This window comes from Vicia villosa, linkage group LG5 (genome assembly GCF_029867415.1).
Source record: "Vicia villosa cultivar HV-30 ecotype Madison, WI linkage group LG5, Vvil1.0, whole genome shotgun sequence".
Taxonomy (NCBI): domain Eukaryota; kingdom Viridiplantae; phylum Streptophyta; class Magnoliopsida; order Fabales; family Fabaceae; genus Vicia; species Vicia villosa.
The window spans coordinates 131,517,154-131,589,242 of record NC_081184.1 but is presented as its reverse complement, the minus strand read 5'-3'; the positions used below and the strand labels follow the sequence as shown (position 1 = coordinate 131,589,242).

Genomic DNA, 72,089 nt, shown 5'->3' with positions numbered 1-72,089 from the left:
CATTGGCAAGCATTAAAGTGGATTTTAAGGTACATAAATGGGTCTCTGAACAGAGTCCTAATTTAGGGTGGAGTTTATGATGAATATAGTAAAGCAGTAATTGAAGGGTATGTCGACTCTAACTATGCAGGTTGTATGGATTAAAGGAAATTTACTTATGGATATGTGTTCACTATGTTTGACAAAATAATCAGTTAGAAAACAACACTTCAGAAGGTTGTTGCCTTATCAACCACTGAAGTAGAATATATTGCCCTAATTGAGGCTGTGAAAGAAGCATTGTGGCTTAAAGGTTTTGCTAAAGAGCTGAAACTTCTAGGTCGAGTTATCATTGTGAAATGTGATAGTCAAAGTGCAATACACCTATCTAAGAATTCAACCTATCATGAGCAAACCAAACACATCGATGTGAGGCTGCATTTCATCATCAAGCGTGGAAAAGTCCAAGTGCTGAAGGTTTCGATATATCACAATGATGCTGATATGATTAACAAAACCTTGCCAAGTTGCAAGTTTTTCCATTGTATGTAGTTGATAAAGCTACAGGAAGAAAGCTTGTTTGTTCCCTTGATGTTATAGATTTTGTTCCAAGGTGGAGATTTGTGAGATATTGGATCGAACTCTAATATGGTCAAAGGGTGTCTTCTTGGTTTGACAATTCGATAAGATCTTAGCATGTTGTCGAAGTTTGTTCACATGTTGTAGTCGAAGGCCTGAAATGTTGTAGTCGAAGTTTGCTCAAATATGCATTAGTCAAAATTCTAGAAATGTTAGCATGTTGAATTGGGTATGTTTGTTAAGCTCAACTGTTCAAGTTAGCTTGTGTAATGGGTCTGTGTGTAAAACCCACTAGTTTAGTGTGTTAGTTTTATCATAAATAGCATACTAGTCTCTCATCATTGCATATTGAAAATCCAAATTAGGGTGAGAGGGGTTATTTGTTATTCTGTAACACTTGTAATCTTGCTTAAAAGAGAAAATAAAGAATAACAGTTTATAACTAATTTCACTGTGTTCTTCTTGCTTTCATCTTTCCTACCCTTGTGGGTTTCTTACCAAGAAACGAAACCTATTATACTTTATTATTGGCATCGATTTCACAACAATGTGGCTAGAGACAGGCCAAAGAAACAAATCACACCACCTCAAGGGTATGAAGAATGGTTTCTTTTGCACTCAACAGCGTATAAAGCATTGAAATACATGTGAGGAAGCAAGAACCAAGTTTATTTTGAACAAGAACCAAGTTTATTACATGAAGCAATACATGTGATGAAGTATCAAAGTGAATTGGTGCATTGAAATAAGAACCCGTACCCTCCATAAGAATCATACTCGGGAGCTTGCTGAGTGAAATTCTGGTATCAGATATAAGATATTGAATGAGACGTCACGACATAATATATGAGCATTTTAACAGTTATGAACAAGTATATGACAGCGGATAAAACACCACAGAAAGTAAATGACACATCGATATGTTGACCTAGTTCGGAAACAACCTCCCTACTCTGGGGGCTACCAAGCCAGGGATGAAACCAATATTTGATAGTATCAATTCAAAGTCAAACTTCTCGTTTACACTTCTCACTTAATCACTACCCTTCATATGACTTCTACCTAAGAATCCTCTAGGCATGAGACCGTCCTCAAATCCATTTAATCACAGAACCCCTGTGACAACTTAACAAAACAAACAAAAACGAAGAACACACTCTTCAAAGACACAAGATCATCACTTGCTTAAAAGCTCATGGATGATCAACAAAATACAACTCAAAGAAACTACTCCACCTCTAGTATCAAACTGATACAATAGAGGATTACAATGGACTCATAAACTTAATTACTAGGCAAAACAAAACTCAAAGTCCTTAACAAAAGCCACGACACAACTAGGATTGTGCAGCCCCCAAACAGAAACAGCAGCAGCAGCGGACAAGCAAGCATGGGCTTGGGACAACAAATAGGGTTCATAAGCAACCCATAATAACTTCAATCAGTCAGGTTATGATTACTCCACTAATGCTGGAATAACTTGAGAAGATTCCTCCTAAGATTAAGCAAACGAACCTGACACAAATAAAACCCTAAAATAGGAATAATCAAACAGATCATATTTAAAGACACAATATCAAGACATATGTTTTGACATCTTGCAAAAAACACCCTGATAAAATGTTTTACCAAAATAGCTGCCAACACACAGAAATAATATTGAGAAACCAAATGCTAAGAAGATTGTGGGTTGTAAGTGGATTTCCAAGAAGAAATATGGAACTAGATATAAATCAAGGCATGTAGCAAAATGTTTTACAAAGAATGGTATTGATTTAATGAATTTTCCTCCTAATGTAAACCACCGTTCCATTAGAGTTATTCTTGCTTGTGTCTCTGCTTTATGTAGAGTTAAAACAAATGGATATGAAGATACCCTTTCTTCATGGTGATTTGGAGGTAGGGGTATAAATAGGCTGGGTCGAGCTAGGATTTGCTAAGCCAAAGTCTGTCATGCTAAAAATACCAAAGTATAGGCCTGGCATGTAGCCTCTCATAAGCTTATTTTTAAGCTTGAGTCTGATATTTTTGAAGGCTTGATTGATATGTTAGTCAACTTAAAAGTCTGTTTTATTTGAACATATGTAAATAAGGAACTAAATTAATGTTTATATAGACAAAACATTAAAGATCACTTATTCTAAAAGTTTACTTGTATTGACTTATCTGAGCTTATAGTAGCATAAGTTTTGTGAGACTATTTGTTCAGGAAAACTTATGAAAACAACTTTTGACATTGTTCATAAAGTTTTTTCAGCCTATTTTCATAAATTAGATTATATAAGTTTGTATAAATAATTTTTGAATTTAAATGAAATACACTAACAGTGTAAAGAAGTTTTACACTGCCAGTGAATAATAACCGTTAAATTTTTGTAGATGTTTAATTTTTTTATTTAATCACATATAAAGTAGTATTTGTGAATGGTTGTGATGTAATGACCATGTAAAATATTTTACACTGACAATGCATAACAATCATTCTCATAATTTTTATAACAAAAGATTAAATAATGTTTTTTATACGTTATAAGTTATTTTTAAGTTATTTTGAATCATTTGTGAAAATACAATTTGAAAAATATCATAAGTGTTATGAATAAAGATTAAAGTGGATGTCCATCCTTATTCTTCTTTTTCATCTTCCTATTCCCCATTAATATATGTGACTTTCTATCTCACTTGGATCCTATATAAGACTCACATTGTGATGTAAATGATACTTTTGGAAGAAGATAATACAATATTAGTTTTTCCATTCTCTTCCTCTATTTGATCTTTCTATTGTTTTAGTTAGTTTTATAACACGTTATCAGCACGATACTCTACAACGCCAGTGATGATATAGTCAGGTTCTACGTTATTTTTTTAATCTTAATATATTTGAACCAATATAATATAATTCATGATTATGTTACTATTTTTTTCTTCATATAAATATGTTTATTTTTTTAAATATTTTGAAGCGAAGTTTATTTACCTTGTACAATAATATTAGATTTCTTTGATCATTCTTGTTAAATTCTGGAAGAATTTAATATTAAAGCATTTCTATATGTTTGTCTGGAATTGATTTTTAACACATAAAAGTGTTAATTTAATATTCAAGCATCCTTGAAGGATTGCACAAAGAATAATTTTTCTTGACCATTGTTTATGGAAATAGTTTTTGATGTGATATTTGTAGAACTAAAGATTATTATTAAACTATCTCCAAATTATTGTTCAAAGATTGAGTTTAATCGAGTATTGTGTTTATCAATAATTGATGAATTCCATAAGAATTCAACGTTCAATCACCTTTAAAAGGCCGCATCTATAATATTATTGAATCCCAGAAGGATTTCATAAATTTTTTTTTGTTGCATCGATCTAAAAATTCATAATTTGTAGTATGCTCGTTAAAAGATTGTCATTCCAGAAAAATGACACAAATAATTTTAACGCATCTCAGAAGGATGGTTATATTTTTTTTAGATTATTGTTTATAACAAATTATTTATATAGTTCCTGAAGAACTTATCAAGCATCCCTGAAGAATAGAAAAAATAAATTATTTATATAGTTCCTGAAGAACTTATCCATCCCTAAAGGATAGTAAATCAAATTAATTATATGATGATATAATTTTACTGATATAATATTGTATGATTAAATATGTTTAATTTTATAAGGGGTAATTGTTTGATAATTATATGATAATATGTTCATATAAATGTGTTTGATTAAAGTGTTTAATCATGAGATATTGTTATATTGGTTTTGAATTATATTGGAGGTATCAAATATCTTTGTATTACACAACATAATTTGGACATAAAATGTCTAATAGAAAAACTACTGGCTTTTCCCTCGGATTTGCACTACACTTATATTAGTACAATTGAAGAACATGTCATTGTAAACCAGTAGTTTACAAATTACACTTAAATGTGTCGTTGGTAAAACCGGTTGGGTCATCTCGAATATAATAGGATGCGAATAATTTGTATTGAAGAACCGGAAGTTTCTTCAATCCAGTCAATTTTTGTGTTTTTCTAAAGGAAAATAAAAATTTGAGAAATTGCATTTTTATGACATTAATTGTTGCATCAACTAAAATATCATGCATATGTCTCTACTCACAACCAATTAGACTAAGATCTTGTTTTCTGGATTTTTTGGAAATTCATGTATAAGTATCACATATATTATTAAAATTGATATTGAATATCATGTAATATATGTTCATAAAAAGAAAATGGACCCGAAGATCCATTATTTAGACGTCTAAAGTTAGTTAAATGGTTGATACTTATGAGATCATCAATTCTAAATTATATATTTGAAACACCTAAAGTATGATATTAAGATATTTATTCGTATTAAGCCAACAAGATACTATATCTTAGTCCTCCATAATTTATTCTAATACTTCTCATCTAAGTGAACATTTGGATTTGTTGTGTATATTCCAATTGCTCCAATATAATAAATTAAGACGAGTCATGAAAGAATATTGGAAAAATATAATTAATATGAATCTCAATTTTGAGGATATAATTTGAGCAAATAATCAAATACTTGATTGCATCCCAGTAGGCTGATTATCCCTTGATAAATTAATTTTTCCAATATTAGGGGGAGAGAATAAGCAGCTAAAATCATCAATAAGAAGTTCAAATGAACAGCTGAAATCATGAACATGAAGTTCAAATGAACAATTTAAAATAAATTGTTGTCTTGATCCTCATACAAGTCAATATGAACCAAAAGTTCAAAATACTATTCATTTGCAAAATTTATGAAATAAATTATCAGCAGATAATACTCCACTCAAAGTGGATTCTCCTATTGGATAATATATTATTGCAAATGAGTTGTTGATGCGCCTGAAGCGTGGTATGAAAGTCGGTTCCAATGTTAAAAGTCCTCTACTAAGAAAAGAAACTAAAGATGACCCAAATGAGGATATAAAAATTCTAAGAGCACTTTGACCTAATTTAATTTTCATTTCCAGAAGAACAAATCAAGTACTTGAAATATAAAATAAAGAGATCTCGATAAATTATATCATGGATGAATTAGAATGGAACTGAAATTGAGATAACCAAATAAAGTCAATATTGACAATGTCTTTGTATAAAATATAGCGCTAAAAATAATCAATGATAATGAGGATCATGAGTCAGAGTCTATTAAAGATTGTAGACTAAGTGAGAATTGGCCAAAATAAATATATTCAATTGAAGAAGAATTAAACTCACTTTACAAGTGACTCACTTTTGAACCTGTAGTCCGAACACCTCAAGGTGTGAAACTAATTGGATATAAATGAGTTTTTGTGAAAAAGAAAATAATGATATAAAGTTTGATTTATTGCTCAATTATTCTCACAAAGACCTAAGATTGATTTTGATAAAACATATTCACCTGTAGTGGATTCAATCGATTTTTGATAATTAATTAGCCTTGTAACACATGAAGGGCTTAATCTGAACATGATGGATGTAATGACATCTTATTTATATGGCTCACTTAATAGTGACATTTACATGGAACTCCCTGAAGGATTCAATATACCAGAGGCACATAATTGTGGATCTCGAGAAAACTACTACATCAAATTGAACAAGTCTCTCTATGGGCTGAAAGAATCTAGATGCATGTGGTATAATCACCTCAGTGAATATTTACTAAATGATGAATATACAAATAACTCAATTTGTATTTGTATTTTCATAAAATAATGTGAAAAAGAATTTGCAATACTAGTTATCTATGTGAATGACATACATATTAGTGGAACTCCTGAATAGCTTCCAAAAGCTATAAATTTCTTAAAGAAAGAGTTTGAGATGAAGGACCTAGGAAAAACAAAATTATGTCTAGGATTACAAATTGAGAATTTGGACAATGGAATATTTGTACATCAGGAAGGTTATATAGAAAAGTGATGAAACACTTCTATATGGACAAATCTCATTTGTTGTCTACTCCAATGATTGTTATATCATTAGATGTAGAGAAAGATCCTTTCAGGCCTCAAGAAAATGATTACAAAAATTGTTTGGTCCTGAAGTACCATATCTTAGTGCGATTGGAGCACTAATGTACCTTGCTAATTATACACATCTCGATATATCGTTCGTGGTCAATCTATTACTAAGATACAATTATTCGCCTACACGAAGACATTTGAACGGAGTCAAACATATAGTTCGTTATCTTAGAGATGCTGGTTACTTGTCAGATTCTCACAATAGTAGATCAGAAACAGGCTATTTGTTTACATGTGATGGTACAACCATTTCATGGAGATCTATGAAACAACTCATGGCAACAACTTCATCAAATTCTGCATAACTATTAGCACTACATGAAGTCATTTTCAAGAAGAAATTTTAAGCAACTACTACAAATAATATCGTCTCACATGTAAATGTCTGCATGAGGGGGATAAATACATATGTTTTGCACTCTTTTTTCCTTCATCATGGTTTTTTCCATTGGGTTTTCCTGGTAAGGTTTTTAACGAGGCAATTCACATTCAAAGGATATTGTACCCTTTTTCCTTCACTAGAATTTTTTCCACTGGGTTTTTTCTAGTAAGGTTTTAACGAGGCATATCCTCAATGGACATCCAAGGGGGAGTGTTATGAATAAAGATTAAAGTGGATGTCCATCCTTATTCTTCTTTTTCATCTTCCTATTCCCCATTAATATATGTGACTTTCCATCTCACTTGGATCTTATAAATAAGACTCACATTGTGATGTAAATGATACTTTTGAAAGAAGATAATACAATATTAGTTTTTCCATTCTCTCCCTTTCTTTGATCTCTCTATTGTTTTAGTTAGTTTTATAACAATAAGTTATTTTTATAAGTTTTCTTAAACAACGCCACAAAATTTATGGCATTAGATAAAGTGAGGTAACTCAACTGTTATATGATAATCGAGTGTAAATTTAGAGTTTATATTACACTAATTCAAAAGTAAATGAGTTAAATTTTTTTTTAACCTCAATTCTATGAAATGATTAAGTTCAAAAATGATTTATTTTAATTTAATTTTTATAAGAATTTTTGAATTTGGTTTATTACGTCCAAAAATATTATTTGAAAACTAAAATTATTATAAAAAAAATTCAATACGCAAGATTCGTAAATAGATTGTGGAGTTTAATTCAAGCCTTGCTTACATATAGGTCCACCAAAAAGGATCATAATCTGCTAACATAAATGTTTTATTCAAAGAAAAGCAAAACTAGCGGCGACAATAATTATAGCGAGGATTAAGACTCTCTTTATTTTGACTGTTTTTCTGATTTTATTCTAATGACTATAAGTTGAAATAAACAAAGGCTACTCAGAGACGAGGCTCGTACTTGCGAGCCCAAATGTGTTTTCCGTTGATTTGAAGCTTGGCAACACGTTTCCCAGCCAGAATTTGATCCACAATTTCCACCATTTTCAAAATCATAACTGCAAATAAAGGTTGATCATTCTTGACATGATTTCCTCCCATGACCAAACGTTGCACACAATCCCCATAATTAGTTGTGAACAAGTACCTCACCTCCATTTCCGACACAGGGAAGCCTCTAGAAAATGTGAGAAACAAGGATTTATCATCATTCGTAGCGTCGTCATAGGGTTTCTTTTGAATCCATATACTTTCATCAGACAAGCTGGTGTTCTCGTTTCTTGGTAACAAATCAAAGCTGCCAAATAAAGGGTGAGGAAAACCTGGAAGAATCAAAGGCATGTTGAGTGCGTGAGTTCGTGATGTGGTACTACTACTACCCCGTGTTTCGATTATGTTTTTCCTTTTCAAAACTATCTGCAAAACATCATTAAAAACTCGAGCGCACGTCTCATTTAAAACGATTTTAATGCCAGTCATTGCCGTATACCTTTTCGAGATGAACATCTCAAGAGAGATGTCTTTTTTTATGAGCATTTTAGTCAAGGGTAAACCACCTCCAATTGGGATAGGAGGGTTATCCCTCTCCAAAAATTGCAAGCAAGTTATAGCTTCAACAACAATGGCATTGATAAGGGTACCTTGTAAAGATGCTACTTTATGGATAAGGTTATGGTACCCGATTTTTTCAAGCCATAGCCATAGTGCCATGACTAAAAGAGATTGAGTTACTTCATAGTGAAGTTTGAAGATCAAAAAACAAAGTAGCTCACGATCAATACGATAAAATAAGTGAAGCTCTTTTGTGGTGATAGGAATTTGTGTGACAAGTAAAGGTGTATCCATGCTTGGATGGAAATGGGAAATTGAGATTGTGTATCATTAGTGAACTACCATATTAATATATATATACAACTCAAGAAAGTATATTATATTAAAATTATGTTTAACAAATATGAAAATATTTTTATTTTAAAAACAAAAATAATACGTAAAAGAAGAAAAATAGGAGTTATTGAAAAAAGGCATAATTTCAATTCAATGGCTCTTTTTTCAATAATGGGGGTTACTTTTAATTACTGTTTGAATTTTGATTATTTTATTTAATTTTAATTGGTAGTTAGTGAATATTATTTTTATGTGAATTAATGGATTTTGAAATTAAAAATTAATGAAAAAGAAATAATTCATTCATTTTAAAATATATATATTCTTTTTGTTTGAATACAAATATTTTATTTAAGAATATTAGTTTTTTATACAGTGAGAGATTAAAAAAAATGATATACTATGGTGATTAACAAAAAAAAGAAATAATGCTATATATATATATATATATATATATATATATATATATATATATATATATATATATATATATATATATATATATATATATATATATATATATATATATATATATATATATATATATATATATATATATATATTTTAAAAGGTGAATTCTTTTTTACTTGGGGTTCATTTATCCAATTTAAATAATAAAAAAATTTCATTACTCAAAATATTGTTTGGTTAATTAATAAAATTCAAATTTTTAGATATGGATAGGTATCCAATAAATCTCAATAATACCAGAGTACTCGCCAAAATATTAAGGAATATAGACAATATAATATACACTGTTCAATGTTTGAATTTAAAATATTTATTTTTTGACTTTTTAAAAAAATCTTGGAAATTGGATGAATGACATCACAAACATAAGTATTTTTTCCTTGAAAAAATTATGACATCATAAAAATTAAGCTGTAATAAGTACAAATTGTGTACAAGGCAAAAAGATCCATATTTATTTTCTAATAAAAGTAAAGTTATTTGAATATCCAAATATTTTATAACTACTGATAAAATATAAAAAGAAAAAATAAAATAATAAAAAATAATATTGTATACGGAACCATATCAAATATTTAATAAAATTTCAAATAACATTTCTCTACCCATATTATCTTTTTCTCCACCTTTTTTCATCATTAAGAAATGTCAACATGAACTCCATCAAAAAGAAGGATTATTAGTTTAAAGTTCAAAATATTTAAAATAAACAATTTCATAAAAGCAAGTGGAAAATAAAATCTTCCTATACACAGTATATTCATAAATTATTTTATATAAACTATTATTATTATTAGTTTAAAATTTTATTTTAATCCCTAAAAAAATTTTCGGATTCAATTTAGTCCTTATAAAAGATAAAAGTAATTTTAAGTCTATGAAAAAATATATCAGAGATTTTTTTTTAATTTTGTTTGGTTAATGAATAAAAAAATAACAAGAGAAAGTAAAAAGTAGATAGAGTTAAAAATGAGATGATAACTAATAGTTTGTATTAAAAAATGAAAGAAAGTTATGATAAAAATATATACGTGAATTTAAAAAATTATATAAGATGATGACCAATAGAGTTAAAAATAAGATGATAACCAATAGTTTGGTAATAAAAAATGAAAGAAAGTTGTGAGAGAAATATATACGTGAATTAAAAAAATTATATAAGTGTCTTTAAATATAAACTAGATACAATAAAAGGTTATTATATTAGCAAAAAATTATAAAAAGGAACAATGGAAAAAAAATAGTCAACAGCAATAAATTAAAATTTTCAATTTAATAAATTAAAATTTTTAATTTAATGAAAAAAATTTACTAGAAAAGAAAATTGAATTAAGTTTTATTTATAATTTAATTGGTATACACCGATGGTGTAAATACAGTGTTAGTTAATCGAGACCATTAGATTTATATTAAAATCTGAATTTTGTTTTAATTTTTTAGTATTATTTATGGTTGTTGTGATACAATGATCGTGTAAAAAAAAATATACTAACAAGTCGTAACAATTAATCTTTTTTTAAATAACATAATTAAAATTAAATTAAAATTTAATTTAATTAATAAAAAATAACATAAGAAAATCTAGATATATTTTTACATATTTACATATTGTGAATAAAAAATATTAATAAATAAAAATTTGATAAACAATACCAATTACATACCATATAATTAACTAAATGTTATCCTATGAAAGTTATTATTGTCCTTTTTATTGTTTGTCATATATTTATATTTTATATTTTTTAATTTAAAAAGATAATTAAAAAAATATTTATTTTTAGCCCCTTTAGATATTGCGCTCAATTAAAACATAAAAATGACTTCTAGTTATCCAGAAAATTCAGTCAACTCATTCTTTAACTCATTATTTTACATTTTACCTTTTTAAGACTGTGTTTGAAAGCATTCGATCCTCCGAAGAAAACAAAAGATATATAAAAAAGCAAGATAATTTCTTAAATATCTCCCCTCGATTTAAAAAATATTATACAATGGAAAAATAATTATTTATTATTTATTTATAGTATATAAATAAATGAAATGTTAATATATTTTATTCTTTATTTATTCATTTATTTATTTGGAACATTTTTTAATTATTTTATTAATAATAATATTTATAATTTATATAAAAAATTGTTTAATTTTTAAATAACTTTCTAGATTACATTTTTGTTCTATTTTTTTTATAAAAATTTTCGTTAATTATAATGGAATAATTTTTTATCTTATGAAATTTATCATTTTAATAATTTTTTTTATCATTTCATAAATATACATATTTCTTTTCTATTATCACTTCTTTTTATTTCTCTTGTATCACACTATTAATTAATTACAGTATTTTCTATTAATTTATTTTATTTTATTTTATTTTTCTTTCCTATGTTTTCACTTCATCAACTAAATAAAGTATAAAGAAGATATAGTTTAATTATCTTTAAACAAAGGCAAGTATTATGAAGTTCTTTGATTGAAAGATGAACATGCAATTCATCCATCTAGTCTATATGCGTAAGTGTGAGTTGCATGAAGCAACACGTTTGAGTTTAAAATTCCACATTATTTAAAAAAATAGAGGTTAAACACTTATGAGATGACTCATACATCTATCACTTTAAAAGTATTTGGTGAATATGAGGTATCTTTTTCATTTGTTTGGATGAGTCTTTGATTTTTAGGTGAATGTTAGACCTAATGTGTATGCGTTCACTCTCATGATGACTCATCAGTGGTATCAGAGTTCGGTTCGAATAAGGGACCGACTCCTTGTATCGAAAGTCCTCCTAACATGGTGGACACTCGGCGTGTCCCGTTGAAATGCCCATGATGAGATAAGGGTGTCTCTCAATGGCGATACAAGCATGGAAGAGCTTCCGCTCGAGGGGAGCATAGTGGATGTACTCACACTTGAGGTGAAGATTGTTGAGAAACAAGTGTGAGTTGCATGAAGTAATAAGTGTGAATTCAAAGTTTCACAATGCTTAGAAAAGTGAAGGTTAAACACTTTGTAAATGAGATGACCCATACACCTATTACCTTAAAGTTTTTGGTGAATATGTGATGTTTCTCTCATTTGTTTGGGTGAGTCTTTAATCTTTAGGTGAATATTTGACACATTGTGTATGCTTTCCCCTCTCACGATGACCCATCAAATAGACCATAGAAGCAAAGTTGTTACAATCTCAATTTAAAACCTAAACTCTATAGATTTCACGTTTCTAGGTCAACATTTCATGTTAAATCGCATGTAAAAACCTTTTTATGTAAAATCGTATTCCGGAGCGATTTTAAGTGATTTAAATTTTTCTAAAACTGATGAAATCCTATAAAATCATGTAAAATCGTTGGATTTACTCTTTGACCTGATTTTACTTTTTTTTGGATCAAAATTTATAAATCACATTTTATATTTTGTCCTATAAAATTTTCTCTATGGATTTTTAATTTTATTCACCTTCATATCGTTGTTATACTACCTCCGGTTCCACTTATAAGAAAAGATTATCTTTTTAGATACATTGAATAAATGATGTATCTGGACAATATGTTGTCCAAATATATTATTTATTCAATGTATCTAAAAAGTGATTTTTTTTCTTATAAATGGGACGAGATTAAACCTAAACTCTATAGATTTCACGTTTCTAGGTCAGCATTTCATGTTAAATCGCAGGTAAAAACCTTTTTATGTAAAATTGTATTCCGAAACGATTCTAAGTGATTTAAATCTTTCTAAAATTGATGAAATCGTGTACAATCATGTAAAATCGTTGGATTTTACTCTTTGACCTGATTTTACTTCTTTTTTTTGTCAAAATTTATAAATCACATTTTATATTTTGGCCTATAATTTTTTCTTTATGGGTTTTTAATTTTATTTACATTCATAACATTTGGAGATGGATTTAATCAAGTCGAATATGAATGTTCTAATGAAGATGATGTTATAGAAGGATTGAACTTTTGATTAAGTTGAAGAAGAAGATGAAAATATTTGTTTTTTTGAACTTGAAAAACTTATGAAACAATTGTTTTTTTTATAATCTTTTGGATGTTACATTTTATAATTTGGTGGACAATTTATGTAATTTGATACAAGTTTGTGAATATTATACTATATTATGATGAGATAGTATATTTTTGCTTTATAATTAAGTTAAAATTTTAAATTATTAATGCATTTAGAATATTATATATATATATATATATATATATATATATATATATATATATATATATCTGTGTGTGTGTGTGTGTGTCGTATATATAAATTTAATATGAAGTAAAAAGTTGCAGCCCTCCAAATAGCATTAATGATGTTGATTACATAAGACTAGATCACAATCAGACCTTGGGGAGACCAGTCTATGTCCATGGCCTTCAAACAATCATCAAAGAAGTTTATAGTAAAAGAAATGTTGATATCACTAATGAACCAGTTCCAAATATAGGCCGCAAATTGGTAGTGAAAGATGAAGTGCACAATTGTTTCAATCTTCTTCTAGCATAAAGAGTGCATAGAAGAAATAAGAGCCCTCTAATAGATAAGTTCTCATCCGTAGAAAGTTTGTTGTGTATTATCTTCAATAAAACTTGTTTCATAAGTTAACCTGATGTCGTTAAGGAATGAAAACATAAGCATGTTTCAAGGTGAGGATTCATTGGTCATTACAATGTCAAGCTCTTCTACCATTAGATTCTTCTAGAGGAATAAAGCATTTGGATATTATGCAAAGCAAATAAGGAAAAGCCAACATGAGATTTGGACGTAAGGACCTTTTTTGTTAACAAAGAAATTGCTAACAAGTATTGTGTTAAATTCTAGGAATATTATACCTTTTTGGGATAATAGTCATTTATCCCTGCTATATAGGCGAGATTCAGGTTACTCCCTATTATTTTATTTTTTTGAATTACCCCCTTGAAATATGAAAAGTTCTATAATTTACCCCCTAGACTGTAAACTTGTTTTTTTGATTCACCTTTTGATTTTTCACAGTTTTTTACACGCTTAGGGGTACCTTAAAAATACATGGGTAATAAAAAAAAAATTAATAGGGGATAACCCGAATCTCGCCTATATGACAGGGGGTAAATGTCTATTATCCCTATTTTTTTTAGTAGTGGGATATCACACCAATTACCCAATGAAAAATTAACCTATTTTCTACTGCCAATAATCCAATATGAGTGATTAATAATTGTGCTAAAGTGAATTTCCAAACTACTCTGAGTAGAAAATATGATAGGTTTTGGCTTTACCATTTTTAAAACTCTAGATTTGACTAGCATATCCAACTTTCCTTTCCTTCAAGCACGTCTCAACACAATTTCATATTATAAGCTTCATTTAAGTAAAACAATTAAAAATGAGACATTTTTATTCATTAAAATGACAATAATAACTAAAGTGTTGCATTACAATTAATCCTTTTAAGTCTTGATATAGATTGCCGCTTTCGTTGAGTCACAAATCCTCCAGGAATACAGGGTAACACCTCCTAGAAGCATGGGGTAAACATTTTGGTTCCTCCCGGATTAACACAACGCCTCCTAATTTTTTATGCAATTTCATTAATCATACTCTCCAGTTGTATGGATACCTTGGAGGTGATTTTAAAAGAAATAAATAAGTAGGCTTGATCACCCTTTCTATCCCCACCCAAATTGGAACAATCCTCATACATATTAGGTAATTCAACTTTGAAATCCCTGATATTCTTTTTTCGCATCTACTTTAGAAATTCTCATGGTTGTAAATTCTTGACATTTTATCCATTCGAGCGTTCATTCATCCCTGAGACATTTAGCGACTATCAATCTTATCCAACCTCAAGATTTCCATCTCTACAAGCCCTTAAACTTAAGTGTTCATGCTCAATCTTACTACTTTTTGGCTATCAACTATAAGATCCCTAATACCAAACACAAACCTTAAGTTAATCAAACTTAACATTTATGAAATGGTAGAAAGAACACAATCAATTTCCCATAATCTTGCTTGGAACTTGACACTAATGATCCATGGCTAGGTCGTGAACTGACGCGATATAATACCAACTGTAATACCCTATACTTTCTAAAAAAAATTATAGATGCGTATCAACCCTAAGCTGGTAGGAGTTTCCAGAGGATTTAGTGTTTTTGGATGTTAGGGCAGGCTCACGAGGACAAGGAGCCCCATTCTAGGCATGTTTTATGTGGGGTTAGAGCGAGCTCACGAGGGTGAGAAGATCCGCTACATGGGTATTTTTTGGTGAATACCAGATTATCTATCTTAACCCTAATGGAGAGATATTTATAGAGGTCTATGGACCAGGTTTTGGAAAACTCTTAAAAAGCGATAATTGTCACACCTTGACTATAAAACCTGTTAGCTGCCTACTTCGTAGGGAATTGCGGTCATGACTTCTTTAGTACATGGTTATAAATTGTATACATTCTATCATTATCATTTTCCTATTAGGGCGGGTCATTTAGCGAGTGGAACTTGTGCCTAGGCACCATCCCTTAGGTGGGCGCCCAATAAGGGCATGTCTTTGTATCGTTGATGCAGATCTTTTATAAATATATCACTACATATTCCCTCAAGCATGAGGACTTGTAAAAGGCGAATTGATTAAGCTTCTTCTCCATAGTGTGAGTCTTTTGTCCCTTCCAAACAAGTCCCTTAATTAGGAGCACATCCCTCAATTAGGGATGCGTCTCTCAATTACAAGTGATTCCTTATATTAAGGGCGCGTCACTCAATTAGGGACAAGTCCCCCAGTTAGGGGAGAGTCCTTCAATCAAGGGTGAGTCATCAACCTCTTGCCATTTGTCTCCTACGTAGGATATCAGACATCAGACAACCAATTTTAGAGACGTAACAACTTCAATCAATTATGAAAACTTGATCGTTTAGTGGGAAAAAGGTGTGTGTTGGAACTTAATGTTGCTCGTGATGGTTTTCTTGGGGAAATCCAGTCTAGTTTTTTTCTAACGCATTTCCTTGATGTGGGAAGTATGTTTCTTGCACTATTAGCTTTTCATTATAAAGGGCCCTGGTTTGCTTCTCAGAAAGACCGTTTCCTCTCCCTCTTATTTTAGAATTTCCACTATTTAATTAGAGAATATCATAGGTGAGGTAGTTCTTCTTTAGCCTTTAAGCTCGAATAAGAGAGGAAAAATTACGAGGTTCATTAAGCTTCTAGGAATCCAAGTACTGCATGTTTTTAACCCTCATCCCTTTCATCAAAAATTGATGGCTAAGAAGAATGCCAAATGTGTTCATGTTCGAGATATTGTATCCTTATATTCCGACTCGAACATGATCCCAAGGTTTCATCAGAATATTAGGTTCTCATGCACAGGGAACGAAAAGGTTGTAACCTTGGAGCCATGTTCAGAAACGGAGAGAGATAACATAACTAACATGGATAATTTGGGTAGGTTATCTGACTCTTATTTTTACTTGCACCTCCTTGTCATTCATGAATTAGGGATTCTGATGCCTTTTTCACCATTTTAAGTAGACTTTCTGGCGATCAAATCACACCCAATGTTTGGAGCATCATTAGGGGCTTTGAGATCATATATTATCATTTGGTCGTCCTCCCCGTCATTGGGATATTCCTTTTCTTTTTACGATATAGAGGTTCTCCCCGTTTATGGTTGGGTAACTTTACTCTCTTTGCATGGTATGAGTTTGTTGGAGCCCGGTGTTGAGCCTTATGAGGATTTGAAAGATAAATTTATGCGAGACAGAGGGTGTGATGGTGCTTCTATGGTGACCATAAAGGTGAAATGCACCTCTCACTTTCCTCTATCATGGACAACAAATCCTCGACTTATCAAGGGAATATACTCCTACATCCTTTTTCCCCTTGAGTGAGAGGTGATCTAGGTGTTGAGTTGCTTCCATACTATGAGTTCTTATGCTCTGATCAACCTCGATCAAGGAGATAACGACGAGAACGAGAAAACAAATGCCTCTACTCCCAGCTCCTTGTAATACCAACAAGATACCCGAAGGCCGAATAACATGTGCCAGTGAAGCTGTTGCACCAAAAAAAACCATGCATAGACCAAGACTGAAAACTTCCAATAGTACCAGACACTTAAACTAGGACGCCTCCCTTAAAAAACAACTGAATGTTAATCCTCAGTGTCACCCAAACATTCTCTACGATGCGAGAACCACTACAAAATATTATTCGCTACCGATCCAGATTTAATATGTAGCCATTTCCAAGATAAAATTTTCACCTCCTCCACCATTTCTTCTAAGTTTATTTCCTTGTTTTGGAATACCTTTTTATTTCTACCCTTCCAAATAGTCCATACACATGAAAACCATATAACTGTCACCTTTAATGCCGTCGTTCTGTCTCGGTAAAGAAACCCTTGGAATTGAATAAAATGGTGCCTACTGACGAATTGCAAAGCAGACTGAATTCCAAGCCACTTAAGAATGAAGCTCCACAACCCTGCAAAAACATAACACTCGAAAAATAAATGAGATACCGATTCATCCCCCCCGCACCCTCCCACACATATGCCTAAACTTTGGTCGATCACCCCCTTCTAATTAAATTATCTACTGTTGGTACTCTATTTTGAAGCAATCTCCATACCATCCCCACCACTTTTGAAGGAATCACCTTATTCCACACCCTAGCCCAAGGATGAATCATAATACTTTGAACATGCAACACTACTCCTTTGTACACCTCACTCACCGAAAACTCCTCGAAATGACTCAACCTAGCTATATCAAATTTATTGACATCCCTTCACCATACTGAACTCTCTCTTTCCCCTGGATTGACTACATCATTAGACTCGCCATATTTGTTAACCAAATCCTTATACCACATACCCCTCTTTTGTTTTTTTCACCTTCCAAGTCCATTTGCCTAATAAAGCTTCATTGAAAGCTCCCAGGTCTCCAATTCCCATCCCTCTGTCGATGATGGGTCTACAGACCTTGTTCCAACTAACCCAATTGATTTTCCTCTCCTCCTCACTACCCCCATAGAAATTGCTTAAAATAGACTCTAATGTAGAGATAATACAAGTTGAAGCCTTGAAGAATGAGAGAAAATAAATTGGGATTGCGTACAAGACAAATTTTAAAAAAAGCTACTCTCCCCCAAAATGAGAGATACTTATTCTTCCATCTTGATAGTCTATCTCTCACAGTCACAACCACTTTCTTCCATATTTCCTTCCTTTTTGGATTCTCCCCGTTCGGAATACCAAGATAACTAATAGGAACATTGGCGATTTTGCAATTTAGGATTCTTGTTGTCTCTGTCACCCATTCTTGAGATACGTGATACCTAAAATCACACTTTTTTGGAAACTAAGCTTTAACACTGACATCAACTCGAATAACCTCAAATTTGCTTTTATGATCCTAATATTTGACCAACTCTTCTCTCCTATTATCATGATATCATCTACATGTTGAAGGTGGCTAAATCGATCAACTCCCTTTTGGAATTTAAAACCTGTAAATAGGCCTATCTCCTCCGCTTTCTTCGTCAAAGAACTAAATCCTTTTGCCACGATCTAGAAAAGGAATAGGGATAACGGGTCCCTTTGTCTAAGACATCTACCCATCTTGAACTCCTTTGTTGGGCTCCCGTTTATCAACACTGATACTGAAGACATACTTAAGCATTCTTTTATCCACTCCCACCACCGACAGAAAAAAATTCCATATTCTTTTGTTCGCCTCAATACTTGCAATTTCATTCTCCTTCCTTCACATATTAATATATCCATGGTAATATCTCGTATTAGCATCTCCTTCTTTCAACCATTTGCTTCTCGCTTTTTACCATTAAATGTTGCAATTAATATTTGACAACTTAAATAATAAAGACATTGTATCAGTGTTTGGATATTTAAAAAAACAAGCGTGTTTACATATGACTTAATATTCTCACATTTGGGAACGTTCTTGAACTCGTTTTCTCATCCAGTTAGAACAATTAAGGGCAATTATCTATAATATAAGAAAAATTGTTATTCTAGAAATAACAAAAATACCTTTTTGTTAGCTTAGTCTAAATTAATAATTTGGGGGTAAAAAATGTCTTTTTTTGGTTTTTTTAAACTCACTTTTCACTTTCCAACCCAGTTTGCACTTTTCACTTTTTCACGTTTCACTTTTTAAAACTTTATTATTATTATTTCTAATGACCAAAATATTCCAATAAATTATTTTTTAATAAAAAAATTATTATGATCATTTTAAATGATTGTTAACTTACATTTAAAATAGTATTTAATTTTTAAAAATTAACTTTAGTAATTGAATATTAATAACAAAAAAATATATTTTGAAATAATTTTTATTTTAAGATACAATATTTTTTAAGAAAATAATAATAATTTTAGTTAATTTTTTTTATTTCAATTAAAATGAATTTAAAAATATACTTGAGAATGTGTGTTATTGGATAAAATACAAAATTCTGTGTCACTTATCATTAACTTTAATTTATATGATTCAAAATATTATTATATTAACATATATCATTAATGAAGTTTATACAATTAAAATAATATTTGCACAATTAAATATTAAAAAAATTATTTGTTATTGATGTTATTTCACAAATATATGTTATCAATGTAAATAGGATATATATATATATATATATATATATATATATATATATATATATATATATATATATATATATATATATATATATATATATATATATATATATATATTTGTGAAGGCCTGGCTGGAGCGGGTGACGGAGAAGGAATGGCTGGGGCGGGTGAAGGAGTAGGCCCGACTGAAGCGGGTGATGGAGAAGGAATGGCTGGGGCGGGTGTATCAGATGTCGTAGGTGCATCATGTGGAACAACTGCTCCATCAGTGACCTGAGATACTACACGTGTAACACCCTTCTAAACCCCGCGGAAATAATTAGAATAATTCAGAGTAAACATGAAATACAAGGGTATCACAATTAATTCAAAATAAATACCAATGCCAAATGTCATGCCACACGAGGAACAATTTAACATAAAACACCATTCATGTTCAACACAGCGGATTATAATTCATAACGTTGCATATTCGTCATCCATGCAAATTTATCCAAATCAAGTCTAAAACAACAAATTCAAAATAGAGTAATTCATCTCTAAACCAGCGTTCCCCGGTGTTACAATCAGAGCATGACCGACACGACTCATGGATGAACTCTAAGAGCTATCCTCACCAAATCAGCTAAGCCGCTACTCCTCAATCTGAAAAGCAACATGTAAGGGTGAGTTTCATTCTCAATTAACGAGTATTATATAGTCGTAAGCAATAAACGTCAAGGAATTATTAATCACTCAACCTACATGTATATAAACATTCCAATACTTCACATTCGTCAAACATACCAAGATACATCATCAATCACAACATAATTCATTCAAGCCATAACATCTTATAATGCATATGAATGAACTGACACTAATGCATGTGGTACCAAATCATGTACTAAACCCATCCAACTGATCTACTCATCATCGAGATACAGTCCACCGACACAAATTCCGCACAATGGGAATTATGTCCTACAAAGAATCCACTCATCATCAGGATATATCATCAAATGCAAATGATTCATGAATGGATGCACACATATCACATACTTATATCATCATCAATATGATGCTTAACATCGTCTATTTTCATCTCATCTCATCAACATCGTAAGCATGTACATGTATAAGCATCATTCAATCATTCATGCATATTCACCACAATAGTCATATTAATATTAATCACATATTAATACAATCACAAATCATCAAACCATCACACAAACACATGGTCATATATATAAACACATTTATACATATACAATGTTTCAATCCACCAAAGCAATTTAATCAAGTTTTTAAAATAAAGTCGGCCATCGCCCATTTTATCACTTTGTCATGTAAAACATCTATTTAGCTTCGCAACGCCCAAAACGACACATAAATCGGACAAACGGATCAAAAGTTATGACCTTCAAAATATTTTTTAAAAATTGCATGTTGTGCGTCGATGCATAGCCTCCTTCAGGTCGACGCATATAACTTCTACCATGTAATTGCAAAGCATCTCAAGCATAGTTTGTTTTGATGAAGACAATATGGACATCAAGCTTTCATAAAGGATGTGCAAAAAGAATCTCAAGTCTTAAGCAAAGAACACACAATTTCAAAGTCTTGAAGAAATAACAAAGATTCAAGAATCAAGCAATAAATGGCAAAGGTATAAACAATACTCACTTTGACATATAATTGTTCACAAAATATACTCTCATGCATATCATAATCATGAACAAGTCTCATATATCAAAGAGTTCATTTAAAACCTTTTTCATAGTTAAAATTCAAAATAAAGGTTTTAGGAACCGGGTTGTCCCTATGGGGGAACCGGTTCCCAGCATTCTCAAATTTCAGCAATCTGTGGTTTACTATGGGGAACCGGGTTGTCCCTATGCAGGAACCGGTTCCCACGTTCAAAATTCAAATTTTCTGCTGTAACGTTCAGCAGGAACCGGGTTGTCCCAGGCAGGAACCGGTTCCTACTGAACCAGTGTGTTTTTCCATTGCATTTTACACTCAAACGAAATTGTCTTTATACCTTTTAAACATTGCATTGCTTCATGGAAAAATAACCTTTTGAAGAGGTGTTTTACACACTATATATTACACATCTTTCATATTCAAAAATTACCTTCTTCATTAACAATTCATAAACCATATTCTTCATCTTTCAATATTCTCAAGTGTTCATAAATTCTCATTTTCAAGTGAAACTTTCCATACACATTTTCATTGAGAAATCTATTCAAAGTCTCATGCATACATTGTGAACATTTATATTCTTTGTTAGAATTGTTTATTTGAAGAAGAAGATCAATCCAAGATTGATAGTGCTATACAAATTTCATCTAAATCTCTTGTATAAATTCAAAAGTATTATCTCCTTACTATCCAGGATTGTTGGAAGTAAGTGTTGTGTTTGAAGAGGATTGTTCTTCACTCACATTAGTATTGATTTGATCTTAAAGGTGTTAAGAACCTTTGATCACCCTATAGGTTAGATAGTAAGCATAGGCTTGTACAATAATTCTAACTATAGTGAAATCTCTTTCGTGTTTGAAAGGGGACTGGAGTACTCTCGGATTGTGAGGGGAACCAGTATATATCGTTGCGTTCTTTACTTTTCCGCACTTTATTGCATTCATCACCATTACCAAAGAAAAGAACCTTACAAAAACCTTCAAACACTTAACCAAAAATTATTAGAAGTATTCTCATAAAACCGATTAAATTTTTGAAAACCTAATTCACCCCCCCTCTTAGGCGCACTCTTATACTTACATTTGGTATCAGAGCAAGTTATAGGTAACTTGTTCCTAAAGATCCAGAATGGCTTCCGCAAATCAAAGACCAGTTTTCAAAGATGGTGGTTCTAACAACAAGCCTCCATTGTTTTGTGGTGAATATTTTGACTTTTGGAAAATCCAAATGAAGGCTCATCTAGAAGCACAAGGAGAAGAAGTTTGGGAGGCTGTCCTACAAGGTCCTCATGTTCCTACAACGGTCGTTAATGGTGTTGGATCGGAGAAACCTAAAGCGTCATGGGATGATAATGATAGAAAAAGGGTTCTTGCTGACAAAAAGGCGATCAGTCTCCTTCATGGTGCTCTTAGTATGGATGAATTCTTCCGAATATCAACATGTACAACATCAAAGGAAATTTGGGATACTCTTGTAGAAACTCATGAAGGTACTGCTGAAGTTAAAAGATCAAGGTTGAATACTTTAAGCCAAGAGTACGAACTGTTTAGAATGAAGCCCGGAGAAACTATTCTCGATTTGCAAAAACGATTCGTACATTTGACAAATCACTTAAAGGCACTTGGTAAGACTCTTACTACCGAAGAACTTAATCTTAAAGTGCTCAGATCTTTGACAAGGGAGTGGCAACCAAAAGTGACGGCGATATCCGAAAAGAAAAATTTATCAAAACTTACTTCCGCAACACTATTTGGAAAACTTCAAGAATATGAGACAGAACTTGGAAGATTGGAAAAGCATGAGAACTTAGAGAAGAAATCCAAAGGCATTGCATTAAAAGTGGATTCAATAGAAGGCAAAATGAAAGATGCATCGGATGAAGATGAAAACTTCTTGCTTCTTGTAAAAAGGTTAGGCAAATTTTTCGGTAATAAAAATAATATTGATAATACTAACTATGTCAAAAGAAAGAAATTCTCAAAGCATAAAGATAAAGAAGCATCCACTTCATCACAAGAAGTTACATGCTATGAATGTGGGAAACAAGGACACATAAAGCCGGAATGTCCAAAGCTTTCGAAGAAGAATGTATTCAAAGGCAAAAGGGAGTTCAAAAATAAAAAGGCCTACATAGCATGGGAAGATAATGAAGTAAGTTCCTCATCGGACTCCGATAGTGACGAAAGTGCAAACCTAGCACTAATGGCATCACACCACTCCGACGATGAAGAAGGCGAGGTTAGTTATGATGATTCTCTTTTTGATAATGGTGCACAAGGTGCAATAGAAGAATTATTAAAAGAATGCAAAATTCTCTATAAAACTATCTCATCTCAAAAGAAAATAATATCATCATTAGAAGAGAAGGTTAAGATGATTGAAGTAGAACATAAAGATGATAAAGAAAAAATGATTAGTGTTCAAGAAGATAATGTTGCATGCAAGAATTGTGAATCACTTTCTTTCCAAATTGTCCAATTAAAACGTGTTTTAGAAAGATATGAAAAAGGGCAAATTGGATTGGAAAATGTTCTTAGCACACAAAGATACTCCAATGATAAGAGCGGACTTGGTTTCTCTAAATTTGATAAACCAACATCCAACAAGACTATCTTTGTCAAAGCTAGTAACCAACCAATTCAAGAGAAAGTGATCAAGCCTAAAGTAATGCAACATTATCCTAAAAGGAAGAACTTTGTTAAGAAGAAATCTTATCCTCCTAGATATAGAAGTAACTTCGAACCTACTTGTTTTTATTGTGGTATTATTGGTCACACACCCAATGCTTGTTATGTAAGGAACTTTAGTGTTCCTAGTGGACATTATGTATGGGTGAAGAAAGGAACTAACTATGATGGACCCAAAGCCATTTGGGTACCTAACAAAACTTAATTTGTTTTGTAGGTATGCTTGAAGACCACTTCAAACCTATGGTATCTAGATAGTGGTTGTTCAAAGCATATGACGGGTGACCTAAACCAATTTTCAGATCTAAAGTTAAAGGCCAAGGGTTTTGTCACTTATGGAGACAACAATAAGGGAAGAATTCTTGGCAAAGGCAAAGTTGGTGCACCACCTTTCACATCCATTGAAGATGTTCTTTATGTTGAAGGACTAAAGCATAATCTTCTAAGCATTAGCCAACTTTGTGACAAAGGCTTCAAGATCAAATTCACTAAGGAAGAATGTTTGATCATCGATGAAGTCACCAATGAGGTAAAACTCAAAGGTACAAGAATTAATAACATTTTTATGATTTCTTTAAATGATTTATCTTTGAAAGTAAAATGTCTTTTGGTAAACAATAATGAATCATGGTTATGGCATAAGAAAGCAGCCCATATTCATATGGATCATTTAAATAAGTTAACCAAACATGATCTTGTCATTGGCTTACCTAAGATAAAGTTTGTCAAAGATAAACTATGTGATGCTTGTCAAAAGGGAAAGCAAACCAAATCATCTTTCAAACCAAAGAATGTGGTGACTACAACAAGACCACTTCAATTGTTACATATGGATTTATTTGGTCCATCAAGGACAAGAAGCTTCGGAGGTAATGTATACGCTTTAGTTATTGTTGATGATTATTCTAGATATTCTTGGACTTTGTTTCTTGTGCAGAAAAGTGATGCGTTTAGAGCCTTTAAGAAGTATGCAAAACAAATCCAAAATGAGAAATCATTAAAGATTGTATCCATAAGAAGTGATCATGGTGGAGAGTTTCAAAATGCATCATTTGAAGAATTTTGTGAAGAACATGGTATCTCTCATAATTTTTCAGCACCAAGAACTCCACAACAAAATGGAGTAGTTGAAAGGAAAAATAGGTTTCTAGTGGAACTTGCAAGAACAATGCTTAGTGATGCAAATCTTCCTAAATATTTTTGGGCGGATGCGGTTAGTACGGCATGTTATGTTGGAAATCGAGTAATCATTAGACCTATCTTAAAGAAGACTCCATATGAACTCTTCAAAGGAAGAAAGCCAAACATTGCTCACTTTCACATTTTTGGATGCAAGTGCTTTGTTCTCAACAATGACAAAGACAATCTTGGTAAGTTTGATGAGAAATCCGATGAAGGTATATTTCTTGGTTATTCTCTTTCTAGTAAAGCATATAGAATTTATAATAAAAGAACTTTAACTATTGAAGAATCCATGCATGTATCTTTTGATGAGACTAACACTTCCAAAGAGGAAGAAGTTGTTTGTGATGATGATGATCCTTTAGATTTACCCCCGGAAGAACCTTCAAATAATACAATTGTAAAGGCACCGGAAGAACTTTCAAATGATATAATTGAGAAGGCACCGGAAGTACAACAAGAAAGTGTTCAACAAGAAAGTGTACAACAAGAATCAAACACCAATGATCTACCAAAAGAATGGAGAACTCATAGAGATCATCCTATTGATAAAGTTATTGGTGATATTAGTCAAGGAGTTGCAACAAGATTAAATCTCAAAGATGCTTGCTTACACATGGCTTTTGTTTCTCAAATTGAACCTTCAAAAGTTGATGAAGCCTTAGGAGACGATCAATGGATAAATGCAATGCAAGAAGAATTAAATCAATTCGAAAGAAATCAAGTTTGGGAACTTGTTCCTAGACCAAGTAATAAACATATCATAGGTACTCGATGGGTGTTTAAGAACAAACTTGATGAGAATGGTATAATTGTTCGAAACAAAGCAAGATTGGTGGCCCAAGGTTACAATCAAGAAGAAGGAATCGACTTTGAAGAAACATTTGCTCCGGTTGCAAGGTTAGAAGCTATCCGTCTTTTACTTGCTTATGCTTGTTCATTAAATTTTCAGCTTTATCAAATGGACGTCAAGAGCGCATTCTTAAATGGCTACATCAATGAAGAAGTCTATGTCAAACAACCCCCGGGATTTGAAGACTTCAAAAATCCTTCACATGTCTTTAAGTTGAGAAAGGCTCTTTATGGATTAAAGCAAGCACCTAGAGCATGGTATGATAGACTTAGCAATTTTTTGTGTGAAAAGGGTTTCGAAAAGGGTAAGGTTGATAAAACTTTGTTCATTAAGAAAATCAAGAGTAACACTTTATTGGTTCAAGTCTATGTTGATGATATCATTTTTGGATCGACTAACAAAGAAATGTGTGAGGAATTCTCATTGATGATGCAAGGAGAATTCGAGATGTCTATGATGGGAAAGATGAATTACTTTCTTGGACTACAAATTAAGCAACTCAAAGATGGAATCTTTATCAATCAATCCAAATATTGTAAAGAACTATTGAAGAAGTTTGATATGGATAATTGCAAAGCAATGAATACTCCAATGGGCTCCGGTACATATGTTGATCAAGATGAATCCGGTACTCCAATTGATATTACCAAGTATCGAGGTATGATTGGTTCTTTATTGTATTTGACGGCAAGCCGTCCTGACATAATGTTTAGTGTTTGTCTTTGTGCTCGCTTTCAAGCAAATCCAGTCATCATCAAAAAGGGGGAGAATGTAATTGCAAAGCATCTCAAGCATAGTTTGTTTTGATGAAGACAATATGGACATCAAGCTTTCATAAAGGATGTGCAAAAAGAATCTCAAGTCTTAAGCAAAGAACACACAATTTCAAAGTCTTGAAGAAATAACAAAGATTCAAGAATCAAGCAATAAATGGCAAAGGTATAAACAATACTCACTTTGACATATAATTGTTCACAAAATATACTCTCATGCATATCATAATCATGAACAAGTCTCATATATCAAAGAGTTCATTTAAAACCTTTTTCATAGTTAAAATTCAAAATAAAGGTTTTAGGAACCGGGTTGTCCCTATGGGGGAACCGGTTCCCAGCATTCTCAAATTTCAGCAATCTGTGGTTTACTATGGGGAACCGGGTTGTCCCTATGCAGGAACCGGTTCCCACGTTCAAAATTCAAATTTTCTGCTGTAACGTTCAGCAGGAACCGGGTTGTCCCAGGCAGGAACCGGTTCCTACTGAACCAGTGTGTTTTTCCATTGCATTTTACACTCAAACGAAATTGTCTTTATACCTTTTAAACATTGCATTGCTTCATGGAAAAATAACCTTTTGAAGAGGTGTTTTACACACTATATATTACACATCTTTCATATTCAAAAATTACCTTCTTCATTAACAATTCATAAACCATATTCTTCATCTTTCAATATTCTCAAGTGTTCATAAATTCTCATTTTCAAGTGAAACTTTCCATACACATTTTCATTGAGAAATCTATTCAAAGTCTCATGCATACATTGTGAACATTTATATTCTTTGTTAGAATTGTTTATTTGAAGAAGAAGATCAATCCAAGATTGATAGTGCTATACAAATTTCATCTAAATCTCTTGTATAAATTCAAAAGTATTATCTCCTTACTATCCAGGATTGTTGGAAGTAAGTGTTGTGTTTGAAGAGGATTGTTCTTCACTCACATTAGTATTGATTTGATCTTAAAGGTGTTAAGAACCTTTGATCACCCTATAGGTTAGATAGTAAGCATAGGCTTGTACAATAATTCTAACTATAGTGAAATCTCTTTCGTGTTTGAAAGGGGACTGGAGTACTCTCGGATTGTGAGGGGAACCAGTATATATCGTTGCGTTCTTTACTTTTCCGCACTTTATTGCATTCATCACCATTACCAAAGAAAAGAACCTTACAAAAACCTTCAAACACTTAACCAAAAATTATTAGAAGTATTCTCATAAAACCGATTAAATTTTTGAAAACCTAATTCACCCCCCCTCTTAGGCGCACTCTTATACTTACATACCACTCTCGGGTAAGCGTACGCTGACACTATAGGTCGACGCAAATTCCTGAATATGTCGATGCAACTGACACTTAGGTCGACGCATGCTGCGTTTTATGCAGAATTTTGCTGCGATTCTGACATCCTTCCTCTCTCACTTTCAGTCAGATCACACCATAATCATACCCACATAAAAACATCATCAAGTGGCATAATATACTACAATTATAACACATTTTAGAGGTCATATAACATCAAAACTATTCATCAATTCATCAAAACCTAACATTCCTACTCATTCATCATACATCTAATTGACCCAACTAATAATCCTAAACAATTCTATCACTATCGATCACATAATAATCATTAACCGAAAATGAATCCCCCCTTACCTTAGGTTTGATCTTCGGTCTTCCCCTTTCCAAAGCTCTTCAGGTTTTCACGTTCCTTCTCTCAAATGCTGCAATCCCTCTTTTCACAATATTCCTTCTATTTTATGAAAAATAGAATAATTGTGGTTAGTGGGCTTAGTAAATTAACACCTCCTATTTACTAATCGTAACGCAAGCCCAATAACTGTCTTTTCCAATATTTCTCAATAATCCTCACAATATCGCTTATTCAAATTAAATAATTTATCCTCATTTAAATTAAATAATAAGAAATAATTATGGGGTGTTACAACACGCATCCGTTCTCGCCGGACGGATGCATGCTGTGTGGTCCTCCCATGAATGTCCTCATTAGGGCCGTGGGTCATGATGTCTATATTATGATACAAAAAAACCCGAGTTAGATACTGCGTATTTATAAATAAACATCAAAATAAAAACAGAAAATTACTCTTCCGTAGATGCATATACGGAAGTACCTTATTTTTCAAAACATTGGGTGCTTCCATAGATACATCTACGGAAGTACCTTAGACTCAAAAAATTGGGTGTTTCCGTAGATGGATCTACGGATTTTCCTAACGTACACCTCTTCCGTAGATGGATCTACGAAAGCCACTGAAAATCAGAAACGCAACAATGGCATCTGAGTATTGTTCCAGCCACTACAAACTCTATTTTTGTGGCTTGATCGTCCGTTTAAAACCTCAAACAACCCCTATATTGTCTCTAAACACTATTGCTAAACCTATTAATTCATTTCTACACCTAAATATCAAATCCTAATTTGATTTTACAAATACTCTAAAACTAATCGAAATGTCGAAAATTTACCGGTTAAATAAATATAGAAACTGGATGGAAGCTGATACTTGAGTTGACAACGTCTTCTGAACTCGAGATAAAGAAATACGTCAATTTGAAATTTGAAGTTTGAGAGAGTTTGAGTTTGAAAATGTGAAGAATGATGGAGGGGAAAGGTCTGACGCGAGTTATAACGTCAAATCTTTCCGTAGATGCGTCTATGTAAGTTTTTCGTAAGGGCATCTACGAAATAAAACACCGTTAATAATAAAAAAGTTATTTTTAGAGATGCATCTAAAGAAGCACGAGGACAATTTTGTCAATTCAGTTGTGCGCCTTGAGTTAAAAAATCTTCGTAAAAAACTATGCTTAAAATATAAGAATTTTTCTTTAGCCACCTCCCTATGGGGGTCACCCCAGCGAAATCCCAAAATTACCCCTGCTTCGGAGATGCATCTCCGAAGTTATTTTTTTTTTTGATTTTTTTTTGAATTCGGAAATGAATCTCCGAAACACCAAAAAATTCAAAAAATTCAAAAAATTTGCAAGTGCCTTTTCTTAATTATTCACCATTACAGGACAAAAATGAGTTGTAATCAATCTGATTTGAAATTTCTAAGTGCATTTTCTTTCTCCCCCACCACTCTCAGACGGTTACCTTCTAAGAAATGTGGTAACACTTTCCTACTTAAAAGCCTGCTCTCTCACCCATTTTTCCTCCATATGTTGCAGCTCCGGTTGTTCGTCCACCTGTTGCAGTGCAGCGCCGTTTGTTCCATCTGTTGCAGCGCCGGTTGTTACTCCATCTGTTGCTGCGCCGGTTGCTTCCTTGAGTTCGGCTCCGATTTCCATCGAGAGCCTGACTGCCGAAGTTAAACAGAAGGCTACTCTAGAGTCGGCTCCGTCGTCTCAGAAGGCGGTTAGGTTCCCTAACCGACCTGGTTACGGTCAATTGGGAAGGAAAATTCAAGTTCGTGCTAATCATTTTCAGTTGCGAGTGGCTGATAAGGATCTACACCACTATGATGTAAGTATAGTTTGCTCATAAGTTTTTTGAACTTTAAGTGTATAGTTTTTGTTGTTGTTTATTATGTTGGTAAGTTACAATGTGGTATGGATTTCTAGAGGATCAGGACTTTCTAACCTGTTGTAGCATCTCCTCCATCGTCTTCCTACTTAAAAGCCTGCTTTCTCACCCATTTTTCTTCCAATCACAATGTCTAGCTTGTAACCGCTTTCATCACAATGTCTAGCCGCGGTGGAGGAAACCATCCCGAATATCGCCGGAGTCAACCATCTCCTGCACATGCTTAACAATCATCCGTCAATGCTGCAAGATCAGGCCGTGGCTCTCGCGGTGGACGTACCGCCGGTTCTTCTTCCTCCGGACATCCACCTCCTCCGTCATATATATGAGAATCAATCGGGTTAAACTTGACTAAAGCACGCTTCATATATGTGAATGTACTAGTACTCATTAACTGTACTCATACAGTATCCTACAAGATATTTTACAACATGTTTAAATGATAACAACTATGTTAACAAAAGGGCAACAATTTCTACACCTCTTGGTAAAAACAGTAAAAGTAAAGAAAGTGTAATTATCGGGAATATGAAAAGGAGGAGGTAGGTGAACAAGGGTTGGGTTTGGTTCAGTGATGTGAAGAAAGTGAATCGATGTAAAAACAGTAAAAGTAAAGAAAGTGTAATTACCGTGTTTAGCAATATGTAACTTTAACCTTATGTAATGTGATCGATGTAATCTTCATCCGATTAAATAAAGCGAATCGTTCTTGTTTGTTATTTTTCTTCTGTCCAGACCTTATTTCGGAAGTACATTTCCGAATTCCTCCAAGGGGGTGAATTCAGAGATGCACTTCCGAATACACCAATTTTCTAAAAAACTTTATTTCGGAAATGCATCTCCGAAATCAATATTTTTCATTAAAAAAAACACATTTTCGGAGATACATTTCCGAAAACACCTTTTTTTTCAATAAAAGTACGTTTTCAAAAATGAACTTCCGAAACAGGGGCATTTTGGTAAATTCACTAGAGGTGACCAAGAAGGATAGGACGTGGGTGAAGAAATTTCCAAATATAATTCAAGTGAATACTATGCATATTAAAAAGCTTTGCATTGTAAAAAAAAAAAAGAAAAATCTTTTCGTAACCAATAAAGGGTTTAACAGGGATTTTTGTACCAAAAGAAAAGGTTTACGAGAGGAAGAGAACTGTAACAGTCACTTCTCAATTCATTCATCACCCAAAACCATGTTGTTACGCCGTCTTCTCCTCCGCTCTCTCCGTTCATCCACCGTACCTCCCATTTCCATCACCGTACGTTCCTTCGCCTTTTCCTCCGCCGAAGAAGCAGCGGCCGAGCGCCGTCGTCGTAAGCGAAGACTTCGCATCGAGCCTCCCTTGAACGCAATCCGTCCTCCACCTCACCAACACCAATCCCGCGACCCTAACGCTCCTCGCCTTCCCGATTCCACATCGGCGCTTGTAGGACCTCGACTCAACCTCCACAACCGTGTCCAATCCCTAATTCGCGCAGCTGACCTAGACGCCGCCTCCGCCGTTGCTCGCCATTCGGTATTCTCATCCACTCGCCCCACCGTGTTTACTTGCAACGCTATCATAGCTGCCATGTACCGCGCCAAGAGGTACAATGAAGCTGTTGCTCTTTTTCACTTCTTCTTCAATCAGTCTAACCTTGTTCCTAATATTGTTTCTTACAACAACTTGATCAATACTCACTGCGACGAAGGCCGCGTCGATGTGGCTCTTGGGATTTATCGCCACATCATTGCTGAAGCACCTTTTAGCCCTTCCCCTGTTACGTTTCGCCATCTTACTAAAGGTTTGATTAGTGTCGGTCGCATTGATGAAGCTCTTGATCTTTTGCGCGAGATGTTGAACAAAGGACACGGTGCTGATTCATTGGTTTATAATAATATGATATTGGGTTTTCTTGAGCTTGGTAATTTGGATAAGGCTAATGAGCTTTTTGATGAGCTTAAGGAAAGGTGTTTGGTTTATGATGGTGTTGTCAATGCTACTTACATGGATTGGTTCTTTAATCAGGGAAGAGATAAGGAGGCTATGGATTCTTACAAATCGTTAATGGATCGCCAGTTTAGGATGACCCCGGCAACTTGTAATGTTTTGTTGGAGGTTTTGCTTAAGCATGGTAGGCAAAAGGAGGCTTGGGAGTTGTTTGATCAGATGTTAGATAATCATACTCCTCCTAATTTTCAAGCTGTTAATTCTGATACTTTTAATGTCATGGTGAATGAGTGTTTTAAGCTTGGTAAGGTTGATGAAGCTGTTGCTACTTTTAGGAAGGTTGGAACCAAACCTAATTCTAAGCCTTTTATAATGGATGTTGCCGGGTATCGTAACATTATCTCTAGATATTGTGAGAGTGGGATGTTGTCTGAAGCTGAAACACTGTTTCAAGAGCTGTGCTCTAAGTCTTTGAGCCCGGATGTGCCTACTCACACGACTTTGATAGATGGGTATTTGAAAGCGGATAGGATTGATGAAGCCTTGGGGATATTTAACAAAATGGTGGATTCTGGTTTGAGGGTGGTTGCTACCTTTGGCAACAGGGTGTTTGATGAATTGATTAAGAATGGTAAAGCTGTTGAGTGTGCTCAGATTTTAAGCAAAATGGGAGAAAAAGATCCTAAGCCTGACCCCACTTGTTATGAGGTTGTGATCAAGGGGCTGTGTAATGAAGGTTTGTTGGATAAAAGCAAAGAGTTGTTGGACGAGGTTATGAGATATGGTGTTGGGGTAACTTCTACCTTGCGTGAATTTGTGACTGATGTTTTTAAAAATGACGGGAGAGGTGAGGAAATTGAGAGGCTCTTAGATATGAACCGAGCTGGATACAATCCCCGTCCAAGACCTGCATACCGTCCACCACCGGGAAGGTCCCCTTCTCAAATGTCTGGAACACATAACCCAACTTATGGGCTTCCACAACAGCGCCCACCATTGACTTCTGCTCAGAATCAGATGGCTGGGGTCCACAACCCAGTGTCTGAATTTCCATCTCAAATGGCAGCACCTCAGCGATACCAAACACAGCCTTCTCAAGTTGCAGGAACACATAACCAACCTTCTGGGTATCCAACTCAAATGGCAACACAAAACTCCTCACCACGCTTCGATACTCGAACGGCTGGAGCACGCTACCCGCCTTCTGAGTTTCCTTCTCAAATGGCAGCACCTCAACGATACCAAACACCGCCTTCTCAAGTGGCAGGAACGCAAAATCAATCTTCTGGATTATCGGCTCAAATGCAAGTACAAAATTCCCCACCAAACTTTGATAATCGAATGGCTGGAGCACATAACCACCACTTTCCCTCTGGATATCAACCTCAAAATTCAGGGCAGCAACACCCACAACTGCCTTCTCAAATGATAGGGCAGCAACTCCCACCACTGCCTCCTCAAATGGGAGGAATGGATCGTCACCCTCCATGGGGAGCATCTCCTCCAACAAATGGGTTGCGAATGCCAGCAGCTGGACCTTCTCCTAATTCAACAGGGCAGTCTCACCACCCTCAATACCAATATCCTCCTCATATGCAAAGGGTATCTCCTCAAACAACCCCAAATCCTTATACACCATATGAACCTTCTCATCAAATGGCAGGACATCAGCCATATGGATCACCATCTGGGCCCCAACAAAGGGCAGAGCAACCATATCCACCGTCAAGATTCGCTACTCCAATGTCAGGGCAACATTATCCACTGTCAGGGCCAACTCCTCCAATGTCAGGGTCTTCTCTTCCATCAGCTAAAGCATCAGGGCAATATTATGCAGCCCCAGGAACATCTCAGATTACAGGATCAAATCACCCATCATCAGGAGCCCCTCCTCACTTTGAAGAAAAACATCAACAGCAGTTAGAAGTTCCTGAACAGGTTGCAGTCTGATCATTGAAGTTCAATCTAATCCTTAATGTTGCTGGTTCTCTTTGAATCTAGAAAAGGGTTTATCGATCATTTTATATTGTCAGTGTCCTGCGATGCTTACTTCTGATGTTCAGAATCACTAGTTATTTATGAGTTTATATGGGAATAATTTTATATTTTTTGGTCAGTGACATGTATTGCATTTGTTGTATAACAAATTATTTTAATTTATTCCTCTAACTCAACCCTTAATATTTAATACATCACAGAATGCTATTGAATTTTCTGATAAACTGTTTAGAGAGTTTAATTTGGCATTGAAATGTAATTGGTGCTATTTTCCACCTTCTATGGTAGTCAAGTTATTGAATTTTGATATTTTGCTATCTTTCTTTACTTCTTATTCTGAGCAATCTATCAATTTCCTTTTTATTAATTTCTTGTCTTGTTCTGATACTGAGATTTTGCCAATTTGATTATGGTTCATCTGATTTGAATGGGTGATACTACTATGGTAGTCTATGTTGTATGATTCAGTTTTACAATTGTTTTGAACATGTCATCATCTTAACTGGCGGAAGTCGGAAGCAAGAGTAGAAACTTCATTTATCCAGTATTGTATAGTAATTGAACAGATATCTTGCTGGATACCTAACACTCTATGGGGTGTGCTTGGTTGGCTTACTATGCTGGAAAAATTAAGGTTGTCAAAATCGGGATCTTGCATAAGACCGGGAGGGGATAATAAGATCATAAAACATAAGATCGTAACTAAAATCAAAAGATCCTACTCAATTATTTCTATAAGATCGAGAGGGGGAAGCAATATCGTAAACCATAAGATCGTAATAAAAATCGTAAGATACTACTAAAACGAAAATAGTTATACTATATATTTGAAGTATTTATACATGATATTTTAGTAGACAAGTGTAGTAGTGGGAAAATGGACGCTGCCAAACCATAAATGTTGCTCATATGCCATTTGTCATCATTCTCGGCATGTAATGGTGGTGGCCGGAAAACAGTTGATCGTGGCCGGACCTAGCCAAGATCGCACATAATCAATGCTTTCACAATTTTTTCACAATTTGGCTACAACGCACGATTCTACTTAAAATTTGGATCGTTGGGGGTGAGTGAGATCGTAAAATCGTAAGATTTTAAGATCTAGATTTAGATTTTGACAACCATGGGAAAAATAGTGAAGGTCAGGCAACTTTCCTCGATTTTTATCATGTAATGAAAATATGGTGGATTCAAATAGGGGACATGGTAAGCTGTCGAGTCTTGTTATACTTTATGATCTCTTTACAGACTCTCAAGCACCAATATGGCAATATCTGCACCACTTCCTTTATTGTTAAAGGGTTTCTCCAGATCCAGTTCCTCATCTCAATTTAGTGGTAGAGAAAGTGAAAGCTCATATGGTAATATCGTGACTTGTGAGTAGTCATGAAGCAGTTACATTTGCTGTTATGAAACACAGATACTTCAAAAACTAGGCTGTATCGTATCCGATACGTACCACTGATACGTATCGAAGGAGTATCCGGATATATTCATTTTAAAAAATAAATTAAAAAAAATTTCGATATGTCAGCGATACGTTTCCGATACGTCACGGATACGTGACTTCTCAATTTTAAGAGTTTTTTTTATTGTAACGACTCTTTATTCTTTTTAATGGTCATTTTTAATATCCTATTTAATTCCTTCCAGAAACATGCAATTTCTTAAGAATGGTTTAATTTCTCATAATGTATTACTACCGATTTTCAATATTTTAAATTTAGTTCATATTAATAATGCGGCGAGAATCTATAAATGGTTTTCGGAGGTAAGTTTGATATAGATTCTAGTTGCTTTGATATTGAGAGTGAAATTATTAGTATTGTTTTTTATCTTGGCTGGGTGAATGTGATTTCAGGAATATGAAGGGGAAGAAGATTCACTTAAGAATCTTCATTATGGCGTGTGTGGACTTGTGTTAGTGACCAGTGACCACGAAACTAATGGGATAATGCATCATTCTAATGGGCCCTAGGTGTGAGAGTGGGGTAAAATGGGGAATGCTTGATTAATTCTGTAAGAAGGTTTGGCGTTTGAGTGAGTGTTGATTGTAACTGTTCCACAATATAAGGAATGAATAGAGGGGTTGAAAGATTATCTTGGGGTATTTGAGCATTAAACATGAATAGGAAACACTAGCTTCCTATAGAAGCCTAGCTCTGGTCAGATTCAGTGTGTCATTCCCTCTATGTAGCATTCCATTTTCCATAAATAATATAATCAGTTATGTCTTTGTTTGCTTAATTTCACTGTTGTGCAACTGTTACTTGGGTTCCTAACAACTTGGGAGTAGACGTCATGAGCATTTTCACAAGGTTTGCATTCAAATCGTTATATATTCTCGTGGTTTTCTAAGCTTTGACTATAGTAATGGTGTTGCTATTTGTTGTGTTTTATCTCATACCTATGTCATTCAACGCAGGTGGCAAAGTTTGTAGATAATAAGCTTCTTGGAAAAGGTATATTCATTTTGAACACATTTGGTTCTATTATGAATTTGATGCAAAGTGGTGGACTTCAATTTGATAATTTGGCTTATCGGTTGCATGAATTCCATCCGTTTTTTTGTTAGTCTTATGTACAATGCCTGACACTGATTGAAACTTCCATTCGTCTGTTTGACTTTATGAAAATTTTACGAGTCAAATAAAATAAATGGTAATTATGATTTCTCCTTCTGTCTTACCATCATAGTAATTGATGTATATTTTGTGTATTGCTTGTGCTAACCTTGCATATATAATTTTATGTTAAAACCTAACTTCAACCTTGTTGCAGGCATGTATGATAAGTTATTGGGAAAAATTGCAACTGCAGACATTGATTTAAGTATTTTGAGTAATTCACCTGCCCCTGGATTCCAGAATCACCTGCAAAAGTTTTATCTTAGCCTTGATAGATTGGATATGGGCTCTTTGAATAATTAGGGCTCTTTAATTGTTTAGCTAGTACAATCTGATGATCTAATTCCTGAAGATTCTGTTCTAGTTAGGTCCAATGCAATTGAAACATTGCTGATATGGAAAGCTGACATTTCAAGGGTATTGGATATGACTGAATGTGAAATTGATTTGCTTGAAAATGAACTTAAGTCTCTGAAATATGATTCTGTGGATAGATATATCAGTCTCCAGTGGCATTGGGCATCCAACATGCAGATACCAGAACCATTGTAAATTAGTTCTTCCTATGAACCCAATATGGAGAAGATGCCACTATCAACTAATTTATGTAGTATTCATGAAAATCACTAGAGGATATTGATAGTCCTTGATCAGCAACTTCTAAATTTGTTGAGTCTCTCTACCTTTGGAAAAAGCAGTCTCTCTACCTGGAGTGACTTTCAATTCCAGGGAAAATTGAGTTTGAAATTTCTTTTCAAACGTTATTCAGTTAGGGTGCAAAACTATGGAATGACAACTACAAAAAAAAAATTCAACCATTTCCCTTTTCATCGTAAATAGGGATAGATTCCTTAGGTGTACCCTTTCCCATTTCATCATAAATAAGGATAAATTCTTTAGGTATACCATCGTAGTAAATAGGCATAGATTCCTTAGGTAGTAATAGTTTTTTTTACAATATATTCTCTACGTCCCAAAATAATTGTCACATTTAACAAAAAAAACTATCCTAAAATACTTGTCATTTTAGATTACCAAAACAATTTTATATTTAATCTTTCAATTGTACCCTGTAATAAATACTCTTAATTTATTGTTTTCTCACTTAACATTAATGTTAATTTAAATACACCAATAGTTAATCAAGATAATTTGGTAAAGTCGTTATTCTCTCTTTCATTCATTATTGTTTCTTAATTTGTGTTAAATGATAAAATGTGACAAATAATATGGCACAAAGGGAGTAACTAGAAACAACTAAGAAAGAGAAACAATTAATTACTATTATTTTTTAAAGGACAAGGCCAAGAAAAAAAATGCAATTCCTTAAGTGTACGAACGTTTTTTTGAGTATTAAGAGTATTAATACCGGCTAAAAATTTGAGTGGCTTCACAATTTTCAATGACACTATGTCACAGTAACTTCACCGTTTTCAATGACACTATGTCATACTGTCTTGTATATTTGACTTAAAATTATAGTGGCCAAAATTTTAATAGTGGCTCTGCACAACCACTGTGGCTTCACCGTTTTCAATGACACTATGTCATAGTGTCTTGTATATTTGACTCAAAATTATAGTGGCCAAAATTTTAATAGTGGCTCTGCACAACCACTGTGGCTTAACCCACTAATTTATATTGTGAAATTTGTAAGATTCATTATAGAATTTTAGATGAGTGATATGAATATTTAAAAAATGTAGTTGAGTTGCTTAAATAATTAGAAAGTGTGAAGTAATATATTATATTAAATAAGATTCTTTATACCACTAAATTGGATGACAAGGATGTGGATGTGTCGCACGCTCGCGAAAATGATGAACAGAGTCGCCACTAATATATTTATCCCAAAGAGGGAAAGGAATATCAGAAAACCTAGAATAAAGAAAGGATAAGAAAAGGTCTTTCGACCAGAGGTAGGATACGGGAGTCGGTTACGCAAGGGGAAGGTACTAGCACCCCTCACGCCCATCGTACTCGATGGTATCCACCTATGTTTGTTGCTATCTAAAGGGTGTGTTAACTATAAATCTAAAGCTTAATGCTAAGGGAATGCATGCAAAAGAAAGAAAAAGAAACACGGGGAAAAAAAGGTTTATAAATAGTTGTGCTCGCTTAGGCCCCGCGACCTAATGCCTACCTAATACCTAATGCTCGGTTCTTTAGTTTTTGTTTGTTTTTGTGTTTTTTAGTTGAACAGTTACATTCGCACTCCGCTGCTCGACCTCTGGAGTCTTAAGCTGGGAATGGAGCGGAAATAACGTGTCCGATTAGGAGAAAGAATGCCCTGAAGGCAAGAGAAAGAATGCCTCGGAGGCAAGAGAGAGAAGAGATAAAATTGGTTTGTGTCTTTTAGATGTAATTCCATGATGAACAAAACCCAATACAAGGCTTCGCATCACTTCCTTACTTTGTTTAGGTCTGAGCCTTTATTAAGTGTTTTAGATGTTTTTGGTTGGGTATTTTTTAGGGAATTTACTTTGCGATTCGAATCACATAAAAATGTATAATGATCGAGAAGCAGATTAGGGAATGAATCCCACTCACTTCTATCCCATTATGTAATGTTCGAGAAACAGATTAGGGAATGAATCCCACTCATTTCTATCCCATTAGTTAATGTTCGAGAAACAGATTAGGGAATGAATCCCACTCATTTCTCTCCCATTAAGTAGTGACCGAGAAACAGATTAGGGAATGAATCCCACTCATTTCTATGCCACTAAGTGATTGAGAAACAGATTAGGGAATGAATCCCACTCATTTCTCTATCACTTTCTTAATGTGATTCGCATCTCTATTTGTTAATGTTTTAATGTTGAAAAGAAAAAGAAGAAGAAAACTAGCCTAAAATGAATAACTAGCTTAATGTTATGAAGGGAACTTCTAAGTCCTAATGTTGTCATGGTTTCTACCTAAAGTTAGGAATAAAAGAGACATGAAAATAAAGTCACAATTAGAAGTCATAAGTAAGATACATGAGCAAAATTGAGAATGATATAATGGTACCAAATTATACACAAGCATGAAGTAACAAGTCAAAATATAGTACAAAATGAAGTAAAATACTATTGTTTTTTATATTGACTTTATGGGAGAAATTGAATTACAAATCAAGCAAAAGAATTAAAATAAAAGCCTAAACTAATATTTTTTATGTACATTTTTATATGTCAACAATTGTGTTAAATGTCTAAAAATAAAAGGAAGAGAATTAGTATTTTTGTTACCTAAAAGAAACATGAAAAATCTAAGTAAGGAACTAAATTCTACTATTTTTTTATATGAATCCAGGGGGTGTATTTTGATTTTATGATGGTGAGGAGCAATTAGGGCGCAGGCCTATTCAGATTAAGGCCCAGGGATTGATTTTGATACAGTTTTCTTTGCCAAACAAGTACCGGGCTTTAGGGGGTGTGAAAATGAATTCGGTGGGCATGGCCTAATGAATATTGATGATCCATATTAATATGACTAACTCAAAATTTGATTGTGATTTTAATGTCTTCTTTTTGTTCAATTAATCAGACTAATCTAATGCCTCAATTTCAATTAAACAAATTAATTCAAGTTTCATATAGTTTATATTCAATTAGCAAAAATATTTCGATTAATCAAATTAAATATGTAAAGGGGAATTTTAGGGTTCATACGTGTGACTATTCAACTTCTCCTCTCAGACTCAACTCTCTCTTGTTCACTCTCAATCAAAACAGTCGCCGGAAATCGCTTCCCGGCGGTGACCATGGCGGAGGTGTCCCAAAATACTAAAAACTAGCACAGTTTTGCTCATATCCTCCTTCCGATTCCAAATTTGCCATTACTTTCTACGATTTCCACTCAATTCACTCCTAAATCTGAACGAAAATGTAAACCCTAGGTCTAAGAAGAAATGCAATTAAGCTTCCACGATTAACAATCAAGGAGCGAGATCATGGGAAAATTAATCAGAAGCCCTCAATCTAACATATAACATCAACTAAAGCGCAGAAGAAGATGAGTGATGGAAGGAGTGGTACTTACCTGTCGGAGAAGCTCCAACGGCTTGAACTTCGACGGCGGTGAGCAGGAAGCCGGAAACAAGACTCGACTCAACTCAGATGTGAAGTAAACGTGGAGAGTGGCGAATGAAGCTCCCGTTCAAGTAACGCCGCGAACTCCTCGACTTCTTGCAATGCTCCTTCTTCTATCTCCTTCTCTGATTCTTCTTTTTACCTTGAAATTCTGTTTTCTGAATCTTGCTATGTATTGCGTTGTTGTTGCTGTTCGCAGTGAAGGCAATGAGGATGTGATGATGTTGAATCGTTGCGGAGAGTTGAACTCTGAGATTGAAGATTGATGAGAGGTTGCAGCGGTGGAGGATGTGGTGAGGTTGTGGCTGAGCTCGATTGATAAGAGCTTCATATGTTGAAGCTCTATCAATGGTGGATTTCTGAGCTTTTAGTGGAGGTAAGGGAGAGAGATGAATGTAGCAGAGAAATGGTGTTGGTTGTGATTGAGGATGAAGGTCGATGAAAAGTGATGAAGAAATGGTTGAATTGAAGAGTGAAGATGATGAATCCCGTGAAGAATGAAGATGAGATTGAGTGTGATGAATGTTGAATGGTTCAGCAGTGAAAATGGTGGAGTGATGGTGGATTGAAGGTGGTTTGTGGAGCAGAGAAGAAGAATGGTGGGGGGAGGATTGAAGATGATGAATGAAGTGGAAGAGAAATGATGGATGAGTTGAAGATGGTTCAGTAATGATTCTTAATGGTTGAAATGAAGAGAAATGGGGAATGAGTCGAGAGGTTCTGGAAGTGAAGGGAGAGTCAAATGATGAAGTGAATTGTGGAGAGAGTGAAGAATGGCTGAGGTTGAAGAATATATAGGTTAGTCCTCATCTCTTTTCTGTTATGATTGTTTGTAACTGATTCTGTTAGCAACTCAGTTGGAGTTTGTAAGTTATGGGAAGTTAGTTAGTTATTTTCTGTTGGAAGTTTATGAGCTGGAAATTTCGGTTATGGTTTCGTGTGCTGTTAGGATAGTTTTGAAAGGCTGTTATATGGTTGTTATGTGAATTGGTTTGCTGACAGTTAGAAGTTTGTTAGGTGTAGGAAATGTTAGTTACAAATTGGTTAGAGGTTAGTTAGTTAAGTTAGTTGTTTAGAAAACTGTTAGAGGGAGTTATATTCTGTTGGGACAGTTAGTGACTTGGTTTAGGTAGTTGCTGACCCTGTTAGAGAGTTTGAATCAAGGTTGTTAGTTAATGGGTGCTGTTAAGAAGTATGCTAGATGTGCTTGGCTGGTCTTGATACAGTCCATCTCTTTGCAGGATTTTAGTTTTGATTGTTTAACTTGCACTGCATATCTCTGAAACTGAATTGCACTTTGTCTTTGCCTTTTTCTGATGCCATTTCTTTTGTTTGCAGCAGGCCTTGCTTCTGAACTAGTATGGGTCTTTTTGTTAATGATGCAGGTTGGCCAATTTGGAGCTTGTGACTTGCTAAACTGAATCGTGAATAAGATGTGCAGTGTCAGTTTTGGATTGTTGAAACCTTGTACCAGTCCACTTAGCACGACATGAAGTTATACATGGAATGAGGCGGTTCGGAGAAGATACGAAGACGTGTCGTAGTGAAGATGAATGATCATGAAGAGGACATTGAAGCATATAGCAAACAGTAGGTTTTTAGGGAGAAAAGTCTAGGATTCAACTTTGGTAAAACAATGTTGATTTTGATGAAACTTTGTAATTTTTCTTTTGTAATTTTCTTGATGATGATGACTTGTATCATGAACACGGGTCAGATTTGAATGAGATAAGATTTCATCCTCTTTGAGATTTGGATTCACATCTATCTGTATAAAGCACACTTAGAAAATGTAGTGTGGTAGTGCACAAGTATGAGGTTGATTGGCTTGGGATCAGTCTGACTTTGGTCAAAATATGGAGATCCTTCTTTTTTTTCTTTCTTAATGGTATATTTGAAATGAATGTAAATGGAATTTTGACCAATGATAATGAAAGGTGGACATTCTCACGAGTATGTCTACTCTTTTTTGTGCTTGTAGCTTGTAAACCAAGAAATCCCATAAATGTCCCAAGCTTTGCATAATTGAGACTTTGATTCTTTTGAACAAACTTTGAACTTAAACCAACTTCAAACTTGTATTCTAAATCCAAATCACAACTCGCAGGACAAACAAACAAGTACCTTGTACTCCAAGAAAATCATATAAATAAATCCTTCTAAAACAAATGAACCAAAAACCTTGATCTCAATGTCAATTGTTGATTAATGATGCATGATGTTAGATGACCTAATATGCGGATGATTATAAAACAATAAGCCAGTTAGATGTAAAATTAGATGGGCAAATTTTGGGGTGCAACAGCTGTCCCTATTTAATCGTCTTAAACCTGAAGGTGAGAATGGCATTAGCCTTTCGAGCATTCGAGGTAGAAGAAGATTAAATACCAAGTGAACCTGAAAATTTGCTTGGAGAAAGATGAGATCCACTTGGATAAACTTATTTGCGTTTTGATTTTAGATGATTAATTAAAAAACCAAATTCGATCTGATCCAATTTCATGCGCTTTATTTTGGATCAATTTTTGAATATCCAAATTACAAATTTTTGAATTGATTAAGATTATTAAAATGCTAATAAATAATAGATTTGATATAATATATAACATATAATACTTTAAAAATTAATATTACAAAATAAGAATGATTAATTATGGTTGAAACAAATGAAATAATAAAAACAAATAGATTTAACTAAACTAAGAAATAGTATTAAGAAAATAAGTATCATCAATTAATAAATTAACACAAGATATCATAATAATAAAATATAAATATGTAATGAATAAATATAAAATATATACATGCGGTTTGGTTTGAATGTTGGTGATTTTAGTATCATCAATGTATTTTGGTAATAATGTGATTTACCGTAGGCCGATGCAATTATGCGTTAAGCTTGAAACGAGTTAGGGTAGTGCGGAGTGCACGCTCGTAGAGCCAAACGTGCAATCGAATACGAATAATAGAAACGGGGTTCCAAGGGGCGGAGCCCCTGGCGGGGTGCGGGGCAGCGCCCCGAACGAAATTTTCGTTTGAATAGTTGCACTCTTTCCCAACCGACATAACCGTTTTACCGAACAGGTGCGTCGTTTCCCAACCAACATAACTGTTTTTACCGAACAAGTGTGTCATTTCAGTTTCTATTGTTGATCTCCTATATAAGGAGTCATTTGGCCTCGGTTTCGAATACGAAAAACATACTTCCTCTACATTCTGATCTGTTCTCCATTGTCAGAAATAGATTGTTCTTCGAGAATTATCCCCGCAAAGATTTCGTGAACCCTGACAAGAATAGGGTCGAAATACTTTGTTCGGAAAGTGAACGAACACGATTCTTGAAGATATCCAGGATTATTATACCTATATCTAACATTGAATCGGTTTTGAAAAATCAATTTGTGTCATTGCATTTATTATTTTATTATCCTAGAATAAAATGATAGCTACTTTTTTCAATGAAAAAAAGCATGGGAAGATTATAGTAGCGGTCATCCGGGACGACATAGGTCGATGACTTTGCGGCTTTTCCAAGTATATTGGCTCTTATAATGCTTTCACAGCGGAGGCATGGGGAACATTTGAAGGCCTTAAGCTTACTTTGGCTAGAGGTTATGGGAAGATTATAGTAAATTTGGATGCGAAGAAGGTTATCAAAGCAATTATGCGGGAGGATAACAATGGATATTCTGACTCGGCGTTAATTTGTCAGATTCGCTTGTTAATGGCCAGGCACAACGTGGTTATTTTAGAGTATACGTTACGGGAAGCTAATAGCTTAGCAAATAAACTTGCTAGAGACGCGAGATTGTTGAAGAATGATCATCAAATTGAAGAGGTTCCTGATCATATCAAGAACCTTCTTCAAAAGAATTCTGCTGGGTGCACTTTTGATAGAGTAGTAGTTGTTTAGTTTTTTCTGTTCTCGGGCTTAGGCCCTCTTTCTCATAAAAAAAACATGGGAAGAAAAATTCCTATTCCAAAAACAATGCACTTGTCAACTATGAAATAATTACTTTGATATGATTTGTTACACATTTTTCTCACTTAACTTTAGTTACCATGTTATCATAAATGTATAATTTTATTTAGAGTTAAATATACGATACTCCTGCAATATAGATTAGTTTTGCACTAGTTCTGTAATTTTTTTTTAGATTTTTCCTATAATTAATTTTTTTTTAACACTGAATTTGGGAATAAATAAAAAAATATTATAGGAGATAATTTGTGCACTTATGGAAAAAAAGACATAAAATTTTGATATTTCATCGTTAAAAAAAAAATAAAACGTAAATGCTAATACTATAATGAGCTTAAAATTAACAACACAAACATTAAAAAACAACCCCAAGACAAATATATTATTTTATGACAAAGTTCTACAAAATAAAAGATAAAATAAAAGATGCAAAGATGAAACTATAGTTACCAACCAAGAGATTTAAAGATTGAAACCTTAGGTTCTACTTGCAAGATATTTAATATCTTCTTCCTTCCACTCTCAACATAAAAGAAACTTTCTTTCTCTCTTTATTTTTTTTAGCATTTCTTTACTCTCTAAAAGTTCTCCCTTTCTCACAAAAATGACCATTATTTATAATGGATAACTAGGGTTTTGGGTGAGGATAATGACCAACTTTGTTAGGGTTTTAAGATAGGGATGGAAGGTGAAAAATAAAGGTTTAGGGGAGGTAAAAGGGCTGTCAAAACTTGGTCCATAAGTCATCCAAAATGCATCATGCAAGGAAACAAACATATCACCAAAATGGGATATTCCATCGACTATTCTGGGCTTTCCGACATTGTATTATAGAATTTGCATATTACAAACTAGTTCTTCAAATAGATGCCACTTGGTTGTACGCTAAATACAAAGGAACCTTATTTATGGCCGTTTCACAAGATGGAAACAATAATATTTTTCCAGTTGCATTCACTATTGTGGAAGGTGAAACTGTTGGGGGTTGGTGTTTCTTTCTCCAAAATCTTCGAACATACGTTGCTCCCTTTTGTGAGATCAACCTACTTCAGGATGGCTTCCCTTTTCCCAAGAAGAGGTGAACGGTGGAGTCCAGTTTCAGAGTTGAGACAACTGTTCAGTGAAAGCCGCGTGAAATTTATGAAAGAACAATTTGCTAAAGCCAACAATCATAATGTTACATCTTTCGACCAATTCAACCGCACCTTCAATGTCAAAGAAACAATTGACCATAATGAAGGCCTCCTGAGACAAGAGTACAGGGTTCTGCTAGAAAAATGGTGGTGCGACTACAAAAAGTTTCAAGCCTTTCGCATGCCTTGCTCCCATGTCATAGCAACATGTTCATACGCGTACCGATATGTCTTAACACTCTTATCTCTCATTTACAAGACCGACACCTTGCTTGGAGTATACAACAATGCATTTCTAGTGATGGCAAAGGAGGATTACTGGCCTTCGTATAAGGGGGAAGTAGTTTGGCATAATGACATGATGCAAAGAAAGAAAAAGGGTCTACCTAACAACACACGTATTAGAACCGATATGGATGATCAAGAAAATATGAAAAGAAAGTGTATCATATGTCATCAAGTCGGGCACAATAGAAATAATTGTCCTAATCGTGGAGCAACCTCCACCAACCAATAATTGTATGTCCTGTATTTGTACTATCTTTTGTGAAATCAACTAGACCTTATTTATTCTTGAAACATATTGGTATTACAACTAAACAAACACAAACAACCCTTAACAACAAACATAAAAATAAATTAACTACATTAATACAACAACATTTTTACGATATCACAACCATCAAAACAATGTCGTCTGTGTCATGCATCATGACCATAACATCAATATCGTTTGATTTTTTTCGTGATAATTGATGTCCCCGTTCTCTGCTTCTGAATTCGCCTGATGCTTTCACCAGCTTCGTACTTTCCGTCTAACCAGCGCATCAACGACCTCTTCAGATGGTCCATGGACTGAATGTTCCAAAATTTCATTTTAATCGGAGGTTTCACAGCTGAGAAACAGACATGACCACCTCTCTTAAAAATCACCAAGGCTGCCATGACAAAAAATCAGAGAGAATATGAAAAACGGTGAAGAAAAAGTGTGGAAATTAAAGAGGGATTGGGGGTATATTTATAGAAAAGTCCTAACACATAAGAGCCACCCCATATGGCTCCTATGTACAGGATATGTACATAGGCGCTACCTTGTAGTAAACCCTAATTCTCCTTGAACTAAGGAGCCACATGGGGGTGGCGCACACACCTAAAAATTTGCACATTGGCGCCACGGGGGTGGCTGCTATGTGTAGGACACCCCCCAAACTTGGTTATCCTGGTAATTTATTTCAAAACCTGATTTTTTAATATTTTTTTTAAATATTGATTATTTGAATTTTTTTCCAATGTTTTAATATATTTTGACTCTCTCTATTCCTTTTAAATTTAATATCAATTTATCAAATTTTTAATATATTTTAATTGTAATAAATAATTTAAAAACTACAAACTACCTTTTTAAATTTAAAATACACAAATTCTTTTAAAAAAACACACTTAAAAAGAATGGAAAGATTAATAAGTATAGGTAAATTGTAACAAAAAAAATAAAATTGAAGGTAAATAAATGTGATGTAGCGAGAGCTAAACTAAACGCGTTGTAGAAAAATCGCATTTATACCGTAAAATGGGAAAGATCCAAATGGAAAATTTAATAATGCAATAACACGCACATTCAGGCTTCAGCCTAATAAATGGAGTATAGAAAAATTAAAAAGATTATTTTAATTAGTGTCGGAAAATTAAAATGTCCTTATTGTTGGATTAGCAGGTGCTGTCAGTAGGGTGAGTTGGATTTTTCAAACCAAGAACAGATGACGATAAATAAACAGAATAAACAAGCTCCCCTAACTATTAGACCAATTACAATGGGGTGTTGAAAAAATTATTCAATAATTGAATGTCTACACTGGTTTGTTGAATGAGGTGTTTAATGTGATGTGGATTAATTGGTGTTGAAAAGATTCAACATGTTGAATGAGAAAAAAGTGGGGCCACATGCAACACTTTACACAATTTTATTGGTTGTTGTGATTATTTAGATTTTATTTTCTTTTAATCATTTAAAATTAATTATTTCATAGTAAATAAATTTTTTATTTATTTTTATTTTTATCAAAATTCATTATTTTTTTCCTCTATAAATAGAGACTTGGTTCATTTGATTTGGACTCATAAAAAAAATTCACTTTTTTCTCTCAATTTTTTTTCTATTTAGCCTTAAAAAAATCATTGTTTGTAGCTCTAAACATCCTTGTAGTGAAATGGATCCCAACAATAACCCTTTTAACACCCAAAATTTTACTAATTATCCTTGTTTGTGAGCCGAGTCTATTGTACTAATTAAATTATGTGTGTTTTATTTTTTGTGTTTCTTTTTTAGTGTGTTGTGTGTTTAGTGTATTTATTGCATTTTTAAGTTTTTTTATAATTTTATTTTTTAAAAAAATAACTATTTTTACATCTCTTATTTATTACTTGCAAGAAAAAAAATTAAGAATAGAAAATTAGAAAAAATAAATAAATTATTAAATTTAAAAAAAAAGTTTAAATATTAATTATTTTAATTTAATTTTAATTGATAATAGATATTAATATATAATCATAAAAACAAAACTTTAAAAGAAAATAAGAATATGATGTGGGGTAGGGTGTTGAATTTTATTAAACAAAACCATTGTAGTGAAAAAAAATTGAATAGGTGTTGAATTATTAGGTGGAAGAGAGAGAAGATGATGTGGAAGATAAAAAGTGAAAAAGTAGGGTGTTGAATAATGTAACCATTGTACATAGTCTTAGCCCTAGCCAAACGCACACGGTGCCTCTAATCTCACAATCAATTCATTTATTTATTAAATTAAACAATTTTATGACAAACAGTTTGGGTAAAGAAAAAGGATAATTAGCTTATAGTATGAAGTAAAGTAAAAAAAGCTTATATGGAATAAGACCTAATTTTGTCCTAATTTACTTTTTTTTCTCTTCCTTTTCTTATTTAAATTAAACCCATCATTATCATTATACTATCATTATAATATTATTATTTACTAATAATTGATTAAAAACTTGATTCCAATACAAATTTCAAACTAATCGCGTCTTTGAAATTATCACCACTTTATAAAACAGTCACAGACCTTTTCTTTTTTCTCACTCTTTCTCTCTCTATAAACCCTCTCTCTCTAGAAAAAGAAAAGAGAAAGAAAAGGTTGGAGAGAATATAGCAAACTCCAAAAGCATCATCAACACCACACCACATCACAAGAAACCGTTTGTTCGATAGATCTGTGGAGAAGAAGATGGGACAGAATCAAAGATCTCTGATCTACGCGTTCGTTTCTCGAGGAAGCGTTCTTCTCTCCGAGTACACCGAATTCAGCGGAAATTTCAATTCCATCGCGTTTCAGTGCCTTCAGAAGCTTCCAGCTTCTAACAACAAATTCACCTACAACTGTGATGGCCACACCTTCAATTACCTCGTCGATAATGGATACAGTTCGTAGTTTTAACTTTTTTTTTTTCATCTTAATCTTATTCTCAATTCATTTCATTTCCGATCTAACGAAAACCTAGTTCTAAATTCGATTTCATGAACAAATTAGTAACCTAGATATTAGTTATATCAGTGTTTTGACGCTATTTGACTATAAAATTGATATTAGGTTAGCGTTGTTCTTCAGTGATTTTCGTGTTTTATATGCATATTAATTAATTAATTATCTATAGATTAATTTAAAATTAGGTTCTGGTGTTTGAAGAGTAGAGTAATTTATAGTACTCATTTTATTTGTATGGATTTTGGTGTTTTTGTAGCTTATTGTGTTGTTGCGGATGAATCGGTTGGAAGACAAGTGCCTGTGGCTTTTCTGGAGCGTGTGAAGGATGATTTTGTTGCGAAATATGGTGGTGGGAAGGCTTCTACAGCTGCACCTAACAGTCTTAATAAGGAATTTGGGTATTGAGTTTTTGTTTTATGAGTTTGATGATTGAGGGTTTGTTTTGTGACTGTGTTGTTTAATGGAAGTTTATGTGCTTTGATGTTTGCTTGTGGCAGGCCTAAGTTGAAGGAACATATGCAGTACTGTGTTGATCATCCTGAGGAGGTGAGCAAGCTTGCTAAGGTGAAAGCTCAGGTTTCTGAAGTCAAAGGTGTCATGATGGAGAATATTGAAAAGGTACATGCTACATATTATGCTTAGTAGTCATTCACTTTGGCTTTGAGGATTATATACAACGGAAGCTGAATGGTTCTAAATCTAATTGATTTGTGATTTTAGAAATCTTAAACTCAAAAGTCCGGCTTTGTTCTGGATTACCTCTGGAATATGGCCTCTCTACCGAATCTTTGGTCATTCTGTTCTATTTTCCTTCATTAATTAGGATGACTTTAAGTATAAAATGGAAATTGATATAGTGAATTACACAATAACTACAAAATAGGTATATATAAATTCTTACTCTTTCAGTATATCATTGCGCGTGTAAGTTAAATATGTTAGGCTTAATTATATTTTTGGTCATTGTTAAATGAGGAAACTCTTTCTTCATTTCTCATCCTTGCAAAATTTGACAAAAATGTTTTTGGTTTCAAATGGCACCTACTAATGGTTGTCGTGTCATGTTCGCATAAAGTAATTGTTAAGGACCGAGAAACAACAATGTTAGAGGGATAAAAATCAAAGAAAATAATTTATGTGGACCTAAACTTCAATTCACTCGGTTTACAGAGACGACCCAAAATACTTTTAAAATTTGGAAGGATAAAAATTCAAGATTTTTTATGCGTTGGCCAAAATCATAATTTGCTTGTTTTATAAAGATCAAACACATTGTTAACCCAATATATTATATAATTTTACACCTTTTACTTTTGAAAGGATTTTGCCATGTGTTAAACTTATGCATGGTAAAATTTTCACCAACCTCCCAATTATAGATAAATTGCGATTTTGAAAAATTAGATTGAGTGTACTTTTTTTTTTAAGATGACAAATGTTTGTAAATTGTAATTAGTTGTTCGAAAACAAGGTAATCAAAATTAAACCGGACATCGAATTGGTGTAGGTACCAATTATGGCTCAAAGATTCAACCTGATTGAACCGGGATTGGACCAGTATTACTTAAACATAATTTTTACACTCTAATATATTACTTTTTATAATCACATTTTTGGACCATATAAATATTCATTTTTTACTTAAATATAATGAATGTTTAAGAGAGTAATATCATTTCTTCCGCAACTTTTTTTCTTTGATTTTGTCTCTTTAATTCTGGTTGTATATTATACATATGTTTATTATTGCTCCAATCCACGGATACCATATCTATTTATTTTTTAAAATAAAGTGTCCAGCGTTGATTGAATGTGCCATTTGTATTATTCCATCCCTCCGATCTCATTATTCTAAAACAAGGGCTACACTTCACATAAACCTCTACTCATTCTGAACTCCTTTTTGTATTCCAGTACTCTTTTAATTCTTCTGATACAGTTGCTTCATACAGTCCCTTTTTCTTTGCTATTGTACTTTTGAAACATATGCTTGATGCAGTCATTTTTTGGGATCTCAAAGTCTAAGAGTGGAAGGACGGCATTATCTTAAAACATTATTTTCTATAATATATTACTCATCACATGAAATTATTATTCTATGTCCACAAACAGCATGTGATAGTGTTTATTTGGAACACAGTATTATGACTCATGAGTGTTTGGTTACTTTTGTTTTTTGTTTTTGATTAGCTCCTAAATAAGCTGATATTGGGACTCGTTATGACTCATGGTTATGATTTTGTATAGTAAGAAGTTGAGGCTTTGTTTGGTCATGTTGTGCACCATTTATCATTTATATGATGTATTTTAAGCTATTTTCATTGAATCTTCAAATTGCACTAACTGATACGATTCATGGTTTGAAATTTAGCTTGGCTATTCATGATTCAATATCCTATTTGTTGTTTTAAAATTGTATAGCACTCATAATCAATGCTTTTGGGGAGATTTCTTTTTCATAAACGTTTTGGACTTGAACATGTGAGCTATGTTTTAGCCAGACATGCAAATTTCTTTGCATGAAAAGCAATAAATATGAGGGTTCATATCTGATCCTGAAGTTATATTAAATGTAAGACCTAAAATGGGATTTTTTAATGACCAATTGGTTGACCTACCTAATTTGGGAAAAGGAAGGTTCACAATGACTAGGGTTCAAGAGGGGCACAAAAAATTAACCGACTATTTGTTCAATTGTTCTCTTGGCAGTATTTTATTTAAGTAGAAAGAAGTTATTATATTAGAAATCATTTTGTAAATAACAAATATTAGACTACTATTTTAATAGCTAATGAAGCTGTCGGTGGTGTCACTTTTTGAAAAAAAGTGTATAGCTTAATTGTTAGGTTGGGTTTTACAGAAGCTTGTGATCAGTGAGTTTGGGTTTTATAAGTTTCTTAACATATTGTACTTTGGTTCTAAGTGGAGAGAAAGTGGATTCCTCTGGCTGCATTTTTTATAATTTTGCATGGTGAGCCAAGACTTGCTTTTTAATGGACACTTGATGGAGCTAGGCTAGGATAACTTCTATCTCCTTCTTCAAGTGCTGTTAATGGGGGACCTACCATCTTTTGGCTCATTGTGTAATTCATTGTAGTTCTATTTTCTGATTTTCACTTAGTTTATGCTTCTGAATTCCATGTTAAAGTTGTGATCATTTGATTCAATGCTTCCGTATGTAGCCATAGCCAGTAGGGTGTAATGAATTGGGTTTGGTTCAGAAAAAGATTGTTGAATTAATGATGCCTTCTGGAATTGTTTTATTTATCCTTAATTTCTTTCTGGCTATCACTTGCATTAAATTAATGTAGCTATAAGTAATATGGCTGAGCTAACAACAATGATCGCTGAGTTCTCATGATTTTTTTCTTGCTGAGAATGTATTAAATTTAGATAGATTTTAGGGAAGTTTTGAAGGCATACATTCTCTTCTTTCACGATAGTACATGTTACTTCTATTTCTGTTGTGCGTGGCTTGAGTCGTGCTTTGCTTGCTGATTATAACATTTCAATTTAAATTCTCTACTGGACCAGAAACCAAATTATATTGAAAACAAAGATATATCTGTTGTATTCAATTATTCTACAACTATCAAATATTTACTCTGCATTTTTGTTGACATTACAATTACAATTTTGTGCATTTCAATGACATATTGAAGGAGTGAATGTCTGTCTATTACTTATACCACATGTATGATATTGAAGAGGTGGTAGATATATCGCAGTTATACATGTTAGAAGAAAAGCAGAGAGAAAAACTAGTCCAGTTTTTGGCATCTGTGATATCCTAATCTTCCATGTCTGCAATCCTTGTTAGATGTCTAATTATATTGACATGTTTGAAACTTAATGTAGGTTCTGGACAGGGGGGAAAAGATAGAGCTTTTGGTTGACAAGACTGAGAACCTTCATCACCAGGTTAGTAATTGTGTGATTGGAATGTCTCAAACTTAAGCATCAGTACTTGGGTTTTTCATGTCAACAACTATTTTCATTCTAATTCCTTAAGCATTTTTTATGATGATTGATGGCATGCTGAGTGTAATGATAAGATCTACCTATTCCTCCATCCAACATAAAAGATAGAGAGTTGAAGGGGTGGTAAAAGAAACACTACCTAGTTTTTCAAATCGATTTGTTTTCTCAGTTGCTGTGTCCATATAAAAGTTAGAGAGTTGAGGGGGTGGTAAAAGAAACAATACCTATTTTTTCAAATCGATTTGTTTTCTCAGTTGCTGTGTACTGTTTCTGATGCAGGCACAAGACTTCAGGAACTCAGGGACCAAAATCCGCAGAAAAATGTGGCTTCAAAATATGAAGATAAAGCTGATTGTACTGGCAATTTTGATAGCCTTGATCCTCGTAATTGTCCTCCCAATCGTTCTTCGGAATAAATAAATGCCACTCTCCTAGACATTTATCTTGTTATTTCGACTTTCTTGTGATTATATATATGATATGATGAGGAAAGATACCAGGTTTATGGCATGATTTTGTATGTAGTCAAGATATTAACCTGTATACCGTTTACCTTTAAGTTTTTACAGTATGATGATGATATATGAATGATTTTATATGCTTTTTTGCCTGTCTATTGTAGTTCAATTTCAGTTCATCTGATCCATCTTATTATTATTCATTCAATTTAAGTTCCTTGTTTGTCCCCTTGTGTATGAATGTTTTCACGAGTACAAAAAAAAAAGTCTTCAAATATCAAGGATTTAGGGCATGCTTGATAAGATTTTGATTTTTTAAATACTCTTTTGCAAGTTAGTTTTAAATATAAAAACTATGTTTAAGAATAAAAACTTAAAATAATCTGTTTGGTAATTTTAATGTTAAAAATGGGAAATTAAAATACTTTCTTGATGAGTTTGTTTTTAAAAAGTAAATTACATAAAATGTTTTTTTTCTTCCACATATTTCACTTTTTCCTTAATTACAATATCTTGGCTTTCAATTAGATATTTATTTAAATTTCATACTCCCTCAAGTCACTTCTAAGAAAATTATTACTAGTATGCAACAAACTAGTCACTTTAATCAGAAAATTATTATTAGTATTCATCAAAGAAATCACACTATTATTTAGAAGATTTCTTAACACACCCTTAGTACCTGAAAATTATTTTATGTAATTTTAAAAGTAATTTTTAATTTTTGGAGATGCATCTTTGGAGAAAATTTGTTACTGTTACAATAAGTTAATGAAACACAAGCACTAAAAGATCAAGAAGTGTTATTAAAAGATCAAGAAGTGTTACTGTTAAAAGTGTGATAGTGCCTGTCACCTGCTTCGTCTTTGACATACAACCTTCAGATAACTTAAGAGTGCAAATAAATCAAACAAACGGTCCCCAGTTGTACTCATGAATCTGCTCAAAGTCCTTGAAGTACCGCAGACATATGACATTCACGTAAGTGATACTCTTGTTCATAAAAATGACAATGCCAGCCAAATACAACATGTATGCTCTCATAGCGTACGCTCTATGCTGCACTACCTGCTTATAATCACCACTAGCCTACTGTGCTCTAAGTAGCTCATCAGTAAACATCTTTGTCAAAAAGCTAAACCTAGCATGAGCCCCTCAGATGAAATCAAACTCCTGCAAGGCAGCCTCTGGGTTAACTCCTAGACATTCTACCATCAACTCCAGCCCCTCGTCTTTGTTAATCTTCCCACGATCTAAAATCTCCTTCTAACCATAAAATGCAGCAGACACACGACATTGTCTAGTGTGATAGACATCTCACCATGTGATAGGTGAAATGATAACGTCTCCGTGTGCCATATCTCTACAAACGTATTAAGCATATCATGGTTAACTGTAACATATCGGTCTTACACAAGTCTCGCATCCCAATTAGTTGTAAAACTTCCTAAAACCATAACTCATTAGGCTGAGGCAGGCCAGTAATCTTCCGCCCATGATTGATGATTTTTAGCGGATCACGTTCCTGCATACATAATTTAATAAGAATGAATATAGTAAACATAATTTAATATTACAATAAACATAGGTTAAAAAGAATGAATCCAACTAAAATTTATCTCTCCGTTCCAGATATGTCTGGCAACATGGTCAGGGTAAAGAGGCAACGATGATAAGTCTGACGGGCCTCCTCCAAACCCCTGGGGTTCCTTCTGGGCTTGGAATGCCTCAGGTGTTGCCTCTGTCTCTTGGACCTGGGATGCCTCAGGTGCCTCTAGTGTATGAGGTAGCTCAGGTGACTCGGGCACCTCTGTTGTCCCGGGTGCCTGAATAGGTGAACTCTGTAGTTTACAGGAAGATAGAGGCATAGATGCATGAAAAGGCCCCTCGCCTCCATCGGGAAAAGGAAGAAGAGGGCAGAGATACATGAGCCCCAGAACCACAAGAATCTAAATCTGAATCTTATAAGTTTGCTCAATGTTGTTCGTGAAGCAAACATGATTTTCGTGGAAAACGCTGATCTTCGTTATGGTGGCTCCAGATGGTCCTTCATGGCTAGCACTCCAACGCCCAAGTTAGTTCAAGATTCAAGATGGTTATAGCCAAATCGGAGATCAGAGATTGTGTAGCTTCTCATCGCATGTGAAATATTTTTATATTTTGGATTGAGTAGAGTGGATTTGAGATGGATTGAGCCTTAGGCCGGTCCAAAATAGTTTTGATTCACAAATAAACTGTTATTCTGTTCTACATATCTCTTTTAATTCACAAAAATATATGTTATAATAATGAGATTTATGTAAAATAAAAAGTTATATATTTAAATTAAAACAAAATATTTCACCACAGTTATATGTAACAACCGTGGTGGAAAAGTGCACCTTTTAAAAATGCCAAAATAGTGTTGTTGGGTATCGAACCTGTGACCTTTCCACTTTTCACTACTATTTCTTAATCCAACCATAGTAAATAATGACGCACTATTTGTGAGTGCACTTTCCCATTAGAGATGTTTTGCATGATGTCAAAACACTAGGACAACTTTAGCATTTATGTATATTGGACGGTATCTCTGAGTCTTAATGTGCATCTTAGTATTAGGGAACTTAGAATGCATTTAGAAAAGGTTTTATCCATCAAAAATCATGTTTTGTGTGAAAAACACGCTTATGTGTTGACACATACGTGCTATGAGTTGACACATGTCGATCATTATTAAAGCCAGTAGGCTCTGTTTGCATGTGTCGACACATACTATAGTTTCTGTTTGCATGTATCGACACATAGAAGAAATTTTTCTTCTATGAGTCGATACATATGACTTATGAGTCGACACATGTACTTGTTTTTTAAAGCTTGTAAGTTCTGTTTGCATGAGTCGACTCATAACGCTCTTCAGGTCGACACATAGTAGAAAATTTAATGCTATGAGCCGACTCATGACATACATGTGTCAAAATGAGTCAACACATGACTTACATGTGTTTACACATGTGTGAATGTTTTTTTTTGAAATTTTGCATTCTTTTCTAAACTTCTAATTTCCCCTTTTGCCTCAAATTTGCGTACATATAAATGTTAGAACAAGATTTGATAATGCATTCAATCTTTAAGTTTTGTTGATAACATCACATATATTTTCAATGTAATAATTTTGCACTCTAATAGTTTCTTAAGTGTACAGATTTACTATTTTTATTGATTAAGGATTGTTGTCTAGAAAATCATTAAAAATAGCTTCAACACACATTAGAAGAACTATTCATCTCAATTCTGAAGTGACATCAGCAATTCTGAAGAATGTCGAATGGCTCATCAAATAAAGAATCTACAAATGTATCTTAAGCTAAGATATTCTATCATACCAGAAGTCAAGATTTTAAGGCTCAGATTAGCTTTTGCTTCCAACTCAGAAATCAATAATGCATCGTTCAAATTGGCTGTTGCTTTCAACTCTGAAGACTTCATTCTGACTATGAAGACTCAACTCTCTTGGATCGTCTATGTTACCAGATCTCTTCCATGATTTATCTACTTCAGACCAGAAGTACATCTCAAAAGAAGAATAATCAGAAAAACTTGCAATAGAAGCAATATGGTACAACAATGCATCACCTTTTCCACTATTGCAGGAACGTATTGTACAAACCCAACTTTTGGTGTGCTCTTTGTCCCCCACGATCTTTAGGAGCCGTTACATCAAGGAAAACTACGTCTTGTCCTCTCTCAGCGATCATATTTTCATGGGACTATATATAAGAGACACTCTCATTTGAAGAAGCTGCCGATTAACAACGCTACTCAAGCTATATTTTCAATCTCAGCAAATAAATTTAAAAGAGAAAAAGACAAAGAAATATCTTAGAGATATTGTACTAAATACTCCATTGTGATAAATCTAGTTTCTAAGAATCTCTAGAACACAAGAGTTGTCGCTCGTTAGATTGTGTTATCATTTGTTCTTAAAGTTTTAGTTTCAATCCGCTTATTAAGAAGCATTATCTTGCAAACAAATATATTTGTAAATCTGTTGATATTTGTATTCCTCATGTGACTAGGTTGTTAGTCTGTATACTTGAGAGGGCTAAGGTGTCTTTCTTCTAGACTCTTATAGGTTGTTTGTAATCTTTCAAAATTAGTGGATTAAGTCCTTTTCTAAGGCGAAATCACCTTGGCTGGTGGACAAGATTAACTGTTTCTAAGGTGAACTTGTATAACCGAACATGTTCTTTTCTTCTCCCTCTTAACTATCTCATGAATTATTGTGAATAGTTTTTCTAAGAAGAAAAGTTTTTAGAAAACCCAATTCAACCCCCCTTTCTTGTGTTTTTCTCTACCTTCAATAAATATTGCATACATGCATCATTTCAAGGTGATGAAACCATAAACATACAAAGAGTTCTCTTCATGTTCAACCTCACATCTATGCATACACATAAACAAATTACACATAATCATTCTTTGTTTGGATGCCATCTAGATTTGGTTGATAATGTCCAATTTAGGTTGTTGAATTATAATTTGGGTTGAGAATCTTTAGGGATTTCATTAGGAAAACCAGTTAGGGTTTGTCCTCAAAGACCAAGGTGTTGATTTGGGGATTTTGCACAAAACTTCACAATTTGGATTCAGAGTGAAAGCTTCAAAAAAAGTGGTTCTATCAAAGGAGGAGTGCTAACTGGATGATCGTTTGGAAGCCTTATGTCACAATAATTCGCAATTGGATTCAGCCGAGTGAAAACTTCACAGAAGGTGGTTCTGTTGAAGGAGTAACGGTGACCGGATGATCAATTGGTATTATCGAGGTTTCAACAATTCACAATTTGGATTCATCCGAGTGAAAGGTTTGAAGAATGATGGTTCGGACAAACGAGTAACGGTAACCGGAGGATCAAATTGATATTGTTGGGTGACTTAATCAAGCTCAAGATCAAGTGAATAGAAAGAAATAGAATCAACATCAAACATAGGGTTTGTAGGATTGGATTGCTACATTTCTCTTGTAATTAGATTTTGCAAAGTAAGATTGATTATCTCACTTTCGTTTGGAATTGGGGGCAGACGTAGCCATAGCGTGGACAATTAGTGAACTGCCTAAACAAGTCCTTGTGTCTCTCTCTCTCTCTCTCTCTCTCTCTCTCTCTCTCTCTCTCTCTCTCTCTCTCTCTCTCTCTCTCTCTCTCTCTCTTTCTATATATATATATATATATATATCTCATTAACTTTCAATAGCAAATTGATAAATTCAGAAATTATGCAATCGATACGACTAGGTAAATTCTTTATCATATCAAAAAAATTTTGATGAGTGGATTACAATCCTTGGGATTGTAATTGAATTTCAAATCAATAAAACCATAAGAAATTTTTGATCAAAATTGTCTGCCCACCAAAAGTTCGATAAATTGCTTCACTCAGATTTTGATTAATCATTTCATTGGAAATAGAATACTTGCGTGTTTAAATTCAAACATATTGTGTTTATTATTGAAATATACTGATTCAATTTCTTTTCATTATCATTGCAAGTCTTAGTGGTTTTAACTCATATCCGAGTTTTCTGATAACACTTCATATTAGACGAATTGATCAGGGCGTTTTTCCGCTATCCATAACAACAGTTTTAAAACTGTATCTTCACCAAGTATTTTTTTAATTGGGGATCTATTCACCCCCTTTAGATAATTTGCCTTCGTCTAACACAATTCAGATTTTTTACCCCGACAAATAGCCCGTGGTGAAAAGTAACCCACTTTCTATCACACCCTTCGTTACCACAGACCATCAACTGTGGTGAAATGCTTAATCCAAATATGGTGAAAGATAATTTTTGTAGTTTTGTGATAATCACCAGAGATTTTGTTTTTGATGAACAGTTAATGTTGAAATAGTGAGTTGCAATAAATGTGTCAACATCTAAAGGAGAAACTTCCAGGAAATAGGTGATTCAGGTGGATGTTGATCCACCACTAATGAACAATATGCATGTAGAGCCTAAAGCACAAAAATAACCAGACTGTGATCACTACAACGTTTAAGGGCTTTAAAAGCGCTTTTTTTGGGCTTTAAGAGCGCTTAAAAGCGCTGCCAAAGCTAGCGCTGCCGTAGGCTACGAGAGCGCTTTTGAAACTCCAAAAGCGCTATCGTAGCCCCTCCTATAGCAGCGCTTTTTCCAGAAAAGCGCTCTCGTATCCCCCTATAGCAGCGCTTTTTCCAGAAAAGCGCTCTCGTAGCCCCCACTATAGCAGCGCTTTTTCCAGAAAAGCGCTCTCGTAGCCAACCCTATAGCAGCGCTTTTTCCAGAAAAGCGCTCTCGTAGCCTCCCCTATAAGAGCGCTTTTTCCAGAAGCGCTTTCGTAGGTTGCGCTTTTTTTATTTTTTATGCTTTTTTTTAATCTTAGGCAGCGCTTTTAGTTATAAAGCACTTTAGTAGGTGCCCCTTTAAGAGCGTTTTTTTAAAAGCGCTGCCGTAGCTAAATGCAGTATTTTAAAGTGCAACCTGTAATTTAAGCCTCCCAGTTTGACCTGTAATTTATATTTATTTTCAACCTGTAATATATTTTCGACCTGTAATATATTTTCAACCTATAATATATTTTCGACCTGTAATATATTTTCAACCTGTAATATTTTCGACCTGTGATATATTTTCGACCTGTGAAATATTTTCAACCATATGTAGGACAATATATATATACTAATATAATACCATTAAAATATCTAAAATTATATATATACATCATTATAGTTCAATTCACAAAAGCGCACTAATGTCAAACAAACTAAATCAGTAACATCAACAATATTATACTTCAAATATTGGCAACAGTATGAACAAAGTTAGTAACCACCTAGACTATAATATTATACTTCAAAAGTTTGATTGTTTCCCAGCCTGGTCCTGCAAAGTATGAACAAAACAACTGGGTCAATTAAAGGCTCCAACATTTATACTTCAAAATTTCCAAGAAAACAAATTGTCATTCAGTAACATCAACAGTATTATTAGCAACAATTTCATGTGATTTGCAACTCAATCCACCAGTGTAATGTGTCATCAATCCAGTTTTAAATCAAACTATCAGCACCACTTAACAACAACAAAAACAAACATGATTCATATAACAACGTCATCATCGTCAACTAATATTAAGCAAAATGAACCAACATCCACCAAAGAAACTCAAACACAAAGTCATTATCAAAATAATGTATTCATAAAACTGTTCACACAATAATGTATTCATACCTATATGAATAGTTGCTGAATATAAAATTGACACAATTCCTCTTTGATTTCTTCCAACTTAAGTCTCGTGTAAGAAACATCATAGAAGTCATCAAAGTACTACATAACAAAAACATAATATGAATGATTTAGTTAAATGTAATAACTTATAAGAAATTATCTTAAGTTATAAATCCATACCGTGATTGGAATCTCTAATTGATTCGTTTGAATGATTTCTTTCATAAACCTCAAAACATAGTATCCGCAATCTGAACTGTTTCGCTGTATCAGACACTACATAGGAAAACAAATAAGATTTTATAGTTGTCTTGTTTTATCAAGTAGCATAAATATTATAAGCAAAATTGTGAAAATTAATGTACCTCCACTTTGATCCAAGTAATGTTGTTTGATTTAGTCCGAGATACCTGTGCGTCTCTTTGACTTTGGAACACTTGTATTGATCTAACAAAAATATAAAAACATATATTTAGATCAATCTCACAAATAATTAAATATATAAATATACACGAATATTTAGAGTGATCCCACTTACGTATCAATCATTGACTTCATAGCCGGATAATTGGTCCACTCACCATCTACCGAATTCAGAAAATATACCACTTTTCTTATAGGGTTGATAGCAAGCAACAACCAGTGTGCTCTATAAATTAAAACAATAGTTTATATGAAAATTTTGCTACGCAAAAGAAACAAAGATTAGATGAACCAATAATGAGAAACTAACCCTACTAGTCGGGTATTATACGCCCAAAGAAACAGACTTTCTGTATTGCCGGTGGACAGGAATCTATCGACTAAGTGTTGTCTAACTGATTCCGGTTCCGTAGCAATTGTCATTCCGCTGCAATGGGCGGAAGACACGAAACGGAATCTGTTTGACAATGCAGTCCCGCGCAACACTTTGTCATACAACAACCTTAAATAAAAACATAATAAACATTAGATTATTCATTGAAATGTGTAAATAAATTGTTCGACTAATTAAATAATATTTCAGATGAGTGAATATTACCGGATGTATGAGTGAATATTACCGACGCCTAGTTGTTCATGCGTAAAAATCTCTTGCAAGTCATCTAGTGCAATATTTGACAAGAATTCAATACCAAAGATACCTTCATCCATATTGATTTCACGAAAAGCACCATCCTTCAAATCGGACATATCAACAAGTGTTTCGAGCGTCGTCCGGTATCGAGGCACAAAAGCACCACCTTTTTTTGCCGCTGGCTTCGGAGGACCCTTGGGTGGTACGCTACGAACTTGCTGCGTCACTTGTTGTGATCCCCGAGCAGATGCCTAAAAATTATATAACTTAGGTAAAATAAAATCATGCAGTTTTAGATTCAGATTCGTATTACACCTCGACTCAACATTCCCGTTACTTTTCTCACCATGCAAACTCCAAACTGTATAACTTCTATCAATTTCAAACCGTAGTAAATGCGATGCCAACTGATTCCCGTCAACCTTACCCCCATAACAGCAACCCATGCAAGGACACGCCATTCAAATCGGGTCTTTGGCGTGCGCAACCGCAAACTTAACGAATTCCCATACCCCTTTCTCGTACTCTTTCGACAATCGGTTTGAATTCATTCATGTCTTATCCATGTCTTAATTAAGCTAAACAAAAACGATCAAACTTTCACTCTTCACAAGTAACCCCTATAGCGAATTCAATTCACAAAGTTAGTAAGTCCATCACTTAACGATTAACAAAATTGACATCAAGAATATTCCACATGTCGGAATAATGAGTATTACTTAATATAATCTAAAAATCAACTATTAGTATTCAGTCCTCGACACAACCACTAATTACAGATCATTCATAAGTAGAGAAGTAAGCAACTAATTAAAGTGCAAATGATCCATCATAGCAGTTCATTCAAATCACAACTAATTACTTTGACGAAAGAGATTCAAAAACTATAGCAAAAGAATAACTAATTACCTTTAGAGAAACTATAGCAAAAGAATAACTAATTACCTTTAGAGAAATTCAGAAACTTCTGGAACCACACACCGTAAGCTAATATGATGTCTCTAGTGATGTTCTTTTAAAAAATCTTTAATATCCCCTGAAAAATAAAATTTAGAACAATTAGCCTTATATACATCCTGCGAATATGTATAATTGATTACGAGCCTCTTTTATACAAGAGTTGGAAAATCATTAAACATAAATAATTAGACATAAATTAGACAGACCATATACAAATAAGAGAAATAGTGATCAGGGGGTTTAAGGTTGAATATGGGTGGAAGCAATGAATCCAAATGGGACAGCACTACGGGAACAAAATGAACGACATAACATGGCTAAGAAAATGATCTGAAACCAAACTAATCATCACCCAGATGTTATCGCTAATCTAGATACATAGTACCGCAAGGTAAATCAAAGTTTAACACCTACTTAGAAACCGGGCCAGCAACTACGCATGTCAAAACATCGTCGTGAAAACGACCACAAATCATAGTCGAGTCATACAAATGGAGAAATCAAGGTGGAGCAATTATATCTCATGAGAAAACAAAAATTTAGCATGTATTTTCATAACAGGGCAGCATTAATGTCTAACGAGAAAGCACACAAAAAGTTGTCGCAAAAGCGAGCAAATACGATACCATCACACTAGCATTAAAGGCTTTAGGTGTTAAAACAATGTCAATGGTCAACATAAATATGATCAAAATAAAAGCTTCATGAACATATTAATATGACAGTAGAGAAGTCAAGTATGCATTAAGTTGAAATTAAGTCACATTGTATGAGCAAAACAAAATACGGGACAACATCGAATTTACACATGGAATGCTCGAAAGGTCGAGCCAAAATCGCACGAACATGCTACAGTACTCACCAATTATCAACACAACCAAATATAAAATGGGCATCAACTAAATCGTGATTTACATTCCGAAAATGTGGAAATAACAGAAACATTCAATTTAAAAAATCTGAGGCATAATGAATGCCATATTTCGCAAATTTTGGTGGTGTGGCTGAAAAGGACGAAGGAAATTCTTGATTTTATTCTATTATCAATAGCTTAGTCGATTTTGACGTGGCTTGATTTTCTTCACTTTTATCCATAGGATTACTGGGTAACAAAAACCCAAAAATTCAACCAAGTCATGAAAGATAAATGCTCATTTTGTTTTAATCAATTCCATCCTTGCGTATACAAGTATTGCATAAGCATTTGCGGCTTCCAGCAAGAGAAAAAAGGATTCAAATTCTAAATTTTCAACTAATTTAACTGCATATTTTGGAAGTACAGTTCACAAAAACATATTGCAATGTTACATTTTCTAATATCAACACACGTGATGTTCAAATCAGATTCATGTTCAATCCAAAATCGAACATGGAACTTTATAAATGGAACATATTTTGTAATGTTCTTTCTTTCTTTTACAAATGGAACTTTATATTTCAGTTATAAATGACCCTACAGTATGAAATCAAAATCGACAAACACATTTGTATGCGTTTCTTACTAGTTCAATAAATATATAGAAGTATCTATGTAAGCCATGAAATCAAGATCAACACATTGTTTTTCCTTTTACTAATATCAGAAAACTTAGGAAAATTATAGAAACAATATGGTGGATTAAAACTCAGTATGAATGAAATGAAATCTAAAACAGTGGGAAAACTCAATATGCTGTCAACCAATCCATAAGAGTAGCACAAAACTAAAACAGTGGGAAAAGTATGAATGAAATGAAAACTAAAACAGTGGGAAGACTTTACCTGAACACTAGATTCAAGAAGATTTTGATTTTGACCAAGTAAACCCTAAAATCCCAATTCTGTGTAAGCAGAAGCACAAAACGGCGTAGCAGCGGCGGCGGCTAGTTGGTTTGGGAGTGAGAGTGAGACGACGTCGGAGGGACGGAGGCAGTGAGACGACGACGACGGAGGGAGTGAGAGCGAGGAAGAAGAAACTGAGAGCGAGGAAGAAGATGAAGATGTATGGAGGGAGTTTTTGTGTTTTTGAAAAATAGCGTGTTTTAGTTTTATGAAATATAAATTTTAAACAGGGCTACCAGACCGCTTTTCAAAAGCGCTTTCATACACCACCTATACCAGCTCTTTAATACCAAAAGCGCTTTCGTAACACCCCCCTATAAGAGCGCTTTCAAAAGCGCTTTCATAACCCTACCTATAAGAGCGCTTTTTTAAAAACGCTTTCATAACACACCCTATAAGAGCGCTTTTAAAAAGCGCTTTCATTACCCCCCTTTAAGAGCGCTTTTCTAAGGTGATTTTTAATTTTGTTTTTAGCCAAACCTACGAAAGCGCTTTTGCGCAAAAGCGCTTTCGTAGGTGTGCTGCTAAAAGCCAAATTTGGCGTAGTGGATATTGAAATTGACTTCAAACCTGAAGTTTTAGATGGAGTACAAGATTATGCATTTGTATGTGACAAAGAACACCATCTAATGAAGCCACCAAAAAGATATGGGTATGACGACTTGGCAGCATATGCTCTTCTTACTAGTTCTGGAACGGATAGAGTTCTTGAAGGAAATATTTTTGGGCCGGATTCGCTTTCTAATCAGTTAGACAATCGTCTTGATTAATTAGCATAGTAAAAAAAGGAAAGATTTTCTAGAATGGTTCCCTGATAAATTAAGTAACTTTCTTAATCAGTTATAGAACAGTTTTCGCCCCATAATCGATTATATATGATCCATAATCAGACATAGGCGAAAGTCACGCTGAATATACGATTAAGCAACATCCATAACCGATTAGACATTGGCCAAAACCAATTGTAAGAAGGTTTTGACAAAAGATGAAGTTTGGAAAATCATTTTAAGTGAGTGTGTGCACTGCCTCAGTACTCTAAGACTTACTATTGCCCATTTTACTTATAATTGATCAGAAAGACTAAAACACTTAAGCGCGAGATCAAACGAGCTTTCACATCTTCAGTTCTTTTCGATGTCGATGTTAGCAAATGATTCTCTTGCACAAAACATCTGAACCTTCTTTCTTTTTTATTTTCTTCAATCTATTTTTTCCTTGAAGATGCTCATGATAGTTTTACTAGGATTCCTTTTATCATCATTAAAATATATTATATTTGTTAAGCACATAGAGTCGCAGAGTTCTCTAAACAACAAGAACAAATAGACTCACTGAGAAACAAAACTCTCAATAAGAAAATTCAATAAATCTTAGAGATAACGAAAATGGAAGAAAAGATAATGTCAAAGGAATAATCTCTTTTTTTAGTACATATTCCTAACTAACCCAAAAATGTCAAAAGCTTATCGATCCAATGACCGGGAGACTGAGGGTTCAAAAAATCGTTAACATACAAATAAATCATTGACACATCATTAAAAAAATTAAATCTGATTCCCGTAGAAATCATCATTGCACCTCAACTTTTGCAAGACAATTAATACACGCCCCACCCTAGACCATCTAAACTTAGAGTTGGGGAAACTTGGTTGAGAGAGAAAACACAAATTTTAGGACAAGTCTACATCATACTAGCAAGAAACGTGAACAAGAATAATGGAAAGAGATAACACTCAAACCCCTACAAACTCTAAAGAGTTAAGAACACACAACACCTATCATACAAGCTTAAAAACACCTTTGGTGAGTCTCTTGACAAGACAAAGACCTGAGTCTGCGACTCAAATATCACTCGATCTCTAACCAAACATGAAAATTGTTGACAATTATATTCAACTTATAAGGTTCATGTCTACATCTGTTAGTTTGGTGCAACCTTATTATAAGATTGAAGATAAGCCATAACCTAATCCAACCAACTAAGACTTTAAAGACATTTGTTCCTGACTGGGCCAAAGCCTAACCTACATGGAATCGAGTGACCCATGTCTAATAAAATAACATAGACTATAATGGACACGCCTTATAGGTGCATTAGACTCGTGTCAATCAAATTTGATAGACTATTAGATCAAGGGATTCATAAGATCCACCGACAAATGTGTCCAAGAAGGTTCTAGGGGTCTCCAAACCCTAAACCTTTAGCATAAAATCTAACTAATAGATAGTCCAACTCAGGTAAACATTTTTCTAAACTTAAGACTCACACTCACATATATTTCTTAGCACCAATAAAGGTGACAATTTTTTTTTTTTGGATAAATAAACAAATCCTCCACAAACATCAGACTATATTTTCATAGATTTATACATATAATAGACAAATGTTTTATAAAAATATTGTATCAATATTAATATTTGACAAGTACTCGAGTTGTTTCTATTTTATAATATCCACTTAATATATCAAGTGCAAATCAATCTTCCTCATGGCTATTTTGCTAGTTAGTTTACAAATACACTTCCTATGAAGTTAAAATGATGCGAGAGGAAACAAAAAAAAAACACGTACTTCCAAATCGCATATGTTAACCATAATCTTAACTAGGAACATAAACATTATATAAATAATTTAGAGAAAACATAAACATAGACAAATAAGAAAGTGAAGATGCGATAAGAAGTCATATGATCTAAGGCTTGAAGTAGCAGATTTGAGTGAGCCACCACCACCTGTATCAGGCTTTTTAACGTTTTGCGCTGATCCTGTAGCTGCAGAAGAATACTTACACGTCCCATAACCTGCCACAAAGCACCAATATTCTCATCATTAGTTTCCCCTTCCAAACAATCAATTTAAATTTGGTTGATGGTGTAAAATTTGTCCAGAAAAATATGAAGCAAACTTACTAGGGTCTTTGTCAGTAACGACTCCGGTGTTGCCAAAATCACAGTCCGAATTGTGGCGACCCGACTTCTGATAATACGCGTTCATGGCGTAGGCTGCATGGGACCTCAAAGAATCGGGCTTAAAGCACGCCCCACCATTCTTTATCGGTCCACAGTCTATCCCATTGCTGCAAACATAGTCAATGTTGGCTTGCAACGCCTTTTCAGATGCGATAGTCTTCGGCACGCACCACTTCTTTGAAGCAGACGATTCCGGTGACCCTGCCGGCCCCATTGCCGCAGGCCCCATTGCCACGGGCCCAGATGCGGGCCCCATTGACGCAGGCCCTGACGCAGGACTCATTGCCACGGGCCCTGACGCGGGCCCCATTGCCTGTGGTTACATTACAACAACATATTAGAACACTATAATATAAACCTCAGTTCACACTGTCACGCACTAAATATAATAACAGTACTAAAAAATAAGAAACACATCAAATTATTTTAATGCAGTTTAGAGTATGTGTTTTGGAATTTTCTGATTCAGAGAATTTTCACACGTGCCTCTCAAACCGTCGTACACATATTAATGAATGAAGGAATTTAGAAAGTGTCCTTAGTCAAATATCATAATAATAGCATTTGAAATTTTAACCAAAAGCTACCAAGTGGCATGGTAAGAACTAAGATGAGATGACATGACATGACACCATATCGACATGAAAACGAAATCACCAAAATAGCCCCCAATAACTCTCCAACATGCATATTCTTGAAAAACCAATGTGAATAAAATAGAGACTTAGTTGTACCTGCTTTTAAAACATGTCGTGTTCAAATTTGTCACGTAGACATCTAATTCTAAAACAGTAGATATGCATCGAATTAAACGCTCACACACAAGGATTCTCTTTTATTCTTTTAAACAAATAAATAATTGGAAGAAAAAAAATGAACAAGTACCTGTTGATGTTGTCGGGTAAAAACACCAACGTCGTAAACCGGTGTAAGATCCGGTTTAAACAACCCGTAATTCCGCTCCGAAACAGTGGGTTTAAGATTCTCATTAAACAACGAGAAAATATAAGTTTCAAACGTTCTATTAGGCATCAAAGGAGTCCCTTTCCCTGAATTAACGTGTTTAATAAGATTCCCATTATAAGAAACCGCATTCTCCAAACTCACACCGGGTTGGTTCGGGTCACCCAAAGAAGGCCAACCCGTTTCACCAACAACCAGTTCCACGTCATCGTATCCAAGTTTCTTCATCGCCGAATAAACCGCATCCATCTGAGCATCAAACATATTCGTATAGTTTATTCCAGTTGCTTTATCAAAAACGCCACCGTTTGGCTTAAAGAGCGCATAGTTCAACGTTTCGGGTTTGTTTGGAGAGAAACCGAAGAACGGATACGGGTTAACCATGAAAGGAGATTTCGTTTGACGATGAAAGTCCAGAATGGGAGCGAAGATAGCACGGTCGTAGCCACGGCGGAAGCTTCCAATGCTGGGTGGTTCTGAGGAAGATAGAATACCGAGGGAGTTAGGTGTAACGACTTGAATATGAGGTTTTTATCTGAAGTTTCGAGGATTTCGTTTCCGACGGCGATACGGTTGAAGGCGGTTTTGGGGTGGAAAGGGAGGATGTTTGTAGTGATCCATGAATGGGCTGAGGGTAGTTTGGTGAGGGAAGGGATGTCGCTGTTGGAGACTGTTACGGTGACGGAGATGTTTGTGTTGGCGAAGGCGCGGAGGATGTCGGGGTTTGCGTCGAAGAGTTTGACACGGTTGATGGTGGTTTGGGTTTTGAGGAATGAGGCGACGGTGGAGGGTGGTGGGAGGTTGTCGGCGATGGTGCCGTAGTTGACGCCGATATTGTTGGTTGTGGCGGCGGAGGAGGAACGTTGAAGAAAGAGGAGGAGTAGAAGGAAGGGAAATGGGGTTGCCATTTTGAGTGAGTTTGTGAGATGCGGGAATGATAGAAGCAGTGTTTTAAAAACCGGACCGGATATCAAACAGGTGAAGGTACTGGGTCACTGGTTTATTGGTCGAACCACTGGGTCACTGGTCGAACCGCATGACTAAACCGGGTTAAACCGGATAACTCGGTTGAATAGACCGATCATTATAACAAAATTATATAGATATAAAATCTGTTGAACCAGATGATTCAGTCTCTACAAAATATAACTAGCACTTAAATTTTTTTAAAATATCATATCACAAGTTCAAAATTTAAATTCAAATTTTAAACATAGGTATCACACATAATAAAATAGTACAAAATTACTTTGCAAGTTTAATCGCAATATAATATAATTGAATAATTTATAACAAAATAATTTCATTGTTTACTAAATTTAATTTCAAGAAAGGAAAAATTGTTTCAATGTTGGGATCTCCTTCTTCAAGAGCAAAATCATCGATAACAAAACCAACCCTATATGTAATATTTTTATTTTAATTTTAATTTTATTTCTTTTATTTTTTATTTTTATTTTATTTATTTTATTTTTTATTTTAATTTTTCATTAAAATAATTAAAATGACGTCGTTTTAATTTTTTAAAATAAAAAAAATAGAAAAATAAAAAAATGCATTTAAACCGCCGGTTTAGAAAAACCACCGATTTTTCCGGTTTTCCCGGTTTACACCGGTTTTGACCGGTTCGCACCGGTTCAATGACATTTCCGATCCAACTATTGAACCATACCGGTTACCTGACCGGTTCCCGGTTCGACCGGTCCGACCGGCCGGTCCGGTCCGGTTTTTAAAACTATGGATAGAAGTTTTAATGTGGAAGGGAACGTTAATAGGATTTTGATAGGACCAATCAAACTTCAGAGTTCAAACACCGTTATCTAATGGGGTCCACTTTGGAGTAAAACTCTAATCCAAGGTTTCTGTTCAGTTTGAGCGTTTGATATAGTAATTTAGTAGTTTAGCCGACAAACAAAGATGTTAACAACGAAATAAGGTTTCTATCTAATTGATCATAGTTTAAAAAAAAAAAAAAGTGTACTTTTTGATTTTTTTGTCTAATTGATGATAGTTTTAAAAAAAGTGTACTTTTTGATTTTTTTCTAATTGATCATAGTTTTAAAAAAAAATGTACTTTTTGTTTTTTTTCTATTTGATCATAATTTTAAAAAAAAGTGTACTTTTTGAATATTTGTATAATTTAAAGAGAACTTTTTTCACGTTGTTTATTAAAAAAACTCGCGTGTTTCTTAGAGAGAAGTTCTCTCTCTAACTTAATGTGTTACTTCTACGTTTTTGTGTGGTTTTTTTTTTTTTTTTTTTTGGTTTTTTACCCAAATCTCTACTCCTTTTAGTGGATTGTTGGTAGACATGGCAATAAAACTCAGACCCACGGGTACCCACCCGAACCCGCCCCGGAGTTGACGGGGAAAACCCGTTTTGACTGGGTTTGGGTTTGGGTTCGGGTTTGGGTTTTTCCCGATTAGAAAACATGGGGATGGGTCGGGTAATGGGGACACTAGTACCCACCCCAAACCCGAACCCGAACCCGCCCCGTTTATTTCAATATGTACATTATTATTTATATTTCATAATTTATATTATTAAATATGTGGTTAATGTTTTAATAATTTGATTTGTATTTATTATTTTAAATATTTGAAATATATGTATGAAATTTTTTTGAGATTGTTTTATTTTGTTATTTATAATGTAATTTGATTTTTGAAAAAGTAAATATTTTTATTAAAAAATTAATTTTACG

At 33.9% G+C, this 72,089-nt stretch overlaps 4 protein-coding genes, 1 long non-coding RNA gene and 1 pseudogene across 5 annotated transcripts; 4 read left to right on the top strand and 2 right to left on the bottom strand.

Annotated features, from left to right (window-relative positions):
• Nucleotides 1-7,909: 7,909 nt before the first annotated feature.
• LOC131605462 (uncharacterized) lies at nucleotides 7,910-8,677 on the bottom strand. The gene has a single exon (XM_058877813.1). The coding sequence runs from the start codon at nucleotides 8,675-8,677 to the stop codon at nucleotides 7,910-7,912; it is 768 nt and encodes a 255-aa protein (XP_058733796.1).
• A 23,098-nt stretch (nucleotides 8,678-31,775) lies between these two features.
• Nucleotides 31,776-34,832, top strand: LOC131602518 (pentatricopeptide repeat-containing protein At1g10270-like). The gene has a single exon (XM_058874652.1). The coding sequence runs from the start codon at nucleotides 31,873-31,875 to the stop codon at nucleotides 34,558-34,560; it is 2,688 nt and encodes an 895-aa protein (XP_058730635.1). The 5' UTR covers nucleotides 31,776-31,872; the 3' UTR covers nucleotides 34,561-34,832.
• Nucleotides 34,833-40,793: 5,961 nt separating this feature from the next.
• On the top strand, nucleotides 40,794-43,060 carry LOC131607380 (uncharacterized). The gene is made up of 3 exons (XR_009285277.1): nucleotides 40,794-41,382; nucleotides 41,511-42,109; nucleotides 42,650-43,060. It is a non-coding gene; the product is annotated as an uncharacterized LOC131607380 (long non-coding RNA).
• A 3,286-nt stretch (nucleotides 43,061-46,346) lies between these two features.
• On the top strand, nucleotides 46,347-46,943 carry LOC131605461 (uncharacterized). The gene has a single exon (XM_058877812.1). The coding sequence runs from the start codon at nucleotides 46,347-46,349 to the stop codon at nucleotides 46,941-46,943; it is 597 nt and encodes a 198-aa protein (XP_058733795.1).
• A 2,561-nt stretch (nucleotides 46,944-49,504) lies between these two features.
• LOC131602517 (vesicle-associated membrane protein 721-like) lies at nucleotides 49,505-54,505 on the top strand. Its single transcript, XM_058874651.1, has 5 exons — nucleotides 49,505-49,864; nucleotides 50,183-50,324; nucleotides 50,424-50,544; nucleotides 53,785-53,847; nucleotides 54,187-54,505. The coding sequence occupies exons 1-5, from the start codon at nucleotides 49,669-49,671 to the stop codon at nucleotides 54,325-54,327; spliced, it is 663 nt and encodes a 220-aa protein (XP_058730634.1). The 5' UTR covers nucleotides 49,505-49,668; the 3' UTR covers nucleotides 54,328-54,505.
• A 13,356-nt stretch (nucleotides 54,506-67,861) lies between these two features.
• On the bottom strand, nucleotides 67,862-70,313 carry LOC131602516 (glucan endo-1,3-beta-glucosidase-like; annotated as a pseudogene).
• Nucleotides 70,314-72,089: the final 1,776 nt, after the last annotated feature.

Excerpts from the sequence above, each read along its gene's own strand:
- LOC131602518 (XM_058874652.1), top strand. The coding sequence starts at position 31,873 with ATGTTGTTACGCCGTCTTCTCCTCCGCTCTCTCCGTTCATCCACCGTA.
- LOC131605461 (XM_058877812.1), top strand. The coding sequence starts at position 46,347 with ATGGCTTCCCTTTTCCCAAGAAGAGGTGAACGGTGGAGTCCAGTTTCA.
- LOC131602517 (XM_058874651.1), top strand. The coding sequence starts at position 49,669 with ATGGGACAGAATCAAAGATCTCTGATCTACGCGTTCGTTTCTCGAGGA. Across the intron at positions 49,865-50,182 it reads CCTCGTCGATAATGGATACA|CTTATTGTGTTGTTGCGGAT; the intron begins GTTCGTAGTTTT and ends GTGTTTTTGTAG. Across the intron at positions 50,325-50,423 it reads AGTCTTAATAAGGAATTTGG|GCCTAAGTTGAAGGAACATA; the intron begins GTATTGAGTTTT and ends TGCTTGTGGCAG.
- LOC131605462 (XM_058877813.1), bottom strand. The coding sequence starts at position 8,677 with ATGGCACTATGGCTATGGCTTGAAAAAATCGGGTACCATAACCTTATC.